The following is a 72,089-nucleotide window of genomic DNA, read 5'->3' as shown; positions in this document are numbered from 1 at the left end:
TCCCTGGGTCTCTAGCAGATCCAGATAGCTACTGCTCTCTGCCTCTTTCTACTTAACAGTTGTGTAGATGGATTTTAAAAGTAGAGCTCCCTGTGAAAATCCTGCACAGATCCAAGGACGAATAAATATTTTGGTATGTTTGTTCAGCTGGTAAAGAATCTGCTTGCAGTGCAGGAGACCTGGGTTCGATCCCTGGGTCGGGAAGATCCCCCAGAGAGAGGAATGGCTACCCACTCCAGTATTCTTGCCTGGAGAATTCCATGGACAGAGGAGCCTGGCAGACTACTGTCCATGTGGTTGCAAAGAGTCAGACCTGACTGAGAGACTAGTACTTTCACTTTTTCACATACCTAAACACCAGGTTGAGTAACTCTATGTTTGGAGATGATTAACAAATAAGACCCATGGTCAACAGGTTCAGGTTCATGACCCAAGATCTATGACTGGCAAGTGCCAGAGTCAGGACTGAAGTCATTTTTTGAATCTGACTTTAAAGCTTGAGTGGTGTGTGATTCTGTGTTAAACAAAATGGCCAAGATACTCTAGATAGATTAAATAGATAGAGAGGGAAAATGGATGGATAGATCAATCAGTGGACATAGAGACAGACAGATAGATAGATGGGTAGCTAGAGAAAATGGATGAATAGATGGTTGGGTGAATGGATTGATAGAAAAGATAGATAAAATGGATGGATGGATGGATGGATAGATTAACACAGATATATTAATATACATATATATATATATATGATAGAGATAGAGATGCAGGTACAGATATGTAGGTACAAGGGGAAGCATCCAGAAATTTTCAGACACTGATTCATGTGGCAATATCACCAGAGCTAGGGATGACAACAAACAAACAAAGCAAAACCAAGGACCTCAATGTAATAATAATGAGTTATATTAAGTGGGAAAATGAGAGGAATGAGAGAAATGAGGTACTTGATGTGCAATGACCCACAAAGCCTGCAAAATGATGTGGTCTTGGCAATCAGAGATAGCTGAGCTCTGACACCAGCCCTGCTGTGTACTGTTACATAAACTTGGGTGAACAAGTGATCTAATTTCTTTAAGCTCCAATTTCTTCATGAATACAATGAATCTAATAAAATAACAACTCATGAGCTCCTTATGAGAAACGGCTGAGATAACTTAAAGTAAATGCACATAAAACATCTGCTTAGCTCCTTTTTAATGTTCAAAGTACACAGGTGCTGCAAGGCAGATGGATGGGCAGGAGGGAACCGGGAACCATAAGCTTGCCTTGTCATCTGCTCACCTGCCTATTGTCATTCCCAAGGAAAATGGGGCCAGAATAATGAAAGAGTGCTTGGTGTAGATTTGAGGATAACTGAGGTAAAGAAACTAGCCCTCTCCCCTAAATTTGCTGTTGGCTCATGTTCATTCATTCATTTAGCAAATATTCTATTGCATCACTACTATATTCTACACATGGTATTAGGTCCAGTGGGTTCATTGGTGGAAAAGATAAGCACTAGTTTAAAAAATTTTTTTATTGAAATATAGTTTCGTTACAATGTTGTATTAGTTTCTACAGTACAGCAAAGTGAATCAGATATGTGTATACATTTTGTTGTCTAGTGGCTAACTTGTGTCTGACTCACGACTGTAAAAGTGAAAGCGTCTATGGAATGTAGTCTGCCAGGCTCCTCTGTCCATGGGATTTCCCAGGCAAGAATACTGGAGTGGGTTGCCATACCCTCTTCCAGGGGATCTTCCTGACCCAGGAATTGAACACAGCCTTCTTCACTGAAGGCAGATTCTTTACCACTAAGCCGTCTGGGAAGCCCATACATATACATATATCCCCTCTATTTTGAATTTCCTTCACCACAGAGCACTGAATAGATTATAAGCTTCATGAGCACAAGAATAGTGCTTATATTGCAGATAAGGACCATTCTTGTGCTCATGAAACTTATAATTTGCTAGAATGGAGGAGACTCACTCTGACTTAGTAAATACTCAAGTGAGGAATCGTCTGAAAAGTGACGGACACAATGTGACATCTTTTCCAGGGAGATGCAAAAAGTCTGCAGAGTCAGGAAATATTTCTGGAAGCAGGCAATTTTTTTTTAATTCAAGCCCTGAATAATGAATTCTTTCAACTCAGTGGTAAGGCATGGGGAGAGAGGAAAAGGCCAGATCATTGGAGGAATAAGAATGAGTTCGGCATATCTAGGGGGCCCTCAAAGAGTAGCCAAGTTTTCATTTTGCTAATTGAGTATATCGTTTAAAGCAGCTATTGAATATCATAATTTCATGGAAGAAAGAACATTTGAACACCAGGAAAATAAGGCAACAACGTTAGATTAATGTCAGCCCTTTGAACTGAATAAATTCAGAGTTATAAAATATCCACTTCATTTTGTGTGTTTTTACTTAAAACTGTGTCTGAGACCATTGTAGGTTTCCAAGAGCGGTATGGTACATATTCAATTGTGTCTGACTCTTTGCAGCCCCTTGGACTGTAGCCCACCAGGCTTTGTCCATGGAATTTTTCAGGCAAAACACTGGAGCGGGTTGTCATTTCCTCCTCCAGGGGATCTTCCTGACCCAGGAATTGAACCTGCATCTTCTGCATTGCAGTCACATTCTGTACTACTGAGCCACCAGGGAAGGTCTCCAAGAGAGGTGGGGAAGGGGCCAAATCGTTCTTACTAAACAGAGGTTTTGGTTCCAAGTGGATTTTTCTACCTTTGAGATGACCTAGAAAATGGATAAACAGCAAAGACTTTCATTCATTCATTCATTCAACAATATTTCTTGAGATATGTATATATATAAATATATACACACACATACATATACCACACCGTTTGCCTGGCTCTGTCTTCTCTCTCTCTCTCTCTCTCTCTCTCTCTATATATATATATATATATATATATATAGTAGTAAATAAAGCCAAATTTTACATACTACCTTCTCTCAAAGATATTTTTCTACCTCTCCTCTAAGGGATACAAATACATTTTTTGTATATATAATCCATATTTTATATACTTTCGCTAACCATCAAAATATAAATAGTTGTAGAATATTATAATGGAGAAGGAAATAGCAACCCACTGCAATATTCTTGCCTAGGAAATCCCATGGACAGAGGAGCCTGATGGGCTACAGTTCATGGGATCACAAGAGTCTAACACAACTTGACAACTAAACAACAACAACAATAGTGTTATAAACTTAGACAAATTGCACATATTATGCATATCATTTTGACTTGGTTCTCTCAAGATCCTACTTGGGGATCCATCCAGGCTCATACAAGGAGATCTATTTCTTTGATTTCATCTTTTAGTCACCATTCTGTTTTATGAATAAGTCACTATATATTTATCTGTTTCCCTCCTGGTGGGCATATGGATTGTTCTTTTCTAAGGGTTGAGGATATAAACATAGGAAAAAGGGGAAAGTAAAGTTCAGACACTTAAACACCTGTTTTGTACTATTCTGGTACTGTGGGCAGAAGGAAAGATGTCATACATTTCCAGTCTAGTGGGAGAGACAGGGAGGTATGCAATCACTGAATTTCCATTTTAGGATTTATCTTGCAATATGTAGGGCATATGAGCAGAAGGAGTCATTGGAGACAAGGAAACTCAATAGGAAGTTCTGTGATGAATGGCAGGGATCCGATCAGTGGCTGGAGAAGTCCAAATGAAAGCAGTGATGATGAACAGTAGGAGATAATATGGACATAAGGCCAACATGGCTGATACAGGGAGGGTATGTCTTTGCCCAAAGCCTCTACTTGCCCACCAAGCTACATCTGTGCTGTCCAGGGAGACAAGGTTCACTTTATTGAGAGACCTGATGATTGGGATAAAATAGTGTAGTTCTCGGGGTTTCCCAAGTGGCATAGTGGTAAAGAGTCGCTAAGTCATGTCCAGCTCTTTACGACCCCATAGACTGCAGCACACCTGGCTTCCCTGTCCGTCACCAACTCCCAGAGTTTGCTCAGACTCATGTCCATTGAGTCGGTGATGTCATTCAAGCATCTCATCCTCTGTTGCCCACTTCTCCTCTTGCCTTCAACCTTTCCCAGCATCAGGTTCTTTTCCAATGTGTTGGCTCTTCCCATCAGATGGCCAAAGTATTGGAGTTTCAGCTTCAGCCTCAGTCCTTCCAGTGAATATTCAGGGTTGATTTCCTATAGGATTGACTGGTTTGATCTTTTTGCTCTCCAAGGTATTCTCAAGAGTCTTCTCCAACACTACAGTTCAAAAGCATCAATTTGGTGCTCAGCCTTCTTTATGGTCCAGCTCTCATATCCATACACGACAACTGCCATAACCATAGCTTTGACTACATGGACCTTCTTCGGCAAAGTGATGTCTCTGCTTTTTAATATGCTTTCTAGATTTGTCACAACTTTTCTTCTGAGGAGCAAGCATCTTTTAATTTCATGGCTGCAGTCACCATCTGCAGTGATTTTGGAGCCCAAGAAAATAAAATCTGCCACTGTTTCCATTTTTTTCCACATCTGTTTGCCACGAAGTGATGGGACTGGATGCCATGATCTTAGTTTTTTGAATGTTGAGTTTTAAGCCAGCTTTTTCACTCTCTTCTTTCACCTTCACTGAGAGGCTCTTTAGTTCCTCTTCACTCTCTGCCATTAGGGCTCAACGTGATGATTCCTGCATGTTGAGCACAGACCTGAGTTTAATCCCCCTCACAGAAATCCCCTAAGGCAGGTAGTGTGATTGCTATTATGCCCATTTTCTGGAAGGGTAAAGTGAGGCAGAGAGAGCTTAGAGTCATGCACCCAGTAAGCATCAGAGTGAGCAAGGAAGTGAGCCCTATCAGCACGGCTCAAGGACCACATTCTTAATTCCTGTTCTAAATCAGAGCTCACTGCCATGGCACAGGGTTCAGCACAGATGCAGACAGAGGCTGTATCCCAACTCAGGATTCAGTGAGGTTTTCTGGGTGGAAGTGTCCAGGAGGAAGATCCTGAGAGTGAGAAAATGGGGCTGGGGAGGGAGGGAAGGAGGTCTTAGTTCCTGTGCCATGGATGCCCCAGAGAAGCAGAGGATGGGCAGGAAGAGGATGCTAAGAAAGGGAGGGAGCACCAAGAGATAGTGTCCAGAGGTCACTGCTGGGCGAGGCTGCAGCTGATGCTCCTCTGCTCCACGTCCTCAGTTTCCACCTCGATGCGGTGACTCCAGTCCTGTTCGTTTCTCTCACTCCTCGCTCCGCATACCCAGCTGGGTTTTGTACTTTTGTCATCTGGAAAATTGCCAGGCAACCTTGTTTAGAACAGGCACTGTATAATGTATAAATCTCAAATTCTTCCCTTCTTTCTTCACATACTGGTTGAACAGCTACTATTTACAAGACCATGTTTTTGTTTTTTTTTTAATTGGAAGATAATTGCTTTACAATGTTGTGTTAATTTCTGCTGTACGACGATGTGAATCAGCTATATGTATACCTATATCCCTTCCCTGTTGAACCTCCATCCTGACCCCCATCCCACCCATCTAGGTCATCACAGAACACTGAGCTAGGTGCCCTGTGCTATACAGCAGCTTCCCAAGAGCTATCTGTTTTACGCATGGAAGTGTATAAATGTCAGTCCTACTCTCCAAGTTCATCCCACCTCCCCTCCCCCCAACCTCAGTCCACATGTCTGTTCCCTGCATTTGTATGTCTGTTCCTGCAAATATGTTCATCTGTACCATTTTTCTAGATTCCATATATATATATATATATATATATATATATATATATATATATTAATATGTGATATTTGTTTTTTTTCTTTCTGACTTACTTCACTCAGTATGACAGATTCTAGGTCCACCCACATCTCCACAAATGATCCGATATTGTTCCTTTTTATAGCTGAGTAATATTCCATTGTCTGTATGTATCATATTCATCTGTTGAATGTTTAGGTTGCTTCCATGTCCTGGCTGTTGTGAATAGTGCTACAATGAACATAATTGATACAGCCACTCTGGAGAACATTATGGAGGTTCCCTAAGAAACTAAAAATAAAACTACCATATGACCCAGCAATCCCATTACTGGGCATATACCCTGAGAAAAGCCTAATTCAAAAGACCATGTGTTTTTTGGAACTTCCCTGGTGCTCCAGTGGCTAAGACTCCACACTCTCAATGCAGGGGGCCTGGGTTTGATCCTTGGTCAGGGAACTAGATCTCACATGCCTCAAGTAAGACCCGGTTGCTGTTGCTACTGCTAAGTCGCTTCAGTCGTGTCCGACTCTGTGCGACCCCATAGACGGCAGCCCACCAGGCTCCGCCTCCCCTGGGATTCTCCAGGCAAGAGTACTTGAGTGGGTTGCCATTTCCTTCTCCAGTGCATGAAAGGGAAAAGTGAAAGTGAAGTTGCTCAGTCATGTCTGACTCTTAGCGACCCCATGGACTGCAGCCTACCAGGCTCCTCCGTCCATGGGATTGTCCAGGCAAGAGTACTGGAGTGGGGTGCCATTGCCTTCTCCGGTAAGACCCGGTGCAGCCAAATAAATAAATAACTTTTTTTTTTTTAAAGAAAGATCATGTGTTTTTTAGACCAGAGCAGGGATGAAGGGACAGCTTTGTTAGTTACAAACATGGATCACCTATGGATTTCCTCCTCAAAGAGCCTGCAGTCCAGTAGGGGAAAAAAAAAAGCAACAGTTATCCAGAAACATTTTTTTTTCCATCAGAGAAGTCTTGAGAAGTTGCTCTGCAATATCAAGAGGTTTGCAGGAGGAAATGACAATCCACTGCAGCATCCTTGCCTGGAGAATTCCATGAACAGAGGAGCCTGGCAGGCTATAGTCCATGGGGTCACAAAGAGTCAGACAGGACTGAGTGACTAAACATGAGCAGCAGCATACATGACTGAGTGACTAACGTACAACCCATCAAGAGGTTAGGGGCAAGGGGGATTTTTCCTTTTCATTCCATGTTCGAATTGGAAGAAATCTCAGAGAGTTGTTCTTTGGGCTCCTATCCTTTTATTCCAGGATGCTGTGGACTTCCCAGAATTTCTGAATAGATCCCTAGTCTTGTCTGAGAAATTAGTAGATCTGAGATCATACAAACATAATTAAGTATAATTACTATCACTATGACTAATAATCTATAAGTGAATAATAATAGCTAAGTCAGACATAGCATTTACTATTCCCTAGAGATTTATCTCCGTGCTTTCCAAATAGAAAGTTACTTGTTCTTTACAAACATCTTATGGGAAAGGTACTATTATCTTCCTCCTTCATGGATGAGGGGATTGAGACAGAGATTGTGGAGTTGGTCTAAAGTCACATAGCTGGAAAATGGCAGGCATGAGATTTGCACCCAAAGAGTATGACTCTAGAGAATTGACTTTGAACCACTGTGAAATGTTTCCTCTTACTTATAAGTAAATAAAACTACTTAAAAGATAGAAGCTAGACTTTCTTTTCTCCTTGACTATATTTTTAACATTGTCTGAGCACCAGAAAAATGTTTTGGCCTTAAAAAGAAAAGCTCTCACATCTCCAAACTTGATTTCCAGAGATTTACATCAATCTCATTTTACAGATGAAGAGATTTAGAAAGGAAATGACTTGCCAGGATCGCAAATAAGATGAGGGGAGAACACGGATTAGCACCCAAGCAACACAGAAAAGTGTTGTTAAGTGTAGGCTTTGAGACAGAAACAGCTAGATAGAAATCCCAGCTCATTCATTAAGTAGTCCTGTAGGCTAGAGCATAGGGCTTATTTTACCTCAGTCTCCACTTCCCCATCTGCAAAATGGGAGAGACATTCTATCAAACTCACAGGGTTGTCATAAGGATCATTTGAGACAATGTATAAATGTGATAAGCATCATGCCCATGCATTGTAGCACCTGCGTTGTTGTAGGTATTCTTGTGGCTGTAATTATACCATTTAAATTCACCCTGATCTCCTCAACTTAAATCCAGTGGTGTCTCCAAGGTATCACATAATACTTTAGGCAAAATCCCATTCTTATGTGGGAAATAGGTCCCCACCCCTTCCAGTCTTTACTAATAGCAACACTGACTATTGTCAAATAAAATGGGCTCCATGACTTCTTACCACTGTGTTTGAAGAGACCCAACTCAGCGAAAGAAGATACAATTTCTTGCTCAGTTGACAGTCAAGGACTCATGTATTCAAAGATCAAGTCCTTCAAAAGATTCCACCATTCTCACTGATTTATCATGTTTCCTTCTTTGTTTTTCTGATCGCCAGTAGAAGTCATCTAAAGTAAGATGCCAAAGCACAGGTTCTAGGATGATAATGTAGAGGTCAGCTAAAGACCTTCATGGTCACACGCCAAGGTGCAAAAATTTTTAGTAGTGGAAGAGACGTGATGTGTGGGCTTGCTCGGTCACTCATGTCTGACTCTTTGCAACCCCATGGACTGTAACCCCCCAGACTCCTCTGTCCATGGGATTCTCCAGGCAAGAATAGTGAAGTGGGTTGCCATGCCCTCCTCCAGGGGATCTTCCCGACCCAGAATCTTCTTGACCCACCTGCATTGGCAGGTGGGTTCTTTACCACTGAGCCCCTGGGAAGCCCAGGAGAGGGGCGGGGACCATGAACGAACATAAAATCGTGCATTGGCTGAGAGAGGATTAATCTCAGAGCTTCAGATCCTAGTGTGAAGAAGACCTAGTTTAGGGTTCTAATGACATCCTTCTGGTCCATACAGGCCCATCATTCTTCAGACGATGATGAAAGCATATCCAGCATATGCAAGTTCATGTTCAAGCCTCAGAACCCACTGTGGAATTGCACTCACCAGCTCATCTTTGCACAAAAGTGGTTCAGTATTCCCCATGGATTTCTGATTCTTTAAAACAATTTCCTACTCGCTTCAGTACTTGTCGCATTTTCTCCTCGGCTTCTTTGTGTCATTTTCTGCTGCTTTCTTTCTTTCTCAGGCTTATGAAGACATCCATCTTGCTAGAGAAAGCCACCAATAAAAATCACCTCTCTGGATGCTGTGATGAACCAAGAACAGTGCTCTTCCTTACTTGTGTTTCTGCCAAGTTAACATCCATGCTTTTTCACCTTCTCTTACCACTAGTATTTCAGATTCCGGGAAGTGATTTTCTTTTCTTTTTTTTTTCTTTTTTTTTTTTAAATAAATTTATTTATTTTAGTAGGGGGCTAATTACTTTACAATATTGTAATAGTTCTCGCCATACATTGACATGAATCAGCCATGGGTTTACATGTGAAGGGGAACACGTGTAAACCCATGGAAGTGATTTTCAAATGCTAAATGATAAACTCTTCCTATAAAGATAGGATTCTGGGAGAAATGGTCAGTAGGCAGTACAATATTTTTTTTCTGATACCCCTATCACATGAGTGAGTCAAACCCATAGTTCTTCACAAGCCACGTGGGCAGGACTTTAGGGTTTTATTGAGCCTTTTATGGACAAGAAACAGTGTGAACATAGGTCTGTGATAGGCAAATAGGCTTGTCTTACCCAAAGGTCCTTCTCTTTCTTTTGGTTAGAGAATAATTTTTTTCCTTTGCAAAATTTCCTACTTTGGCCCACTTGTCTTCTTAACCAATGAAATGACCGTGTGACTGTAGCAAATTAATCAGAGCATCCTATCCTCTTGGACACAACCATTGATGCAGGAGCCTGCATGAGACCTAAGAAGAACTAATCAGGGATTGCTACAGTCACAAGGAAAGAGATACTTTCACTTCAAATACAGCTAGGTCTATGCAAGTCTGTGGGCTGTCCAAGTAGTACAGTCGTAAAGAATCCTCCTGCCAATGCAGGAGATGCAAGAGATGCAGGTTTGATCTCTGGGTCTGGAAGATCCCTTGGAGGAGGAAATGGCAACTCACTGCAGTATTCTTGCCTGCAGAATCCCATGGACATAGGAGCCTGGTGGGCTACAGTTCTTGGGGTCACAAAGAGTCAGACACGACAGAGCGACTGAGCACACACACACAAAGACTATGTAAGTCTAGCACTTTGCACTCACCTGTAGAAAGTCTAGTTGAGAAATAAACCAACAAAGAGGAAAAGAGATCTAAGAAATGACAGAGAAAGAGAGAGAGAGAGATGACATCATTTGGGCCCTTGGAATAAGTTACAGTTGAATCTATAACAATCTGAATCAGACAAAACGATTTCGGTTGCATGAATCAATAAAATACCCCATTCCCACTCCCCCTCCCATTTTCTGATACTTAGTCTAGTCTTAGTTTCTTTCTGTCCCCCTGCAACTAAACCATTTAATGTCATCCCTTTCAAAAGATTTTATCCCCAACAGAATTTGTAGAACATCTGTGTTCGTGTGTGGTCATGGGCCTCCCCCGTCTCACTGCAAAGCTGGAGAGAGGCTGATGCTGCCTCTGCTCTCAAATAACAAAGACTGATGATTGAAGTTTGAAACAGAGGGGAGGTCACTGGGCAGAGCTTAACTCCCCTTTGCCCTGACTTAGTAGGTATTATTGTAGGTGTCTGTACCTCTATGGGCCTCCATCCCCCTCCAGGTCAACTTTCATTTGTAAATAAATTGTGATTGTGGGGATAGTAGTCAGACAGTGTTATTTTAAAGTGTGGCTCTTTCATGTAAGAGTTTGAGAGACATTGAAAGGCAAATATCATATAATATCACTTAATATATGAAATCTAAAAGAATAATACAAATGAACTTCTTTATAAAACAGAAATAGACAGAAAACAAATTTGTGGTTAATAAAGGAGAAAGAGAGTGGAAGGTGAGCAGAGAGAGAAGCTAGGAGTTTGGGATAAACAGATACACACCACTATATACAAAGTATAGTCTACAGAGTAGACAAACAAGGACCTACTGTATAGCACAAGGAACTATAGTCAATATCTTGTAATAACCTATAATGGAAAAGAATATGAAAAGTACAGGTATATGTATATGTACAACTGAATCAATTTGCTGTACACCTGAAACTAACACAACATTGTAAATTAACTATACTTCTGTTTTAAAAAGTGGTTAGAAAAAAAGGAGTCGAGTGACATTGAAGCAAAGAAGGCCATGTTTTGGACTCCTCATCTATAGAAATAAAGATGAAAATAGTAACTATCTCATGAAGAATGAAAGAATTCATGTAAAGTATTTAGCATGATGGCTGGCATATAGTAAATCTCAGTACATGTAAGGTAATGTTATTACTTTATTGAGACTTGGGGGGGATCATAAAGAGTCAAGACTTCACAGATGTTACATATATAAGCCCAGCCATTGTGTGTGTGTGTGTATAACAGAGAGAGAGAGGAGTCGGCAGCCACATCTAGTGTCTTCACAATACACAGATTGAATACTAAGTCCCACCTCTGATACTATCACTGAGTGATCTTTGATTGATCAGACCTTTCTATCTCTCTCTCTTTTTCTTTTCCTCTTTCTTTGTTCCCTTCCTTTCACTCAACAGTTTATTGAACACATACAGTACCAAGCATTTTACTAAGAGTGATGTACAAAATCAACAAAATCATACACTGATCTTTTCCTCTTGGACTTTAATATTTAATAAGACTTCTCGGATAATTTGCCCTGGATCCACCACCATATGAAATTCCCTTTGTCACAGGGCATACAGACCAAGCTCTTCTCAAGTGCTTATCTGTGCTTATCTCTCCCCTTCCGGCATTTTCTAGGGAAAAAAAAAAAACGAGTAGCAAACAGTGTCTAAACAAGTTGAGTGAGGACACTGATGCATGCATTTCCTGAGCTTTGGCCATTGGAATTGTAGCAGAAATCAGGAGCTGCCTCTGGGAGCAGACCTACACTTGGTTTAGCGGGGAAGAATAAACTAGACACAACCAAAAAGGCATCGCTTCCTCTGCCGCAGATCTCACGTACAAGCCAGATTGGCTGTGCCTGGTTCTGTCGGTGACAAGCTTGAATTATAAACCCGGGGCTGCGTATGTTCCTCATCCCTCCCGCTCTTTCTGCCGCCCTACACTCCCAGGTGCCGGTGATGGAGACGTGATTGCAGTTGCACAGAAGGAAATATTTTAAGACCTGCCAAAACCCTTGGCTCAGAACTCGGCTTCCCGTGCAACCTGTCTGAACACGGTGACTGCGGTGAATTATTGAGATCTTAGAAGGTTCACCCAGAGGAGCAGAGTGCGAGGCGGGTGGGGCCGGAGGCTGCAGCTAGAATTGGATGCCCTTCTAGCGCTCCAGGCAGCAGCCGGGCTGCGGATTTAGCATCTCCTCCGGGAGCTGTCTCCTGGCCTGCACAGGAGGGGTCAGACGGTGTTGGGCAGCCAGCAGCTGAGAACTTGGGGCTCCACATTTATTTTCTATCATGAGAGGCCGGACGTTAGTAGATGACTGTCCAGATACACCTGGCATCAAAGCTGAGGAGCAGAGTTTTAGAATTAAAGCTTGCGAGGTCTGCAGCTATAGAGAACAGACTGTGGTTGATGAGGGGATGGAGAGTGGTGGCGGGGGAAGGATTGAGGGTTTGGGATTAGCAGTTGCAAACTATTATATATAGGATGCATAAGCAACAAGGTCCTACTGTATAGCACAGAGAACTATATTCAATATCCTGTAATAAACCACAGTGTAAAAGAATATGAAAAAGAATATATATAGTGGCACTAGTGCTAAAGAATCCACCTGCCAATGAAGGTTAGATGTAAGAGACACCAGTTCAATCCCTGGGTCAGGAAGATCCCCTGGAGAATGAAATGGCAATCCACTCCTTGCTTGGAGAATCCCCAAAACAGAGAAGGCTGGCAGGCTACAGTCCATAGTGTCACACAGAGTTGGACATGACTGAAACGACTTAACACAGCACGGGACAGGTTTCCTAGGTGGCACTAGTGGTAGAGAACCCACCTGCCAATGCAGGAGGCAAAAGAGATCCAGGTTCAATCCCCTGGGTTGGGAAGATCTCCTGCAGGAGATCATAGCAACTCACTTCAGTATTCTTGCCTGCAGAATCCCATGGACAGAATAACCTGGGGGGTTATCGTCCATTGGGTCACAAACAGTTGGACTTGACTGAAGTGACTTAGCACGTGCACACACACACACATACACATATACAAGTATATATATATACTGTGTGTGTGTGCATGTGCTAAGTCAGATATATATACACAGATATATGTGCTAAGTCAGATATATATACACAGATATATATATATACACAGATATATATACACAGATATATATATATATACACAGATATATGTGTATATATCTGTATATATAACTGAGTCATGTTGCTGTACAGCAGAAATTAAGACAATTATATTTCAATAATATTTTTTAAAAATAAAAAAACATGTGAAGGCAGCTTCAAATAACACATACAGATACTCCTTCCTTCCCACGTGAAAAAAATTCACAATGGCTACCCTAGTTTTAAGCGCTTTCCAAATGTGCAAATGTGCATGCAGTTAGTCCTCACAACAATTCTACAGGGTAGGTGCTATTTTATCCCCGGACATAGTTGGGGAGACTGAGGCAAAGATAAAGAAATTTGCATAAAGAATGTTTGGGAATATTTGGAAAGAGTAGAGCCAGGATTCAAACCAAAGCAGGCAGTTTCCAGGCATGCACTCTTAGTATTAGCTACATAGCCTCTTGCTGATCATGACGCTGAAGATGAAGAAGAGGACACTGATGATGGTAACTGCCTGAACTGGGTAATCCGTCTGCGGCATTTCCTTCACTTCTACAACACCACCAGCTCATGGCTTTATCCCCATTTCACAGTTGAGCACAATGAGAATAAGTGATGTGAAATGGTTTGCCCAAGGTCACAGTAAGAAAAAACAACCACCTCAAAATCAGAAAGTGTTAGTTGCTCAGTCGTGCCTGACTCTCTGCAGCCCCATGGACTGTAGCCAGCCAGGCTCCTCTGTCCATGGGATTTTCCAGGCAAGAATACTGGAGTGGGTAGCCATTCCCTTCTCCAGGGGATCTTCCTGACCCAGGGGTTGAACCCAGGTCTCCCACACTGCAGGCAGATTCTTTACTGTCTGAGCCACCAGGGAAGGCCCCCCTACCCCCAAAAAAATCAGAACCAGAACTCAAACCAAAATCTGTCCAACCCTAAGGTCCATGCTTTCTGAAATGCATTAAGTGCTCTGTGACTTTGACCTAGAAAGGTCTAAGACCTTCACAAATCCTCAAGTTCCCCAGTGCAACCAGCATAGCAGTCAAGATTCCTCATGAATGCAATAAAGCATGGCTGAAGGAAAGCCAATTGCTCCTGTAGAAAAAGAATGAGTCTGAAAATACAAAGCTGAATTTCCACATGAAACTCATTCCTAAGAATCGCTACCTTCCTATTAATAAATCTCTGTAATTTCTTATCCTTTCTATCCCCAGCATGAGCAGTGGACGTTCCCGGTGGCAGGAGGGCATTTCTTTCACAAGGTATCAAGTTGTGGTCACTTTCTAAGAGCTCTGCATATGTGATGACAAAGTGTGAACAGCAGTGATGTGTGTAGCGGATGCTTAGCCTGGCTTGCCAAGTCAGGCACTCCCTCTGCAATCTGTGTTCATAAAGGATAGATTATGACACAGCATGTGCCTTTGAGCTTGCCTGCATGTAAATAGTGCACGTGTGTGTGCTAAGTTGCTTCAGTCATGTCCAACTCTGTGTGACCCCATTGACTGTAGCCCACCAGGATCCTCTGTCCATGGGGATTCTCCAGACGAGACTATTGGAGTGGGTTGCCATGCCCTCCTCCGAGGTATCTTCTTGACCCAGGGATCAAACCCACATCTCATACGTCTTCTGCATTGACAAGCAAGGTTGGTTTTTGTTTTTGTTTTTGTTTTTTTAACCACTAGTGCCACCTGGGAAGCCCCTATGTAAATAGTGTGGTCAATCACTGTCATGTCTGATTCTTTGTGACCTCATGAACTGTAGTCTGCCAGGCTCCTCTGTCCATGGGATTTCCCAGGCAAGAATACTGGAGTGAGTGGTCATTTGCTTCTCTAGTGCCACCTGAGAAGCCCCGATGTAAATAGAGCAGTCATCAATTTAGATCTGTGCCCAACGGTGACATCAGCTCTTATTTAATGCAAAACTAGAGTCAGTTCCCCATTCTAATGTCAGTTATCTACCTATCCAGGGCTGGTAGAACAAATCACAGAACAACCATGCAGTGGAATATTATACAGCACTTAAAAGGAATGTGCAATATCACCATGGATTGCAGTGGAGTCTTTGTTATGATATATTCCAAAATTAAAAACCTAAAACATATGCAAGTGCTTATTGCATGCTGCTCTCATTAAGAAAAGGGAAGTATGAGTATATAGTAGCTTTTTTTTCTTTTTGGCTGAGCTGTGTGGCTTGCAGAATCTTAGTTCCCTGACCAGAGGTTGAACACAGGCCCCAGAAGTGAAAGTGCCAAGTCCTAAACCACTGGACCACTGGACCATCAGGAAATTCCCAAGTATGTAGTAGCTTATATTAAAAACAATGAGAGGGTTCTTAGGAGATATGGGAGTTGTGAGTACTATTTCTAGCAGCTCTTCTCTAAGTTTGAAATTGTTTCCAAATAAAAATTTTAACAATTAAAAGAAAAACTCCCCAAACAAACAGAAGTGAAAGGTCTTTAAAAAGTCTAAAATAGAGAAAGAGGAAAAGAGGGAGAAAACAATGTGAGTGGGACAGAATCTTGACTTCTTGGATAATAAATTCTATAGATCTAACTGTAAAACCATGTAAATATTTTCCAAAATCACCAAACAAATGTATTATGTATTTATACATATATATATATATTTTTTTTTTACAAATTTGTATTTTTAAAAACAATTTCTAAAACATAACAAATGAGCCTGATTGTTCACCAAGCTGATGGCATACACATAGAGAGGGCAAGTATATGATGATTTTAAAATAAATGATTTCACACTATATTGCTAGTGAAATATACTCTATTATCTAAAATAAATGGGGGAAGCTGTTTTAAGAAAGTGTATCAGTGGTGATAGTGTTGCTACTGGGCTTCCCTGCTGGATAAGCGGTAAAGAATTCACCCGCCACTGTGGGAGAAAATGCATGTTTGATTCCTGGGTCAGGAAGATCCCTTGGAGAAGGAAATGGCAACCACTCCAGTATTCTTGCCTGGGAAATACCATGGACAGAAGAGACTGGCAGCTTACAGTCTATAGGGTTGGAAACAATTGGACACAACTTAGCTACTAAACAATAACACCATGTGTTGCTTTTGTTACTCTGGGTCTGCTATATGTGTGTGGTATGAAAGAAAACAAATGAGAAGTTATGTCAGTGTCCTTGGGAACCAGGGTTTCTAGCTTAGAAGAAAGGAAATAAAGATTATTAAAGTTATTCCTGGATTCAATTAATAGATGTATTTTTCCACAAGAGAATCATGGTCTAAATATCCGACCACAAGCTTGTTTCCATCATGGTCCAGGACTTCTGACCCTGGGCAGAGGGCTTATATGGATACAGATTGTTCTTCAAGGTATAGTCTGAAACTGATAAGTGAAAATATGTCTCTGAGAACAGAAATACTTGCTTTTGTGGTTCGTGGTCCTATTAAAATCCATCATTGTAACTATATAAACATGGATGGGGTGGGAAGGTATTTTCCAAACTCTTGTTTTCTTTGCAAGCATGTCACCTATCAATCCTGGAGTTTTGTGAGTGATGGAAGAACCCACTTTGTTGGCTAATTCTCATCCTTTGAACTCCATCTTCCAGTTAAAAATCATTATTAAATTTAAAAGTATAAAGCAGTTATATTTAAAAAGAGATGACATGTCCAAAGGCAAAAAACTGTGAAAGGACATCCATTAATCCTAAATAATTAAGTCAAATCTTGGTTACTTTTCTGAATTGATCAGACTTTAAATAGCTGGGTAAGAATTACTGTAGAGCTTTGGCATCGGGTAGACATGAGCTAATACCCAACATGTAAGTATGACTTCAAGCCAGTTGCCCGATAGACCAGAACATGAACTTCTGTGGTAGTAAAATGTAGATATTTGTACTTTTTTCTTAGAGTTTTTGGGAAGAGTAAGCAAAATAATAAGGTAACATCCAGAGTCTGATAGAGATCCAGTAAAGTGAAAGTGAAAAGTGTTCGGCACTCAGTTGTGTCCAACTCTTTGCGACCTCATAAAACTGTAGCCTGTAAGGCAACATGGGATTTCTCAGGCAAGAATACCAGAGTGGGTAGCCATTTCCTTCTCCAGGGGACCTTCCTGACCCAGGGATGGAACCCAGGTCTCCTGCATTGCAGGCAGATTCTTTACCATTTGAGCCACTAGGGAAAGCCTGACACAGATACTGTAGGTGTTCAACAAGCTGTCACTAGGATAGGGCTCAGAATCTAGGGCCAACTGGTATACCATTTGTGCCCAGGAGCTTTGCAACTCAGTTAATGGCCTTTAATACTTTCCCAAATACAGCAGGTTTGCTGGGCAAATCATACGTCCTGGAGGAAAAAGAAAGTAAATGTTGGAAAGTAACTTCACTTTGAGTTGTGATTGTCATTAGAGGTATTTGCCAAATATTCCCTTCCTTTGAACATAAGGTAGAATTTCATTCCTTGAACATGACACCATCAACTAGAATTAAGTGATTAGTTCTGTCTATTGAGTTGTTAGTGATAGTGACATTTGTGATGGTCACATCCACAGTGGAGGTTTTAACTGCCAGTGCAAGACTCTCCAAAGTTCTCTCATAGCACAACAACCACCAGAGATGTTTCAGATGACAACTGTTCCATCAGCCCAAATTCCTACCTCATTAGAATAAGCTAAGTTCTTCTGCTAACTTGTGGTAAATATATAATGAGAGCAAGAAATAAAACTTGTTTCTCTCTTTAAGCTACTGAGAATTAGGAGATGGTTGTTACTACAGCATAACTCAACCCATCCTAACTGATAAATAAAATCAGTCTGATTTTAGTGAATTGATGTTCTATAATTCAGTTAAATTAAATTCATTTTTTCCTTATGGGGCTTTTTAAATTTATCCTCAAAACTTTTCCAATAATCAGCATTTTATGTATAAATTTGACTGTCTTATTCCAGATTGCTTTATATCATGGCATAGATTAGTAGATAACAGAAACGCAGTCAAGTATTTCTTCCCTCAGCGAGATACCCTCGTAACCTACTATTCTTCTTAAACATGGTCACTCTGGGCTTCTTTCAGCTCTTCTGACAAACCAAGCTCATCCTCTAAGCCTTCATACTTGCCGCTCCCTCTAGACACCCTGAAGCATGTCGTCTTCAAATTTTGAACCAGGTGGCTTCTCTGATTCAACCTCTGCTCCTAGTTCACCTCCTCAGAGAGAGAGGAATGGTCTGTCATTTCACCCTGTTTTACGCCCTTCATAGAACTAAGTACTGACTGCATTTGTATTGTTTACATATATCTTTGCTTGCTAATTCTCTATATTCCCTTCTGAAATCACAAGATAGCTCTTTTGCCTATTTCATTCACTGCTAAAAAAAGATAATTCCCATAGAACAGGGATGACAGACAGAAGATGCACAATAAATATTATTTAATAAAGATGAGTCAGTATCCCACACTGACCTTTGATAGAAGATGTTGGGCATGTAAAACATCAAAACTTTTGTGAGATTATTGTTTTACAGAAATACCCAACTTCCTGCATCTGCTCATCGTCTGAGACAGCAGTAATGGCTATATTTTCTTTCTTTCTTTTGGCTACACTAGGTCTTCATTTTGGCATAGGAGCTCTCTAGTTGTGATGTGTGGGTTTAGTTCCCCTGTGGCAAGTGGGATCTTAGTTCCCCTACCACAGATCTAACTCGTGTCCCCTGCAACAGAAGGCAGATTCTTAACTACTGGACCACCAGGGAACTCCCATGACTCTATTTTCTGACAAAAACATCCTTCCCTCCTTTCTTTCCTGGTGTTTCTGAAATTTCCTCCTCATTGGAAAGCATTCACTCTCCTCTCTGCTGATTTCATCTTGACCTCATCAGTCACAGAAACTGTCATGGGATTTCTGTTGTTTGGATCATTTAAACTTTGTGAATTTTGAAACTTTGCTGCAGTTAATCCTCGACATGGACTTCTCTGAATAATTTCTACTTGGTTCCTAGAATATCCGGCTTCCTCTCATTCTCTTTCGAATGGCAGCTTGCCAGGGCTTGCTAACTTTCCCCGGCTAAGTCTCTATGGAGGAAAGTAGACAAAATACTTCATGCCACAATACTAGTTTTTGAAAAATGAAGCAGACTTTGCAATGGAAAACTTAGCAGTCAAAGATGGTATTTAGTAGCCATTCTTTTCTGTCCATTGCTTGAATGGCAACAGGGTAATCCCATTTGGAGGATTTGAACCCCTCCCTGGGACTGAATGAAGCCATCATTTTTGGGTGTCAACAGCACAAATGAAGGGGTTCAAAGTAGCTGATTGATCCTCAGGCTTCTGTCTTCTGGAGAAGCCTTTACAAATTTCAACTGGAATTTACCTGTTTCCTCTTTTTTCTTAAAGAAGTCAGCGTTAGCACTGGGATTCAGTCTAGATACTCTCTCTGGTGTGGATGAATGCATGTGCATGCTGTCATGTCTGACTCTGTGACGCGTGGACTATTATAGCCCACCAGGTTCTTCTGTCCATGGGATTTTCCAGGCAAGAATACTGGAGTGGGTTGACATTTCCTTCTCCAGGGGATCTTCTCCAGGTGTCCTGCATTGCAGGTGGATTCTTTACCAGATGAGCCACCAGGGAAGCCCAAGAATACTGGAGTGGGTAGCCTAACCCTTCTCCAGGGGGCCTTCCTGACCCAGGGATCAAACCCAGGTCTCCCTCATTGCAGGCAGACTCTTTACCATTGGAGCCATCAGGGAAGAAACAATCTCTGAATTACACCAATATACACATACGTATTTACTGAAAACAATGTGAGAGATCCCTGTTTATTGAGGCATCATCATTTTCCAAAATCAGCTCTATTCCCTCTGCAGAGGTTAGTTTTATAAATGATTGTGTGTGTGTGATCCATAAAATGATGAGACTAAATTACAGAATGATTCTTGAATAATGTACAATAATATGGTGATGATGACAATGTTTTTGGGTAGTTTTACCCCAATGCCAGACACTGTGCTAAGCACTTTATCTATGGTATATTTTAATCACTTAATTCTCACAATAACCCTGTGCAGAAAGTAGCATTTTAGAGATGAAGAAGCTGAGGCACCAAGAGATTTAGAAGCTTATCCATGGCCACATTGATGATGAGGAACTAGGGATGGACCTGGTAGTCTCACCAGAACCAAAACTTTTAACCAGAAGTTTATACCTAGACAAGATCATCAGGTATATGAAAAACTGAGGCATCCTGGTTTTATTTCCTTCACCTCTATAACCAAGCAGTTTTCCTTAATGTTATGTTTCTAGAGAAACCTGGATCCTTAGAAATTGTATGTGCATTTTTTTTCCTAGGGACAAGATCATAGCTTTTATAAATTTCTCTAAGGAGTCTATGACCCAGAAAAAAAAAAAAAAAAACATAGTCAATAATGTCTGTGTTTATTCTTCAAGGTTAATTTTTGTTTACATATTCAGCAATTATTTTCTGACAGTGATCAAAGTGTTGGGTAGAGGGATAAACCAGGTATGGTCTGATTCTGCCTCCAAGGGTCCCAAGAGTATGTTCACATATCATTATGATGTGGTCCCCTCCAATTCTGAGATTTTTATGAATCTCCAGGCTGCAGTGTCTACAGCAGTCTGTGGTTATCTGTCCTTTTCCAACTTACCCAGAGTCATGGCCACATGATTCTGCATAGCACTGTTTTAAAATTATTTTCTATGGGGACTTCCTTGGCCATCCAGTGGCTAAGTCTCTGTTCTTTCATGGCACAGTGTGCAGGATTGATCCCTGATCAGGGAACTAAGATCCTACATGCCACACAGTGTGGCTAAATACATAAATAAAATTTTAAAAATTAAAAAAAATAAAATTAGTTCATATACATGAATTCCTACCTCCTCTTTTGTATCAAGCATCCCTGAAAGGCATGGATGATGCTTTCCACGTTTCTGGCATCTCTACCCAGCACTTCATGCAGGGATGGGCAAAGAGCAATTTCTTAGTGGAAGTTCATTGAACATTCTTCAAGAAGCCTGGTGCAGAAAAATGAATCTGGAAGTTAGAGATTTGACCACCATCTCCCAGGTCTACTTACCAGCTATGGGGCCTTAAGTAAGTCACCTTACACGTTGAGCCTTCATTTTTCTAACCTAGAAAAATAATCTGTCTCTGGCAATTGTTTGATAATTAGAGATCACTGTACATTAAGCATCTGACACATAGGAACGAGAGAGTGAAAGTGTTAGCCGCTCAGTCGTATCCAACTCTTTGCAACCCCATGGACTGTAGCCTGCCAGGATCCTCTGTCCATGAAATTCTCCAGGCAAGAATACTGGAGTGGGCAGCCATTCCCTTCTGGGGATCTTCCCGACCTAGGGATCAAACCTGGGTCTCCCATGTCCCCTGGATGGCAGATGGATTCCTTACTGCTGAGCCACCACAGAAGCCCAAACTATTGGAGTGGTGGTAGTTTTGTTGCTAAGTCGTGCCTGACTCTTTGCAATCCCAAGGACTGTAACCTGCAAGGCTCCTCTCTCCATGGAAGTCTCCAGGCAAGGATACTGGAGTGGTTTGCCATTTCCTTCTCCAGGGGACTCTTCCCGACCCAGGGCTCAAACCCAGGTCTCCAGCATTGCAGAGACTCTTTACCGACTGAGCTACCAGGAAAGCCTGGTAAATTTCTGTGCCTTTTGTTTCTAAGTGGTCTCACCCCCTATTGGTTGGACCAAGTCAAGAGGGACAAGGAAGTGTTTCTCTGCCTACAACCCCCAGATGGTCCCTCCTCCCAGCGCTGAGCTGCAGTCGGAGTGGCTTTTCCCGAAGCTTTTCCATCTCTACCATCTGCGCCGCCAACTGTTCCCTGACTGTGAGCTTCCCGCTTGCAACCCCGCTAAACAGGTGTGGCTGACGCCTGCCTCCTCTCTGCTTTGCACGGGGAATCTGATTGTGTTTGACAGGCTGCTCACGATGGAGAGAAAAAAAACCATGAATTGGATTAAATGCTCTTTGTTTAGACTTTATTAGCCAAAGAGGCTCTGCATAATTAATTGGAGAATAAGCTATAATCTCACATGGAGACAGAGACTCAACCCCACAAAACACAGCTTTGCTTCCCATGTTAGAGTGACTTGGTAGGGAGATAGGGGCTACTCCTTGTGCTTTTGAGGAAGAGATGGGCGTAAACGAAGAGAGATGTCCTTTCCACGCAGAGCTTTGTTCATCCACGTGACACAAGTAAACCAGATCACCTTGGCAGGTTGTTTAGTCTAAGGTTCAGTTTCCTTATTGGGACAAGTACAGAGTTGTGATAAGGATTAAATAAAAGAAAATATTTAAAGAGTTTAACACAGGGGGTTAGCACTCAATATATTTTATTAATAGCTAATATAAATTAATAGCTGTTATTCTTTTATTATCGTTGTAATAATTACTCTTCTTAAAATTTAGAACATACAAAGGCCAACCCTTCTCAAGTTGGGCTTCCAAGATAGAATTTTTAAAATAATAAAATCCTGGAAACTTCTGTTTCACTTCAGTTAGCCCAAAGAGCCTTGTCCAGAGAGAAACAGAAATTCAGTTACAGTAGACAATGATTTAAGTGGACTGGTTTATGCTTTATTCATGATAATACAGACCAAGTGCCCTGAAACAGCAAATAACCCTTTCTTTCTAAGCTTGTCCTATTAAAAATAAAAGTACAACCAGAGATGCTTTTTTTATTCATATGTGTGTCCCAGTTTATTAATCTGAACCTTTCCTAGTTAAAAAAAGAAAGAACTTCTGCACTAAAAAGAAGTCCGATCTGGCTAACATGGCCAAGATGAATAGTCACAACTCTCTTCCTGTTTGAAAATATCTCCCCCAGGTCATTACTCTGATACTGAAATTCCCACTTCTGACAGCTGCCCTTCTTCCTTGACCCATGTTAACATGCATCAACCATGTGATGAATAAATGAGTAAGTCCCAGATCCTCTTTGGGCTCACACCATCCACTGGGTCCAGCTTCAGTCTCCCTTGAGGTCATATCTATTGTATATTAGCATAGCTGTACCTTTTGCATAGTGTTTGCCTGGTATATCCTTCCATGCTTTTATTTTCAGTATTAATTTATTCTAACAACTAAGGAGTAATTTTGTAAGCAGAAGATATATATTGTTGTTGTTCAGTCGCTAAATTGTGTTCAACTCTCTGCAATCCCATGGGCTGCAGCACACCAAGCCTACCTGTCCTTCACTATCTCCTGGAGTTTGCTCAGACTCATGTCCATTGTGTCAGTGATGCCATCCAACCATCTCATCCTCTGTCATCCCCTTCTCCTCCTGCCTTCAATCTTTCCCAGCATCAGGATCTTTTCCAATGAGTCAGCTCTTTGCATCAGGTGGCCAAAGTATTGGAGCTTCAGCTTCAGCATCAGTCTTTCCAATGAATATTCAGGGTTGATTTCCTTTAGGATTGACTGACTTGATCTCTTTGGGACTCTCAAGAGTCTTTTCCAGCACCACAGTTAGAAAGCATCAGTTCTTTAGCATTCAGCCTTCTTTAGGGCCCAACTCTCATTTCTGTACACAACTACTGGAAAAATTAAAGCTTTGACTATAGGGTCCTTTGCTGGCAAAGTGATATGTAGATATATAAATCCTTGTCTTTTAATATATACATTATATATAATATATACATTATATATAATATATGCATAATATACATTATATATAATGTATGTATGTATGTATAATGTATATATTAAAATACAAGGATTTATATACCTACATATCACTTTGCCAACAAAGGACCCTATAGTCAAAGCCCGATATGCCAGCAAATTTGGAAAACTCAGCAGTGGCCACAGGACTGGAAAAGGTCAGTTTTCGTTCCAATCCCAAAGAAAGGCAATGCCAAAGAATGCTCAAACTACCACACAATTGCACTCATCTCACATGCTAGTAAAGTAATGCTCAAAATTCTCCAAGCAAAGCTTCAGCAATACATGAACCGTGAACTTCCAGATGTTCAAGCTGGTTTTAGAAAAGGCAGAGGAACCAGAGATCAAATTGCCAATATCCGCTGGATCATCGAAAAAGCAAGAGAGTTCCAGAAAAACATCTATTTCTGCTTTATTGACTATACCAAAGCTTTTGACTGTGTGGATCACAATAAACTGTGGAAAACTCTGAAAGAGATGGGAATACCAGACCATCTGACCTGTCTCTTGAGAAACCTGTATGCAGGTCAGGAAGCAACAGTTAGAACTGGACATGGAACAACAGACTGGTTCCAAATAGGAAAAGGAGTATGTCAAGGCTGTATATTGTCACCCTGCTTATTTAACTTCTATGCAGAGTACATCATGAGAAACGCTGGGCTGGAAGAAACACAAGCTGGAATCAAGATTGCCAGGAGAAATATCAATAACCTCAGATATGCAGATGACACCACCCTTATGGCAGAAAGTGAAGAAGAACTAAAGAGCCTCTTGATGAAAGTGAAAGAGGAGAGTGAAAAAGTTGGCTTAAAGCTCAATGTTCAGAAAACTAAGATCATGGCATCTGGTCCCATCACTTCATGGGAAATAGATGGGGAAACAGTGCAAACAGTGTCTGACTTTATTTTTTGGGGCTCCAAAATCACTGCTGATGGTGATTGCAGCCATGAAATTAAAAGACGCTTCCTCCTTGGAAGGAAGGTTATGGCCAACCTAGATAGCATATTTAAAAGCAGAGACATTACTTTGCCAACAAAAGTCTGTCTAGTCAAGGCTATGGTTTTTCCAGTGGTCATGTATGGATGTGAGAGTTGGACGGTGAAGAAAGCTGAGCGCCGAAGAATTGATGCTTTTGAACTGTGGTGTTGGAGAAGACTTTTGAGAGTCCCTTGGACTGCAAGGAGATCCAATCAATCCATCCTAAAAGAGATCAATCCTGAGTGTTCATTGGAAGGACTGATGTTGAAGCTGAAACTCCAATACTTTGGCCACCTCATGCGAAGAGTTGACTCATTGGAAAAGACCCTAATGCTGGGTAGGATTGGGGGCAAGAGGAGAAGGGGACGACAGAGGATGAGATGGCTGGATGGCATCACCGACTCGATGGACATGGGTTTGGGTAGACTCTGGGAGTTGGTGATGGACAGAGAGGCCTGGCATGCTGCAATTCATGGGGTTGCAAAGAGTCAGACACGACTGAGCGACTGAACTGAACTGAATATTATGTTATATTATATATTAATATAATATATTATATCATAATAAATATATTATAATTTAATATTATATATTATAATATATAATAAACATTAATATATATAATATATTACCATATTATAAATTAATAAAAATATATTAATATACCTTTTTGGGGGGATCCAACATTCTCCAGTCAATGGTTGTTCAGCAGCAAGTTGTAGTTTTGGAGTTATTGCAGGAAAAGATGAGCACATTCACCATTTTCTAGGTTGTGACTGTGCTTATTTAACTTATGTGCAGAGTACATCATAGAAAATGCCAGACCAGATGAAGCACAATCTGGAATCAAGATTGCTGGGAGAAATATCAATAACCTCAGATATGCAGATGACACCACCTTTATGGCAGAAAGCAAAAAAGAACTAAAGAGACTCTTGATGAAAGTGAAAGAGAAGAATGAAAAAGTTGGCTTAAAACTCAACATTCAGAACTAAGATCATGGCATCTGATTCCACCACTTCGTGGCAAATAGATGGGGAAACAATGGCAACAGTGACAGACTATTTTCCTGGGCTCCAAAATCACTGCAGATGATGACTGCAGCCATGAAATTAAAAGATGCTTGCTTCTTGGAAGAAAAGCTATGACCAACCTAGACAGCATATTAAAAAGCAGAGACATTACTTTGCCAACAAAGGTCTGTCTAGTAAAAGCTATGATTTTTCGAGTAGTCATGATGGATGTGAGAGTTGGACCATAAAGAAAGCTGAGTACTGAAGAGTTGATGCTTTTGAACTGTGGTGTTGGAGAAGACTCTTGAGAGTCCCTTGGACTGCAAGGAGATCCAACCAGTCCATCCTAAAGGAGATCAATCCTGAATGTTCATTGGAAGGACTGATGCTGAAGCTGAAAGTCCAAATCTTTGGCCACCTGATGCGAAGAACTGACTCATTGGAAAAGACCCTGATGCTGGGAAAGATTGAAGGCAGGAAGAGAAGGGGACTACAGAGGATGAGATGGTTGGATGGCATCACCAACTCAATGGACATGAGTTTGAGTAGGCTCCGGGAGTTGCTGGTGGACAGGGAAGCCTGGCATGCTGCAGTCCATGGGGTCACAAAGAGTCAGACACTACTGAGCAACTGAACTGAACTGAGAGTATATGTCCTTAACTCTAGTAAAATATGAATTACTCTATTCACTCCTTTCCTGACATTTAGAACCTCAGTATACTTTAGGTCCATTCACTTTCTCTTACCTTCTGCTATATAATTGTCATATATTTTAATTCTACATGTATTTTAAATGTATAGGACAATATTATCTTTCTGTGCCATCCGTAGACAGACATTTTGTACATACATCTAATCAAATTTTTCTGTTGCTCTTCATTCTCTTCTGCATTTCCATGCTTCCATCTAGAATAATTTTTCCTGAACCTGAAGAACTTTAATTTTTAAAATATTTCTTTCAGTGTAGGCCTGCTCTAAACTATCTCAGGTTTTGTTTTTCTGGAAATGTTCCTATTTTGCCCCAGTTTTTAAATATATTTTTCCTGTAAAAAATTCTAGGTTGGCAGTTACTTTTATGTAATATTTTTATTTGGTTTTCTTTCTTTTTTCTGAGAATTAACATCATACTTATTGTTATTTCTCTGAAGACAGGGTTTTGTTTCATTTTCTCCACCTGCTTTTAAGATTTTTCTCTCTTTGGTTTTCAATAGGTATATTGTAATGTGAGTGAGCATGGTTTTCTTTGTATGCATCTTACTTAAGTTTGTAGTGTTTCTTGAATCTGTGGGTTTATATCTTTCATCAGTTTTAGAAAATTCTCAGGCATTGTTTTTTCAATAATTGCTTCTGTCCCTTTCTGTCCAATTCTGATATCCCAGATACATGCATGTTAAATCAAAATTCTGTGTCCCACATGCCACTTTTCTGTTTTTTTTACTCAAACTTTTTTTGCTCTGAGCTTCTGTCTAAATGCTTTCTATTGATTTACCTTCTGATTCATTAATACTCTCTTGTTATATGACTGCTGTATCAGTTAAACACCACTGCAATGTTAATATCTTTTTTCCAGCCTAATATTTTGCTTAAATTAGTTTCTCTGCATTTTAATTATCTTTCTAAATTGCCTATTTTTTCTTTCATATTTTGAAGGTTTTAATCACAATTGTTCTTCAGCCCATGTATGATGTATAATCCAATACATGGGTCACTTATTTCTAGTTCTGTCTCTGTGATCCTTCTCTCCTATTGGCCTTACATATTGGTAAGTATGGGAAGTATTGCATGAATGCCATGCAACATATATTTGAAAAAATATATTGTAGAGGCTTTGGATGTTATTGTCTTTCTCCTGGAAGAATTTAGCTTCTAGTGAGAATTTTGAGTAGGAGGAGATTATCAAAATACAATCAAGCATCAAGATGATTCAAAGTATGTTTTAGGTTTAAAGAGCATTTCATTTCAGCTCTCCTCCTTGGGTGCTATCCTTCACCTGCCCCCAGTGAAATGCCTGTCATTTTTCCTAGAGCTTCTCCACTCTGTTGAATCCTGTACCCCAATCTCCTCTGAATTTTTGATGGGTTCTCAGTCTCCCAATGGTGACTTTTCTGCCTGGTGTTCTTGCCTCTCGTTAAACAAATACCTCAAGGGGAAAACCAGCTTGGACTATCAGACTCTATTCTTATCTTTACCTTCTTTCTGGGATCTTGCCCATTTGGGTCTGGGATGTCTGGATAATTCTGAACGTCATATTTGCTTTGCTTTTTGGCCTCCTCAACCCTATGAGACTGAAAGTTCCAGTCAATTTCTCTGGCTCTCTTTGTAGATGCTTTCTACTCAGATTCTCAAGTTTATAGGGCTCACCTCAGTGTTCTCCATTCTCCCTAGAGCTTTTCAACCACTATCCCAAGTCATAGCTACTCTAATAACTATTAAATGCTTTCTATCATAACACAGTATTTTTAGTTGATTCTACTGGAAGTGCTGATCTAACACAAATGTGTTTGTTGGAACTGGAAATGGATATTTGGTCTACATTTCAAACTGCGGGATTTGTTAGAGCAGCAGTCCCCAACCTTGCTGACACCAGGGACTGGTTTCGTGGAAGACAGTTTTTCTATGGACAGTGTGGAGGGATGGCTTCAGGATCGTTCAAGTGCATTGGGGATCAGTTATAAATACAGATGAACCTGCTTGCTTTCCCACTGCTCACCTCCTGCTGTGTGGCCCGATTTCCTAGTCCCTGGGAGAGCGGGCCCCCCCGTATTGGAATCTCAAATTCCTAGCAAGGATGTAATCATCTGTATCTCCAAACTGGGCCCCTGAAACTTGAAGGAAATGTCCCTCGAAGTCTTGAAGTTTCACTTGGGAAGCCCTCGGATGAAGCCCTTCTTCGTGGCAGTGATGGAAACAGAGACAGATGAAGCCTCTGATTTTCAAGAACACCGTCTGGTCCCCTGGCAGGCTTCACACAGCAGCCCTTCCTCTTCAGAGAGAACGCCTCCTTCCATATGTTCCCAGAGACGGGAAGCTCAGTCCAGGGCCTCTCTCCAAAGACAAGTGTGATTTCCCACATGGATCGTTGGGAGTTTTGTTTCTTCAGGCTTCGCTGGGAGTCATTCGAGGTGAGCTCTCTTGAAGGCTGTGCCTTTGGAAGGCACGGTGCTGGCTTCCAGGAGTCAACTGTGGATTCCTCTCTCAAGGTCTGTTTCCTCTTCTTTCCAGACACTTTCACCTCAAAACCTAACCTCACCTCACCTCAGCTTCCCTGATGACTTAGGTGGTAAAGAATCTGCCTGCAATGTGACAGACCTGGGTTCGACCCCTGGGTTGGGACAATCCCCTGGAGAAGGGAATGGCGACCCACTCCAGTATTCTTGCCTGGAAAATTCCATGGACAGAGGAGCCTGGCGGACTACAGCCCATGCGGTGGCAAAGAGTCAGACACGACTGAACAACTACACTTTCACTTTCACCTCAACATAACATATTTGAAACCTTCCGTTCCCTCACACCTACGGCCAACATGGCTGGTTTCTCTTGCCTGCATTCTACCCTGGCTCCTTGCCGCTGACACAGCCTCTCTTACCCCGCGTAACCACAAACTAGTATTTCTTTCATGTAGCTTCTTCTGCCGCAAACCCATCCCTCCAGGTCAAACCGGCTTCTGCATGATCTCTTTAAAACACACACTTGGTCATGCAGTTTCCCTGTTTAAAATGTTTCAGCCTTAAGGGCAGCACATTGATACTTCCTCTATGGAGGGAGACACATACTGAAGCCCCCACCACCACCCGCAGAACAGTTTGTGAATATATATCATGCATTTGAGAGTATATACCATGAAAACATGCACTTTCTCTTTACCCTGCAATTCCAGTTCTACTAATTTACCTTCAGTTATCCTAATGAAGAATATCCATTGCAACACTGTTCAAATAAAGATTGGAAAAAGCCTGAGTGATCATTAACTGATGCTGTTTAAATAAATTATGCTGACTCTTGTAGGAATGCCAAGCGGCTTTTTTTTTTTAAAGCATATGTGTGTGTGTTCAGTCTCCCAGTTTTGTCCAACTCTTTGTGACCCCATGGACTGTAGGCCGTCAAGCTCCTCTGTCCATGGAATTTTCCAGGCAAGAATACTGCAGTGGCTTTCCATTTCCTACTCCAGTGAATATTCCCAAGCCAGGGATCCAACCAGCGTCTCCTGCATTAGCAGGCAGATTCTTTACCACTAGCACCACCTGGGAAGCCCTTTTAAAGCATAAGGTGGACACTTAAGTGCTTTTATGGATCAGTTTGCCAGGATATCTTTTTAAGTGAAAAAATAAAAACCAAGCTGTCAAACTGTAAATATGATAGTCCTTTATATGTCTCAAAAAAGTGACAGAAAAATAGACATTTCTTCACTCATGTATCAGCTGTCTTGCACACTAAAATGTGACCTCTGTGATTACCAAGATTTTGCTGTTTTCTCCATTCTATCTTCTGAATCTAGGCACACTAAGGGCTTAATAAACATGTGTTGTTTAATATATCAGAGAAAATGGCCTGGATGCTGGTCTGTTGTGTCATGGTTTGATTAGGATTTTGAATACACTTGTTCATGACAAGAGTGAAGTTGTTTTTGAGAGTGAAGAGATTTTCAAGAATGGAGCTATTATTTTGATATAAAAGGGAAATGGTATGTCAGGATGTCGTTATCCACACCTGTGTTTGCCGATAAGCTTTAGTTGCTCAGCTGCTGAGGGACCCCAGGGGGGCTTATTGATAAGAACTTGGGAATAAACAACTATGGGAAGGGGAGGAACTTCCCTGGTGGTCCAGTGGTTAAGACACCATGCTTCCAATGCAGGGGGCACAGGTTCGATCCCTGGTTGGAGAAGTAAGATCATGCCTGCCATGCCAAGATGGCTGAAAAAAAAGTTATGTGTGTATATATATATTATTATACAAATAAAAGAAGCAACTATGGGGAGGGGATATTTAGTTAGTAATTGCTCAGGGTTTGTGAGAACCATTCAAGAATGTTTGTCTGGGCAAGGCTCCCCTTTGCTGATCTCAGTAGCTCTCATGGAAGAAGAGCATCTTCCCCACTGACAGTGGCACCGTTGTTGCCTAGCAACAGGGATCTTACACTTGCCTTTCCCCAGAAATTGGAAATCAGCTAGTAGTTGGTTAGGTTGACTCTCCCAAGAACCAGCTCATAGAAAGATACACTTCAACTAAATATGGACTTTATTTCTTTCATTTCTACTTGCCTGGAACAACAGTGTAATTCATCTCTCATTGGTTTAGTAGTGTTATTTCTTTGTTGGTTTATTAAGAGACATTATCTCATATGCTATTGACTTGTGAAATCATTATAATTCCCACTGTGAACATGTGTTAAAGAAACTATTGCCACAAATAATCTCAATCTCTAACCATAATTTGCCCTGAAACAAAACACACACAAAAAAACACCAAGAGTCTGGGGTGAGAGAGACTTGCTTTTCATTCATTCCTGCCAACCACCACCCCCTTGACATATCCTTGAGTGTAGAAGCTCCTCTCAGCCTATTTCCCATCTCCCAACCAAGTACTCTGACCACCAGCCACTCCAAGCTACTCACCCTGTTCCGAACACACAGAGAGCCTGGCCAGGACAGGACAGACCTGCTCTGTTTCCTTGGCTTCAGGCAGCCTTCTCAGATCTTCACTAAATTCCTACCCATCCAGCCTTAATCACTGACTCTATCCTTTTGGTTGCACACGTGCTTCTTCCTTCTCTGGATTATTTTAAATGTTTTCTTTAGCACCTCTCAAGTTATCCAGATCTTAACTATGACCCTGTCCCTAAAGTCTGCCGTGTTCTACCTGGACGAAGACCATCTCCTACTTATCTTCATGTAAGGAGCCCAGAACAGTGCTCAGCAAGCCATAAGTGCCAATCAGCGTTTAAGAATGAATGAGTGTCCTAAAAGCGCTCCCCACCAACGGAAACATTTCAAATATCCATCAACTGATGAATGAATGAATAAAATGTGGTGTATCTTTACAATGGAATGTCATTTGGCAATAAAAAGAAATGTAGTGTCTGTACCTGCTGCAATGTGGATGAACCTTGAAACCATGATGCTTCAGTGACAAAAGCCGGTCACAAGGGACCACCTATTATGTGATTTTATTTACATGAAATGTTCAGAAGAGGAAAATCCTTAATATCAAAGGTAGATTAGTGAGTTTCTGGAGCTGGGGAAGATGAAGGTATGGAATTGTTTTTTGAGGAAATAAAAGCATTCTAAAAAAATTGATGGTGTTGATGGACCACTCTGTAAATATACTACAAGTCCTTGAATCGTACATTTTGAATGGGTGAATTGCTTGATACATGAGTTATATCTCAATAAAGCTGTTTGAAGAATTGAAAATGAAAATGAGTGAAAGAAGGGTGAATCATGAACCAGGTTAATCCAGGTTAATGGGGCATCTCAGTGAGTAAAAAGCCTCTCCCACCTGACTCCCCGTAACTGCCAAGAGGGTCCCTCCTAAATTATTGAGTTATTTATATTACAAATAACATCAAGTCTGTTGTGTGCCTTCACCATACCAAGTACTGAGGACAAAGAAGTGAACTGAATAGAAATATTCTGTGTCATCACAGAGCTAATTGCTTAGGGTGATGGCCTGATATTTAACAAAATATTAGCCAAAGAGATTTATTATTATTACTATTATTACAGTTGTGTTAAAAGCTGGAAAGGAAAACATCCAAAGCACCAGTAGTGCTGAAGAATATTGCTTGTTTGGTCTGGACAAGGTCCCCATGGTCAAGTAATTTTCATGCCTAAAACCACCTGTGTGTTTGGATGTTTTCTGTTATCTCTGCCTGATGTTGTTTACTCACACGCTGAGTTTTTTTTTTTTTTTTCTAATTGGAGTATAATTGGTTTACAATGTTGTGTTAGTTTCTGCTATACAAGAGAATGAATCAACCATAAGTATACATATATCCCCTCCTTCTTGAGTGTCCCTCCCATTCCCACCCCCACCCCCATCTCACCCATCTGGGTCATCACAGAGCACTGAGCTGAGTTTCCTGTGTTATACAGCAGCTTCCCACGAGGTGTCTGTTTTACATGTGGTAGTGTATACATGGGGGCTTCCCCGGTGGCTCAGCGGTAAAGAATCCACCTGCAAAGCAGGAGACGTGGGTTTGATCCCTGGGTCAGGAAGATCCCCTGGAGAAGGGCAGGGCAACCCATTCCAGTATTCTTACCTGTAGAATCCCAGGGACAGAGGAGCCTGGTGTGCTGCAGTCCATATGGTTGCAAAGAGTTGGACATGGCTGAAGCAACTGAGCACACACGCGGTATATACGTGCCAATCCTTAATCATCCAGTTCATCCCACCCTGCCCCCACTGTGCTCGTAAGTCTGTTCTCTACCTCTGTGTCTCTATTCCTGCCCTGCAAACAGGCTCATCTGTAATCGAGCTTCTAGATTAGAATGCAGAGCCAGCCAGCGTGTGCTTGGAGTCTCTTACCCTGTCACTGCTGGGATGGACAGGCCACCTGGAGATTCAAATCTCCACACCTACCTTCCAGTGCCTGGCAACGTGGATAGATAGCTTTAATTACAACCTTCCTTAAGGACACTTCCAGACCATCAGTGAGGCATTTCATTTCCTTCTGCTGGAGGCCCCTCATGCTGGGTGATATAACTCAACAGAAGACTTCCCCTGGAGGGATTTTGAAAACTAAACCTCCAACTTCGCTGACGTTGCCGGTATTCGCTGAGCTGGGCCCACTTTGCCTCCTTTCTTAGAGCCAGTGATTTACAGCTTCTGGAGCTCATGAAAATCTGATCAGGCCCGTCTTGGACAGAAACGCTTGTATTCCCCATTGTCTCCAGGAGACATTCCAAATTCCTGCAGATGTCAACACAACCCTTCACATCCGGTCCTATTTGCCCCCTCCATGCCAGCCACATCCCTACCTGCCAGCCACATCTCTCACATCCTCATGCCCACCACTAGCATTAATACATCCTTATAAGATATTACATAATGTACTTATCCTTGGCATGAATTACCCCATCCCATCCTCCCAACAACCTTCCAAGTCTGGGAGTGTTTTTATCTCCATTCTGCACATGAAAAAAAAAAAGAGAGAGAGAGAGAGAGGAAATAACTTCCTCAAGTCTTACAGCTAATAAGTAGTAAGATTCGGATTTCAACCCAGGCAGTCTGACTGTGATTTTAATCACTTCACTATTTCGCATGAGCAATACCAAATTACTTGCAATTTGCCCAATGTGCTATTCTCTTATGCCTCTGGGCAAGAGTGGGTCTGGTTTTTCATAGGACTGAAAGCTTATACAGTTTTGGAGGCCCTTTTTAAGGGAAAAAAAAGGCTAATAAAAAATTTAGGTATTTATAAGGGAAAAGAATCTGAAAAAGAATGAATCCATATATATGTATAATTAAATCATTTTGCTGTATAACCTGAGAGTAACATAACATTGTAAATCACTATACTTCAAAATTAAAAAATCAATTTAAAAAATTAGGTATAAATATGAATACTTATTTTGAGTAATAAAAAGATGGCAAATTATAATTTTAAATTGCTGAAAAACCTCAGAAAGTTTTTTCTTAGAAGTCAGAAAACCAACACTATTTCTATCATTTTCTTTCTGATATACATGTCTATCATATGATTTTCCTACTTTTTTAAGTTCAAACTTACAGATCACTTCCTCCTACACCCCAAGTTTGTGGGTGTCATTTTCTACAAGGAGAATGAAAGATAATTCAACCTTTCTCCAAGGGCAGAGGTTAGAAAACTGGTGCCTGAGGCTGACTGCTGTTTTGTAAATAAAATTTTATTGAGACACAGTCATGCCTGTTTGTCATTGTCTATGGCTGCTTTCTTGCCACACAGAGATAGAGTTGAGTGCTAGTCATAGAGAAGGTATGATCACAGAGTCTAAAATATCTACTCAGTTCAGTTCATTTGCTCAGTCATGTCTGACTCTGTGCGACCCCATGGACTATAGCATGCACTCCAGGTCTCCCTGTCCATCACCAACTCCCAGAGTTTACCCAAACTCATGTCCATTGAGTTGGTGATGGCTTCCAACCATCTCATCCTCTGTCATCCCCTTCTCCTCCCGCCTTCAATCTTTCCCAGCATCAGGGTCTTCTCAAATGAGTCAGTTCTTCACATCAGGTGGCCAAAACTTTGGAGTTTCAGCTTCAGCATCAGTCCTTCCAATGAACAGTCAGGATTGATCTCCTTTAGGATGGACTGGTTGGATCTCCTTGCAGTCCAAGGGACTCTCAAGAGTCTTCTCCAACACCACAGTTCAAAAGCATCAGTTCTTCCACGCTCAGCTTTCTTTTTAGTCCAACTCTCACATCTATACATGACTGTTAGAAAAACAATAGCTTTGACTAGATGGACCTTTGTTGGCAAAGTAATGTCTCTCTAGATTGGTCATAACTTTTCTTCCAAGGAGCAAGCGTCTTTTAATTTCATGGCTGCAGTCACCATCTGCAGTGATTTTGGAGCCCCCCAAATTTCCCCATCTATTTGCCATGATCTGGCCCTTTTACATAAAAAGTTTGCCAACTCTGCTGTAGGGCAAGTCTCGGAAGGGGAGCTTTTAAGAAAGTTTTTCTGAAACTTAGTTTCATTGACTTTACCTACTTTGTTGCCTCTGGGTCAGAAATCCATCCACTCTGGGTCCCTCCTTTGAGATTTAGCTCAAACATGTTCTCCTGCAGAAAGTATTCCCTGACCCCTCCCTAGGAGCCCAAACCAAGGGCCACACCTTGTGTGCTCCCACACTCCCATTCAAATCGCCCCTCATTTATTATGGAAGAAAATCACTTCTCTAAACTTCCTTCCAATTCAAGATTGGAAAGATGGTGATACAGTGTGACCACACTCAAGTATGCAAAACTAGGAGGGTCCACACTGATTTGAAAAGACTGACATGTATTATTAGCTGCCTACCTTGTATCCATTCTCTTTTTCTTACTTTGTAGCTGAATGAGATTTTATTCAGAGCACTGTTGTATCAAGTTCAAAGATTACTTTTTCAGCTTCATTTATAGTTCTATCAATGAGATAGATGTAGAAGTGTTTTGTGAGATTTTGAAAAAAGTTTCTACTATGAACTACCTCAGATTGGAGGTAACTCCTTTTTCTATCATCACCACCTTGTCTCCTTTTGGCTTCTTGTAATATGGATGCAATGACTGGAGCTCCAGCAGCCACCTTAGATTATGAGGTGACTTTGTAGATAGAAATTAGTGTGAAAATTAGAAAAATAGATGCATAAAAAGTATTCTATGTCCAAGTAGACCCAGTAGAGTCACCATAAAAATCTTGAACTATCTACTTTGAGAATACTTATTTTAATTAAAAAAAAATTATTGTGTGTTCAAGCCATTGCAAATGAATCTCTGCTCCTAACAGCCAAATGCAGCTCCTAAGTGGTGCATGTGTGCATGCTTAGTCGCTTCAGTCATGTCTGACTGTTTATGATCTACTGGACCATAGCCCACCAGGCTCCTCTGTCCATGAGATTCTCCAGGCAAGAATACTGGAGTGGGTTGCCATGCCCTCCTCCATGGGAGCTTCCTGACCCAGGGATTGAACCTGGGTCTCCTGAACTGCAGGCAGATTCTTTACCACTGAGCCACTAGTGGTACTCAGCCACTGTTACACCTCAGGGCTTCTCAGATTCTAGTGTGCAAATGAATTTCCTGGAGATCTTGCTAAAATGCAGATTCTGATTCCATACATTTGGGGTGATATTTGGAATTTCTAACAAGCTCCCAGGTAATACTGGTGCTGATCTGCATGGACCACACTTTGGCTATCAAGTTCTAGCAAATGAAAATGAAAGCTCATTCTTTCCACAGAGTTTGCTAGGTACTTACTATGGACAAAAGGCAGAAGATGAGGGGAGGAATAAGATGGTGAATAGACAAGTCTTTTTGTTGAAGATAGTCACAGATTTTGCCTAGCATCTCGATGCCTCTGTTTGGGTGACAAATATCATGGTTGTCCCTAAATGAAGCACAGTTTCTGCATCTTATGCTCTAAGTAGGGAAACTTAAATGAATCAGTAGCTTTCTGAAGGGGAAACTCTCTACCCTATGAAAAAAGCTTGGATGCCATAACTAGATTTGACATCAGAACTAGATTCGACATCAGCATCTTTCTCAGGGAAAAATCAGAAGAAGCCTCAGGTATTATTCTCAACAGTGTCTTCCTGTCAACTCCAAATAGTGAGGCAGCAAAAAGGAAATCTAGAGTGTTTAGCTGTTTCACAAATTTTCCTCCTTCAGAATTCTAAGATGTTACTGAATTGCTGGATTTTATACCAAATGATAGCACTATGTAGGGATACAAATGCTAAGCCCAAAGAGAGGCAGTGATGTTACTGAAGACAGGGTGGTTGGATTCTGATGATAATGGTTAGAATTAGTTTCAGTTGTTTTGAAAAGAGCACAGACTCATCTCTAATACACTTGGACTTGCTGTGACTGCTTGCTTGGCACACCCTAAAAGGCAGGGTAATTTTTCACTCTGAGCCAATCCTTCTTTGACTTCAAGTAGTCCTTCTCTTAGGCAAGATGGAAAGTGATTAGAAAGGAACATGTCTGGAGGAATCTTGAAGCTTTTGCTTCAAACCCTCTGCTTCAAGAAAGTGGGTTGTGTATTCTCACTCTTTCAAGATGATGCTCAGTGCCTTCCATGGAATTGGAACAAGTGTTTGCCTTGAAATCCAATATTTAGGTTCAGCGTCCATGAGCCAATGAGGTTTTGGAAAAGCCAGTTGCTTCACTGAGCCCCCCTGTCAATGTTACATAAAACATTTTTTAGAACAAGAAATCATTTTTCTGGAAACGAACTCAGAAAACTGTTACAGAGGAAGATTGGTGCAGCTAGAAACTCACTCAAATTTCTCAATGTCACCCAGCTAGTGTGGGTTTATAGGACTTTGCCCAAAAGTCAGTATGCATATGAACTGCCAAACGCATCTGTTTATAAAAATTGAACTTGTCATGAATGCACCTTAGTTTTTACAGTTCCATTTGGACTTTATTATCTTAGTAAAATGTAGAACATTATAACTAGTAATATGGGATTATCCATATGCATTAAATATTTGATAAGCATTAATCATTTTATTCTTCAAGTGGGCTGGATATAAATGCCCAATTTCTCTGAGTGAGATAGCTCCCAAGCCCCTTTATGTAATAATTATTGACTTCGTGTTTATAAGCAGGCCTGAAAGTAAATGTCTCTTTTTAATTAGTTTCCTGATGACTTTCTTTTTCTTTTTTAATTAAACAGTGCCATAGACAAGTTTTTGAAGCCAAAGACACTTTAATGGATATGATCTGCCTGCCTTTCTTTTCCTGATTGTATTCATTATACGCAAATCAATGAAAATTGATAAACTCATGATGGAGAAAAGGAATGTATTTGTATTCATTACAGAGAATTGGAGATAATAATAAAATGAAATGTTGTTATAGTGAGATATAAATGCAACCTACAGAATTGCTCAATATGAGAATAGCTACATACATTTCATTACCATGATAGGAAGCAGCTCAGAAGCGGAAGCCAATAATTTTAAAAGTCTCGAGCACAGGGTTATGCTGACTCTGCAGTTCAATATGTTAATTGACAATAAATCCTGCTTGCCTCTAAAAGGTACTTGACTAGTCATTTTCAAGATGGTCATGATTTTTTATGATGCAGAACTTTTAATTTACAGGGATGATAAAAATAGATTTACTTTCAGCCACTTGTATTTGATTTAATTACCTAATCAACTATAAATCATCTACTATTGAAAGAGTAATCCAACATAGATGATATTTGGCTGTCATATTTTTGGGTTACTGCTAGAGAGAGTTTGGTGATTGGAGAGGAAAGAGACTTGGGCAGGGTGAATCTTCTACATTGTCCTCCAGAGTCTGAAAGAAGTCTGTAAAGTTTGACTCCACCTTCAAATTCAGCCAATTGGCCTTTCTTCCAGCTTATTTCTTAATCGGATATATGTTGGAGGGGTATGATGCTGTCAATAAAGGGGAAAGATTGGGACTTGATTACGTCTTAGCATTTTTCCAGTTCTTATATGCTGTCATATTACCCCTAGTGATAAGTTGGATGTGAATCTAATATAGTAGTTAAGATGACAAACCTAGACAGCATCAGTTCAGTTCAGTTCAGTTCAGTCACTCAGTCATGTCCAACTCTTTGCGACCCCATGAATCGCAGCACGCCAGGCCTCCCTGTCCATAACCAACTCCCGGAGTTTACCCAAACCCATGTCCATCGAGTCCGTGATGCCATCCAATCATCTCATCCTCTGTCATCCCCTTCTCCTCCTGCCGACAATCCTTCCCAGCATTAGGGTCTTTTCCAATGAGTCAACTCTTCGCATGAAGTGGCCAAAGTATTGGAGTTTCAGCTTCAACATCAGTCCTTCCAGTGAACACCCAGGACTGATCTCCTTTAGGATGGACTGGTTGGATCTCCAAAAAGCAAATACATCTCTTTGCCAACAAAGGTCCATCTAGTCAAAGCTATGGTTTTTCCAGTAGTCATATATGGAAGTGAGAGTTGGGCCATGAAAAATGTTGAGCACCAAAGAATTGATGCTTTGGAACTGTGGTGCTGGAGAAGACTCTTGAGAGTCCCTTGGACTGCAAGGGGATCAAACCAGTCAATCCTAAAGGAAATCAACCCTGAATATTCATTGGAAGGACTGGTGCTAAAGCTGAAGCTCCAATATTTGGCCACCTGATTCGAAGAGCTGACTCACTGGAAAAGATCCTGATGCTGGGGAAGATTGAGGGCAGGAGGAGAAGGGGGTGGTAGAGGATGAGATAGTTGGATGGCATCATTGACTCAGTGGACATGGGTTTGAGCAAGTTCTGGGAGATGATGCAGGATGTGGGCAGGGGGCAGTGCGGGCAGCGCTGGAGTGCTGCAGTCCGTGGGGTCTCAAAGGGTCAGGCATGACTTAGTGACTGAATAACAACAACAAGGTTGACTATAGAAAATAGAGGTTCACCTCAGCAGAACTTGCTAGATTAAATGTCCGATTATAGATGGTGGATATTTATGATTAAAAAAGAAAGGCGTGGTTTCCTGGAATAATTGGAAGTTCTGATGTCCCAGTGTCATAAAACCTGCTATAGTGTCTCTCTCCAGGCTTTGTCAGACAGCTCAGACACTCCCCTTTTCTATCTGTCTCTTCAGAAATCAGTCTGCAACTCTTTTGTGACAGTATGCTAATTACTAGCCACTTGCTTCTGAAAGGTAAATCTCATCTTATTCCTTGGATGCTCAAAATTCTTCAGTAGTTTCCCATCATGCTCAGTCTAAACTTGTAGATGAAGCATCTCCTTAACACTTGAGACTCTGTTAATCCTCCCCCATTCTATGTGTTCTAAACACTCTGAAGGCTTTTTAATTCCTGAAAAAATATGGTTTATTAGCTGACTGTCTGACTGAACAGATGGGTGGATGAACGAGTGGATGGATGGATACAAGGATGCAGGGATGGAAAAGTGAGTTGATAGATGGATGAACAGCTCAATTAATAAATTAACTTTCCTTCCCATTTCTGGAAGTATTTAGCCCCTTGAAAGTGAAAAGTGAAAATGTTAGTTGCTCAGTCATGTCTGACTTTTTGTGACCCATGGACTGTAGCCCACAAGGCTCCTCTGTCCATGGGATTTTTCAGGCAAGAACACTGGAGTGGGTTGCCGTTTCCTTCGCCAGGGGAATATTCCTTCTCCTGGGGACTGAACCCTCATCTCCTGTGTCTCCTGTATTGGCAGGCATGTTCCTTACCACTGAGCCACCTGGGAAGCCCCCACCTCTTGAGCTCTATATATTAAAATGAGCAAAGATATGAAACTCATGATACCTAAAATGCATGTGTACATTTATATCTACTATTGAAAGAAAGAAAGAATATGCCAGTTATACTTCAATATAGAAATATTACCCAAAACACAGTTATTATTTTCATATCTATTGAATATATATCCTACCCCAGTCCAAGACCATAGACCCATGTCTTTACAAAATGGCATTGATATCACCCAGGTCATTTTGTCTTCTGCTTTGTTCATTTCATAGTTGATCAAAAACATTTGCCATATTTCTACCCAGTTTTCATAATTATCACTTTTAATATCTGCAAAATATCCTATCATACTGATGGAAGATCATTTAGTTCATGATTCCCCTATGGATGGACATTTTAAACTATTTCTATGTTTTGTTGCCATTGTTGTCATTGGCGATAAAGCTGCAAGGACTAATAAAAGATGTGAATATAGAGTCTGATTAAAATTTGTCATCAATTTTTCCCTTCCCCAAAGAGCATTTGATTACCTCAGAGCTCATTATGTCCTTAATCTCTATTATCAATTTTCTTTTTTCAATCTTCATATCTATTGGTTACCTCTTTTAATATTTTGTAATTCTCCCATTGTCCCCTTCTCTGGAAAGCTCAGTGGTAAGGAATTCATCTGCCAATGCAGGGGATGCCGATTCAATCCCCCTAGAGGAGGAAGTGGCAACCACTCCAGGATTCTTGACTGGGAAATTTCGTGGACAAAGAGGAATCTGGAAGGCTGCAGTCCATGGGATCGCAAAGAGTCAGACACAACCGAGTGACTAAACAACAACAATAACAAACTCCTTTTCTCTAGCTTTGACCTTAAAAACCATATGCAATCGTTTGTACAATAACACAGATATGAAGTCAAACCAACCTGAATTCAAATGCTGTCTACCCCTTTGTAGCTCTGTGAACTCAGAGAGGTGACTGAATATTTCTAGCTTTCAATGCTTCCCAGGTGGCTCAGTGGTAAGGAATCCACCTGCCAACATAGGAGACCCAAGAGACATGGGTTCGATCCCTAAGTCTGGAAGATCCCCAGGAGAAGGGCATGGCAACCCATTCCAGTATTCTTGCCTGAAAAATTCCACAGATAGATGAGCCTGGTGGTCTACAGTCCATGGGCTTGCAGAGAGTCAGGCGTGACTGAGCACAGACAGCTTTCAATGTTTTCATTGGCTAAATGAGAACATTGTCTTCATTATTGGTTTATTTTATAGCAAACTCCAAGAAACTTTTGTTGTTACTCTTAACATTTTTATTATTATTTTCTTTGAAGAGCTTTAGAAGTTTGGACTCAGAGAGGATAGGATCAAATCTAAAAATTGTAATAGAAAAAGAATTTTTTTGGCTTATTCATCTGCTTCTTTTCTTCTCACTCCCCTTTTAAATAATTGTAGAGAGCACTGTGATGACTACTGACCAGTTTTAGGGGGTCTTTGCCTAACTCATCATAAAAATAATTCTCTGAGATTTCTTCCCATATTATTACATAATTACTAAAAAATAAGCTTTAAAATAAAGAGCAGCAGTTTGCCCCAAAGGATGGATATTTCACATTCTTTTACACACAAAAAAATGGTGATTCATTGAGATGGTTTTGAAGTTACTGAGATAATATTATGATTAATAACTTTGAGTATAAAACATTTCCTTCAAATAAGCGTTATTTTCTTAGGAAGTATTCCAGCATTTGAACTTACTATGTCAGACAATATACACATTTTAAACTTGATTTGTTTTGAAATGATGTTTTTCTAAAGTATTGTACAAATTTTTTATACTTGCTAAACTGTCTCAGGTTCTGTAATATGAGCAAAAAGAAGATAGAAAGCTTTGAAGAAACAAACTCAGCTAGTCTAGTATTAATGATAAAAAATTCCTATTCTGGGAAATATATCTATTTTGTTTCACATCTTGTTGTTTCAGACTATGCTTGCATATGAAATAGCCAAGTAAATATTGTTTTCATAGTAAAAATACTATCACTTATACAACTTACAAGAAAAGACAAAAATTAACCTAGTGATATTGTTGTTCAGTTGCCAAGGTGTGTCTGACTCTTGGCGACCCCATGGGCTGCAGCATGCCAGGCTTCCTTGTCTGTCATCATCTCCCAGAGTTTGCCCAAGTTCATGTTCATTGAATCGGTGATAAATGAAAAGGAACTTTACCTTGCTAAAAATAAAAAAAAAAAATGCTCCATGAATTGGGCTAAAACACAATACATCTTGATCAGATTGAGTATAATTTTGTGTATCTCACAAACATCAGCCAAAGAGTTGACTGCAAAAGGTTTTGGATCATGAAAATGTTTGCATATAATTGCTATTATTAAGGAATAGTGGTTTTCCTTTGCTTATGGTGATGAAGTTTTTCTATACTAGCGTGTAAAGGGTGATGGGACTGTCTAAGCCTGGTTCTCCCCCCAAGTTTCTTTCTCTCTTACCCAGGCAGCCGATCACCCCCTTTCCATCAGATGCTCACCTTTGCTAATGGGTAGTTAATGGGTTCTGGCATCGGTGAAGGTATAAGCATAAACAGGGTTGTAGGATCGCGGGGTGTCCTGGTGTTCTGTAATCGTGCATGTAAGATCCTCAAATCCAAACCTTGAACCATTTCCCACTCCCCTTAATAGTTTCCTGGAGCATCGAGCGTTCAGAAATACAGCTCTATTTTAAAACCTCCAAGTCACCACTTTATCTGGCTCCATCCTCTCTTCTTGGAATTGATAACGTGTTGACTCAGAGTCATAATGGTAACTTCCTCATGAACAGCTGATGTTGTGAAATTAACAAAGACGAGAACTCCCCGACAGTGGCAGCCAAGAAATGAATTATAAAAATGTACTTCAGTCACAATACCAGAGAGAATCCGCTTATGAATTAGTAACAGATGGGAAAATACTATTCACTTCCAGTTTTACATAAACGTCTATAATGCTTGTTCTGATCATAAGTTTTTATTTCTTCCCTAGCTTCATTATGATTCTAGCAAGATTCGCCATTAAAAATAATAATAATAAAAAGCTTGCAGTGTGTCAGTGCTATTTTTCTCTCTTCCTTCTCTCTCTGTTAAGTATAAAAAGTAAAGAATAATTCACATGGGAGGTACACATATCATTTCATTGGGTATTTTTTTTTTTATTGCCAAGCAAAGTATTATTTGCTCTCTTCATCCACGTGGAGCTTCCCAGGTGGCACAGTAAGAATCCACCTGCTAATGCAGAAGACACAAGAGACTTGGGTTTGATCCCTGGGTTGGGAAGATGCCCTGGAGAAGGAAATGGCAACCCAGTATTCTAACCTGGAAAATTCCATGGACTGAGGAATCTGGCAGGCTGCAGTCCATGGGGTCACAAAGAGTCATACATGACTTAGCAACTGAACAACAACAAATTCACCCTTTACTGAAACTGTCAGTTTGATTTCTCATCTCTTTCACTAAAATGGCCTGTATTTTTGTGTTCAAAGTGTGTGTTTATGATCAAAAACCCATACATATCTATATTAAATGGAGGAGGAAATAGCAACTCACTCCAGTGTTCTTGTATGGAAAATTCCATGGACAGAGGAGCCTGGCAGGCTATAGTCCATGGGGTTGCAGAGAACTGAGCATGCCCTTATATTAAAGGAAGGGTTCCCAAAACAATGTCTAAGAACAATTCTAAGTACAGAAATTATGTTTCTCTCCCATCTTTTCCCTTCGAACTAAGCTGCTTACTCCCCATAACCAATCTTCCTTCCTAAAGGCAACATTTTATTTGTGAAAGTGCTTTGAAAAGACAGGGGGATATCAGCATTATTTTAGAGAGTCTTTCTGAAGAACCATAACAAGTCTATTTGAATCTTTTATTTGGTATTAACTAGATATTTTATCATAAGTGAGCAGGGAGTTTCTGGTTCACTAGTCTTTATTGCTTTCTTGAATGCATCTCAACCTTTTCCATAGTTCAAGTCCATATAATCCTCAATCCTTTTTTCCTTCAAATTTTAACTCCTTCCCTGTGTTCCCATAATTCCCCTTGTTAATATCTCAGAGAATGCACTGTTGAGCTGTCATCTTGAATGTGAAAATGCTTTAAATTCATGGTGAATTGTGCCTTTTAAACAGGACTGTAAGAACTTGAGCCATTCAACTTGGTTTACCCTTAGCCAAAAATACTTGTTCCAGCATTTTCACCCCTTTCTTTTCTGAGTGCCTGAGGGAGCCCTGTCCTGAAGCAATGCATCTGTTTTAGGTTTATGTTTAAAAGGAGTCCTTATCTCTGACCCTGGCATAATTATTATTTTTTAAAAGTTGTTTCTGATATGTACCATTTTTTTAAAGTCTTTATTGAATTTGCTACAATATTGCTTCAGTTTTATGTTTTTGGTTTTTTGGACTCAAGACACGTGAGATCTTAGCTCCCCAACCAGGTATGGAACTTGTACCCCCTGTATGGGAAGGTGAAGTCCTAATAAGCTGAACCAGCAACGAAGTCCCTTGATTCTGGCGTAATTAAATAAATGTTCTCAGGGGTCCTTTGGGCTTCCCAGTGGTGCTAGTGGTAAAGAACGGGCCTGCCAATACAGGAGACATAAGAGATGTGGGTTTGATCCCTGAGTCAGGAAGATTCCCCTGGAGGAGAAAAGGGCAACCCACTCCAGTATTCTCACCTCCTCCTACCAAGTCTGTTTATTTGAAAAAAAAAAAAAAACAATTGGGGCCACACCTTGTGGCTTGGAGAAGGGCATGGCAACCCACTCCAGAGTTCTCGCCTGGAGAATACCATGGACAGAGGAGCCTGGCGGGCTACTGTCCATGAGAATGCAAAGAGTCGGACATGACTGAAGTGACTTGGCACGCACAGGGCCCCCTTAAAATTCCTGCAGAAGAATGCAATATATATTCACGATGATTTCCTGAGCAGTCTTCTTGCCTCTTTCTCAGCCCCTTTCTTCCACCTGTTCCTGTTGGGCATCATGTTTCTTTACCAGTCTCATCTCCTATTATACATTCTCTGCTTCAACCACAAAGAGCAGTTTTGAGCCTGTCTTTGTGTGTTTGTATATCTCGTCCTTTCTGAATGGAATGACCTTTCTCCCCATCCACACCAGGCAGACTCACCCGTCAGCATTCAGAGGGAAACCTCACTTCACCAGAAAGCCTGACGGCTTGTAACACTTTTTCCCTGTCCTGAGATAATCTATTGAGATGTGAGTCTGTTCTTTGTTCTCGATGCTCTGGGGAGCTCCAACAAGTGAGATAAACCTTTTTCTACTTCCTTGCAAGATGGAAACTGAGACTTTCTGTTCCAAATTCTGGCTCCCAGACTGCATGGAAGTGGGGTCACAGAGGACAAACAACCTTGACACCCCACCACACACACTTTCACACACACTGTCTTAAATCTTTTCTAGCAGACCTGTGTGTGTGTATGCTCAGTCACTCAGTCATGTCTGACTCTTTGCAACCCCATGGACTGTAGCCTTCCAGGCTCTTCTGCCCATGGAATTTTCCAGACTAGAATACTAGAGTAGGGTGCCATTTCCTACTCTAGGGGATCCTCACGACCCAGGGATCAAACCCTTGGCTGTTGCATCTCCTGAACTGGCAGGCAGATTCTTTACCACTAGCGCCACCTGGGAAGCCCAAAGACCCCCTAAAGGATGTATTACTGCCCAGGTTTGTCAGAAATGAACAAATGCAAATATAGCATCAGAGAATCAAGGTTGTACTTCAATGTCAATGAGTCTGATGGTAAAAAAAATTTTTGGTCTACCAGGTCCTCTCTGTTTTTGAAGCCAGGGCCTGCAACCTCTTGTCTGGCCATCTCCGGTCTCACATTTGCCCATTGGGATCAGCCTGTACCCATGGGGGAAAGAACCAAGGACAAGCTGAGCCCATCTCACTTTGGTACCTCCCAATGGAGTTGGCTAAGACCCAGTCCAGTTCTAGCTCTCAAAGAGATTCTCTGATTACCAAGGGAGGCAGCAGAGGGGTTTAGTTAGAAACTTAACTGTCAAACTGGGAGTTTCCTAAGTCCTTCCGGCTCTCCCCACCAATCTCTCATCCCTACAATGGGCAGTAAAGGCCCACTGGCGGTCATCAGCAGAAGACTTCCACCTCCCTGGTGGGGTTCAATCTTTGGCTAACCTTGTTGAGCCTCTTCTGTCATCATTATTGGTCTCTTTTATGGTCCCCGCTGGAACTTAAGACTCATTGTCAGAATCAGCTTGGTCAGAGGGTTCCGGGGGGACCACTGGAGTTTTATGGAGACTTTTCCATCTGCTAAATAACCTTGAGAAAAGAGTTGAGTTATTGACTTCCTGACTCACGGCTCTACCTCCTCAGCCACCTGGGGTGAGAGTTTATATTCTCTGACATCCAGTGACTCCTGAGGGCATAGCATCATTGTGGACGTGAAGCATTCACTGGCTTAGTTATTTAAGAATCTGCCTGCAATGTAGGAGATGTGAGTTCGATCCCTGGGTCTGGAAGATCCTCTGGACAAGGGATTTACCCACTCCAGTACTTCTGCCTGGAGAATTCCATGGACAGAGGAGCCTGGCTGGCTGCAGTCCATGGGGTTGCAAAGGGTCGGACATGACTGAGTGACTAAACAGAAAAACTTTCTATTTTCAAGTTTGGAGTGTATGCCCCTAACTCTCCCTGTTGGGCTCCTATTCCTCTCCTGTTTCAAAGGCACACACATAGATGACCTTCACATTCGCCCTCTTTTAAGGTCTGAGTAATAGGTGCATAATTCCAAGGTCTAGCTCCTAAATCCCTCACCATCCATTAAAACTCCCCCTGAATATTCTGTGAATCACTACGGTTTAAAGACACTAAGCCTTAAAAATAGATTGATAAAAGTGTAGATTTAAAGACTTTTTCCAATACTTGTGTTATTCTAGAGGTGACACTGAAGGGAAGATTATCAGTATAAATCTTCTTCCTCCTAGAGATCAACCTGGAACCTGTCTGGGTAAGAATGCTTGGCTGTAAACCCACCATTCCCAGCCAGGAGTGTCAGAGTTGCTAGAGAATTCGGTCTATGAGGTATGGTTGCAGGCAACCAAAGGAGTAATTCACAGAAGCAGGACAAGGGGAGGGTGGCATTCAGCAAGAATGCCAAGGACATTCTTGCCAAGGGCAGGTGGCATAGAATAGCCTGAGAATGGAAGCAAATTCCCAAAATATGGCCCAGAAATCTGACACTACACACCATCATGTGGGATCTTCCCTGACCAGGGGTTGAACTGTGTCCCTTGCATTGGCAGGTGGCTTCTTAACCACTGAACCACCAGGGGAGTTCCTGGATCCTTATGTCTTTAAGGTTCCTCTTCTTTCAAGCTTCAACCCACCAACAGGACTGGTCCTCCACCTTACTCACGGTAACTGAAATTGTCCCCAAACACTGTTCTAGGGGCGGGGCCGGTGGCAGGCAACGTCACCCCTGGTTTCAAACCACTGCTGTAAATGATATGAAAACCTTTGCTTCTGGTCGCAGGGGTAACTGCAGAAGAGAGTATTATGCCCACTTTAATCCTCACAAGATTCGGAAAGCAGGTTGAGACTTGGGCATGACCAGCAGCATCCCTTAGGCCACCCAGCTAAGAAACAGGGGAGCCGGAACTTGAATACCTTGCATTTTCCATTACTCCGCTGGACTTTTCCTCCAGTTTCTGGAGAAGCCAGGATTAGAAGATGAAGTGAAACCCCAAAGAAAGAAAGAATAACAATCAGTTGAAGTGAGGGTTGCACCAGAATAAAGGCTTCCTTCTTTCTTCCCAAACTCTCTTTGGTTAAGACAGCAAGTGGGGGACTTCCCTGACAGTCCAGTGGTTAACACTCTGCCTTTCAATGCAGGGGATGTGAGTTTGATCTCTGGTCAGGGAACTAAGATCCCACATACCTCCTGTTCAAATAAAATAAAACCAACCAAAATATAAAGCAGAAGCAATATTGTAGCAAATTCTATAAAGACATTTTTTTAAAATCGTCCACATCAAAAAAAAAAAAAATAGGGGATGGAGAGGACACATGTATGCCTATGGCAGATACACATTGATGGATGGCAAAAAAAGCCATCACAGTATTGTAAAATAACTATCACTCAATTAAAATAAATAAATAAATTTTGGGAAAAAAGACAGTAAGCTGGGAGAGGTCCATTCTTTGTCAAGTTTAGTTGTTAGAGCAGTAATGATAGTAGGAGTTCTGGCTTGTATTTAAAGCCATCACGAGGTCACTGGATGTGGCTGTTAAGTCAAGAAAAACAATTCCCCGTGGGTTTGGAATCCATACAAGCCAGGTGTGCACTGGGTTCTCCGAGGATGGCCAAGCCACAGAGCTGAGACATCCTCCCCCTTCTGCCCCCTCACTGCTGATTTTATGGAATTGACCACAGTGACAAATGGCCTCGCATTTGGATGGCGGTCCCAGTCCTGGTCACAGCTGAAACTCCCTGTCACTGCAGACATATGTGCACTCTGAGAGCTCTGGAGCCATTGGCCATCTGTCCAGGAGGCCACAGCCATCCCTGGCACGGAAATTAGCAATCGGAAGAGGCAGCTTTTCCCCGGCAGACACCTGGAGCCCCGGGCTCATAGACGCGGCCTCGCCAGCTACACAGCGGTGCTGGGAAGCCCCCAGATCAACAGCAGGTGGCGGGAGGGGAGCTCTCAGGAAGAGGCAGGAGAAATGATTCTGTGAGTGTGAACACGGTGAAGGGGAGAGGACAAGTTTGATGGATGCAGTCAAATCTGGGTGTGACTCTCTGTTCCAGCCCCTACAAGATGCATGACCTTGAACAAGTCACTTCTCCCACAGACTCAATTTCTGCATCTGGAAAATCACAACAGACTCCTTCTTCCTTCAGAAGGGGAGAATTGGTGAGAAAATTGGCTTTCCCAGTCAGTGAACAGTTTGTTGGGGCCAAGACTATCAGCTTTGGCCCTCTACACAACACGGACTTTATTATTTACGGAGGGAAAAGGGAGCAAAACCAGATGGTGTGGCCCAAGCTCCTTTAGAGAAAGAAGACAAAGCGTTAATCAGGAGACTCAGACATGCTCATAGAGACACATGTGAATGTCACACGATGAGCTTCAACTTTTAATTGAAAATATAACACGTTATCAGGGACAATTATACATGGGATGACAGAATGCCTAATCATAAATGTAACTTCCTTAATTCCCAGGTAGCTCAAATGGTAAAGAATCTGCCTGCAACGCAGGAGATCCGGGTTTGACCCCTGGGTCAGGAAGATCCCTTGGAGAAGGGAATGGAAACCCACTCCAATATTCTTGCCTGGGAGAATTCCATGGACAGAGGAGCCTGGAGGGCTACAGTCCATGGGGTTGTGAAGAAGTCGGACATGACTTAGGGAATAAACCACCACACCCCTCATCAGATAACCGAGTCTCCCTCTCACAGGAAATCACTGTGGCTAGTTTCCTGTGTATCCCTCAAGCAACAATTATTGTGTGGACAGGAAGAGAATTCTACAAAAGCGACTTTGACTTTGCTTTTTCTCATAGAGTAGATCTTGCTCTTGTATCAGAGCATCTGTATCTGTTGCTTCCTTTGCCCAACCAGGCAATACCCCCCCATTTGGACGTACCAGCATTTCTTCCATCCCATCTTCTGGTGCTCTCATGACAGATATTTTGCTCTCATAAACAGTGATGCAAAACACACTTCAAAAATCATTCTTTGTGCACACGTAGGTAAATTATTGGGCTTCCCTGGTGGCTCAGATGGTAAAGAATCTGCCTGCAATGCAGGAGACCCAGGTTACATCCCTGGGTCAGGAAGATCCCTTGGAGGAGGGCATGGCAACTGATTTCAGTATTCTTGCCTGGAGAATCCCCAGGGACAAAGGAACCCAGTGGGCTTCAGTCCATGGGATTGTGAAGAGCTGGATACAACTGACCAATTTTCACACACGTGTGTGCTGAATCACTTCAGTTGTGTCTGACTTTTTGTGACTCTATGGACTGTAGCCCACCAGGCTCCTCTGTCTATGCGGGATTCTCCAGGCAAGAATACTGGAGTGGATAGTCATGCCCTCCTCCAGGGGATCTTCCTAACCCAGGGATCGAACCCGAGTCTTTTATGTCTTCTGCATTGACAGGTGGGTTCTTTACCACTAGCACCACCTGGGAAGCCCTTCACACATACACACAGATTAATTATTAGATACTGGGTTTGTGAGTCATGGGGAGCAGACTCTTCTTCCCAGTTGGCAAAACCAGCTGGCTCTTTCACCAATAATGCACACACGTTATCTGTTTTCACACCCCGAAGCACCCAAATGATGCTCTGACACCCCCATTTTCTTCTTGGAGCACATATGCGTGTTTTAATTTATTTACTTTTTGGAGAGGGGTGATATCGAGAGAAATGAACCATGCAACCCAGTTTACAAAAGAGATGCTCTGAATTGCGGCAAATACAGGACAACAGAGACTCTGCTCCCCTTCTAGAATACGCCCCCACATCAATGTCCGCCAGAAGCCTTTGAAGGCAGCTGCCTCATGCAGGAGGCTTCCTGCGTTTTCACTTTAGTGAATGATCTGCAGTGCAAGCCAGAGGGGCTGTCTCTGCCGGCTCTTCTCTCTTCCTGGAGGGAGGAGGACTGGAAAGGAGCAGGCAGCGGGGGGAGCAGGGGCTGCTTTAGCTCCTGGACCTAAAGAACCCAAGCCCCGAGGCTGCCGCAGCGATAAGGCAGAGGTCCAACCCCCACTGCAGACACAGACCCTCCCAGAAAGCCCGCTTGAGCTGAGAGGTGAAGTTGTTCACCGCAGATGCTCGAATGAAAACGAGATAAATAGTGAAGTTGCTGAAGGTAATTTATCCACCCCTTGCTACCCGCCTTTCCACTACAGAGACCATTCTGTGTTTGCCACAAGCAGAAAAGAAAGGGGAGATAGGTAGCAATCCCTCTGAGGCTGCCCCAGGTCAACTTTATCAAAATGATAAAATGTATTGGGTCTCGGCAGCCCCCTGGGCTGGCTCCGGGTTGGGCTTCCCGAGGCATTAAGGGGTGAAGAAGGTGAACGCACGGCTCTTCCTGGCGCATCCCAGTGGCATTGCCTGTGTCGCCGCTGATAGCAGTTTTATCAAGATAAATCTAGTGCTCCTCGGGAAGGATATTAATAAATTATCTAGTAATGAAAAATGTGAGAGGAACCATACTCTTACATCAGGCTTGTGATGATTACTTTGATAGATGCACTGGCAAGATTTCCTCGACAAGGCAGAAATGAGAAACATGACACATAGACCTTTAAGGGTGACCTCAGAGGGAAAACAGGAGTTGCTGAATGATACAAAAGTGGAATAGGAAAAACCAGAGCTGCGAGGCGTTGCCTGTCGACCGCCAGATGGATGAGCTCTGCTGATCAACCGATCATTGAGTTTAGAGTCAGATGCAGAAAAGGAAGGAGGAGAGAGAAGAGGAGGGGGGAGAGGGGGGCAGACAGGGAAGCCTGGGGTCTGTTCATGGAAGCGTGGGATCTGGGATCGAGCTTAGCATAGATATGTGGATGGAATCTTAGCTTTCTCGCAAGACACCGGAATATCCTCATCCTCCTTTTCTGTGAACGAAGAGATGTCAGTGGCACTGAAATCACAGGACTGGTGGGGATTGCATGCAATAATCGGTGGAAAGTTCTTGCAGGCAGGAAGTACTCAGTAATGGCAGCACAGACCGTGAGAGAGGTCGGGTCCACTTGAGAGATGATAAATGTGGTCATGGTCACTGGGAAAGAAGAAGGTACTCAGATGAGGCTGTTAAAGAGAGGAACCTTGGTGCTTTTTTTGTCAACAGTCATTGACACATTTCTGGTGCTCTGTTAGATTCTAAGGATACTAGTTGAAATGGGGCATGGCTTCCTGCCCCCCCACCATGCATGTGTGCATGTTAAGTCACTTCAGTTGTGTCTGACTCCTTGCGACCCCAGGGACTGTACCCTGCCAGGCTCCTCTGTCCATGGAATTCTCCACTGGAGTGGGTTGCCATGTCCTCCTCCAAAGGATCTTCCCAACCCAGGGATTGAGCCCACATCTCTTCTATCTCCTGCATTGGCAGGTGGGTTCTTTACACCACCTGGGAAGCTCCATGTGCAACACAAAGTCTAGGGAAGGATATGGGTTTGTATAGTAATCAAAGTAAAGTGTGACAAAAGGCTCTGAGAAAGGTGAGCACAGAAGAATAAAACAGGCTGGCCCTTTATATCAGACCGAGGGATGGTGTGCTTGAGGAGGCCCTCTTGGAATGGAATTTTGAAGGATAAAGAGGCATCCATGGGGTGATGGAAGAGAAATGTTAAAAGTGGTTCTTTAAAAAAAAAAACCAAAAAACAAGTCTTGGGATTTGCATAGGATTCAGCATGATTGGAAAGTAAGATGGAAACTAAAGAAAAGCCAAAGAAGAAGCTAGAGACATCAGCTTGAGCCAGATTAGTCCTAGTTACTTTTTTTTAACATGCGTGGGGTACCATCATGATGCAGTGAGGAATCACTGGCTTTTTTCGCATCTGTTTCTCCCCTATTTTAGCAGCTACTTTTTGATTCACTGTTGGAGACTTGTCTCTCCAGCATTTCCATTGATGTCTGGGCTGCAGAGCTGCTCACAGGAGGCTGGGGGCAGGCTGGGAGGACACACAGTCACCGGAGTCGTGCCCATCTGCTACTACTACCTGAGCCTCCCATGGGTCCATGGTGTGGCTCACTGAAGGCTGGAGGACATGAGGATGGGTTGAGAAACTTGAAAACATGCAGGTGGGCAGTAGAGCAGAGAATGCTCCCCACGGGTCCACAGAGCTGGAGCGTTGCTCGTGAAGCAAAGAGAGATCCAGGAAGTCTTGCTGGGACTCAGATCCCAAGCCCTGTTGAAGGGAGAATCTTCATCTCACCTGTAAAACGTTTACAACCATGGTGACCTGAAGCTACAACTCAACCTTGACCCCATAACATGAGGATGAGATGAAAGAGGATAACCATCACCCCTGATCTTCTGGGTGAGAGGAAGGGGCAAACCCTCATCCAGGGTTAGACAGGATTTAACCCACATCTACTCTTCTTTTATATACCATATCTTTTAGACATAATTACAAGATATTTTTAAAAAGGACAATGTGACCCAGAATCTAGGGGGAGGGGGGAAGTGGTCAGTGAACTCACAGATGACCCAAATGTGAGAATTAGAATAAAAGTAGTTTAACTATTTTCCACCTGCTGAAGTGTCTAGTGAAAAAAGTGGACAATACATAGGAAATAATAAGCATTTCAACACAGAGAGAAAACGTGACTAAAGAAACAAATAGAGATGTCAGAACTAAAAAAATACATTTGAGGAAGAAGACAGCAAATGGGCTTATTTCTAGGCTAGTCATAGTGAAAATATATCATGGAAAAATCAAGTTCAATAAAATTATCTATACTGACTCATTAAAAAGTAAACAGCAGCAGAGATCTCTGGGACACTGTAAAACAGTATAACATACGTGTAATTGGAGTTGGGGGTCAAGGACAGGGTCTGCTTCTCCCTCCACTGTATCCTCAGACCCTGACACAGATCCTTACACAGCAGAGGCCTGGGGGGAAGTCGTCACCTTTGTTTCTTCCTTTGCTATCTTAGGACACTTACCTATGTTGCCTGGAAGAATAACTCCAGGGCCCAAAAGTGCATAGAAAGAGCTTTGTTTTTGCAATATTTCATCTTCCTGTCTCCACTCCTCTTCCCTGAGAGGAAAGGATTCTGGAGTTAGAGAGTTCAAATCTTGTTTGAGTTCAAAAAAAGTTCAAATCTTGTTTCTATACATCCTGATCTTAGGGTGCATGCGTGCCCCACTTGTTGCGACCCCATGGACTGTAGCCCACCAGGCTCCTCTGTCCATGAGGTTCTCCAGACAAGAATACTGGAGCAGGTTGCCATTTCCTTCTTCATGAGATCTTCCTGACCCAGGGATCAAATCCGCATCTCTTGCATCTCCTCATTGGCAGGTGAATTCTTTACTACTGCACCACTTGTAGCCATGCACAAACCAATTAATGTATCTGAGACCATTTGCTCATCATAGAAACTTGAAATGGTAAAACTGCTTTGCAGGTGCTGGAGTGGATGATCAGGTAAGTCCAATCACATGCAAGGCCGGACTCAGCGCCCCTCCTTCCTTGCTCTCCCATCTCACTGAGCTCTCTTTCCTCACTCCTTTCTTGGTCCGCATCCAGCATCTCTCATTCGCCTCCTCTGACCATGAGCCCCTTCCCATCCCCTTGCTGCTCCCTGTGTCTGTGCAGTATTAACACACCCTTTACAACAGCATCCATTGAGGTCAAGGCTAGGTGACACCGGTGTGAGGGGGAGTGGGAGGAATGAGTGGACACTCTGCTCCATTTTATGCCAGGTCCCCACTTCCTGCTTAGAAGCACAATATCAAACCAAGTGGTCCCATTGGAACCCATCTAGATTAAGAGTCTTTGGGTGGAGGCCAAAGTGCCGAGCTCCAAGGGGCCCTTGGGTTGAGACACAGTACGCACACAATTTCACACAGATCCCATCACACATGATGCATGAGAACACTCAGAGGGCATCAACTTCAGAATCCCCCAGACTCCTATTCCTTACATATGTTCTCTTAATCTGATCATTGACTCCATTGCATGGTGTCAGGAAATACCAAATCTGTATTAGTTCTTCAGGGAAACAAAATGAAATGGAGCTAATGAGAGAGAGTCTATTTTAAGGAATTGACTCATCATGATGTGGGGGGGGGGTTGCTTGCCAGGTGGCACTAGCAGTAAAGATCCTGCCTGCCAATTCAGGAGACATAAGAGACACGGGTTCAATCCCTGGGCTGGGAAGATCCCCTGGAGGAGGGCATGGAAACCCACTCCATTATTCTTGCCTGGAAAATCCCATGGACAGAGGAGCCTAGAGGGGCAACAGGTCACAAAGCCTGGGGTCACAAAGAGTCAGACACGACTGAAGTGACTTAGCATGCATGCACCATGATGAGGACCAGTTAGAAATCTACAGGCAAGGTTGGGGATTCACTTGAGAGCTGGAGTCTGAAAGCTGGAACTCAGGCAGCATTTCTTTGTTGAGGTCTGGAAGCACAGCCTTCTCTTCTAGAAACCTCAGTCTTTGCTCTTAAGACCTTTCACAAATTTAATACCCAGACACATCTCCTGAACCCACCCTTCACCTGCAAATAAGGTCAAGAGCAAAATCATACTTCATACTTCCCCCTCACGAAATACAACTATCCTGCAGAAAACTGAAAATGCTCACTAACTCTTTCTCCAAAAGAGGATGCAAAGTCCTTAGATAATGTTCACTCTTCTTGACATGCTGAAACTTTAATGCTCTCATAAAAAATTAACAATTCTCAGACACTGTGATATAAAGTTAATATGTCTGTATGTTTTATGACAAGGGAATCAGAGAGTAAGGAAAACAAATATTTGCTTAAAATATATACAAATAAAAACAATGCATAAAAATGTGAGAAAAGTACTCAAAACACAATGACAATGTATTACAATTTTTTGTCTCTTTTGTTTGTTTGAAAACGGACTCCAGAAAGGACTTCTGTCTCCCCAGGCACTGTTGCCATTCCAATATTCTTGCCTGGGAAATCCCATGGACAGAGGATCTTGGGGGCTACAGTCCATGGGGTTGCAAAGAGTCAGACATAACTGAGCAATTAAACAGCAGCAGCAGACACAGGTGCTGCCAGGGCTCTGCTTTGGGACACAGTGGGTCAGCATCTGTGCTGACAGGACCTCGGTCTCCTTAGGACTTGTCAGGGTTTTGGCTTCAGGACCACAAGGGGCTCTATCCACGCTGATGAGAGCCTGGATTTTCAGGACCTGCTCAGGGAGGTGCCACCTGGAGGAAAAGGTCATCCCCCAAACTGAAGACAGAATAACTCCTGACATAATCTCAGTGCCTCTGAAGTACACATGGACTCCTCTAAGGGTGGTTGGGATCACGTTTTTGTGTGAACTGGATCTGGTTCTTCAAAAGTGAGAGTCGCTCAGTCATGTACGACTCTTTGCGACCCCATGGACTATACAGTCCATGGAATTCTCTAGGCCAGAATACTGGAATGTGTAGCCATTCCCTTCTCCAGGGGATCTTCCAACCCAGGGGTCAAACCCAGGTCTCTCACATTGCAGGTGGATTCTTTACCAGCTGAGCCACAAGGGAAAGCCCATGTCTAAATACTGAAGATGCTACAGGCCATCCTCAGTGTGTGGCTTGTCTTGGATCTGGGGCTCCATTTCAGGTTGAATTAACTGAGTGGATTCAGCATGCCTGCCAGCTGGGAGCATGGTCTCCACTGAACTGAGCTCAACTAAACTTGAACTGGGGCTTGCGCTTCCCAGCACTGAACTGGGGCTTGTACTTCCCAAGTGGCCAATGGGGGTTGCCAAGCCTACCTCTGATTTTTGCAGCTCCTGAAATGTTCAGCTGGAGGACTTGATTCTGCACTTGAACTTGGCTCTTCATGCAGTGGTCAGGAGCTTAACTTCCTCAGGATCTGCCAGGGCTTTGGCTTCCGGACAATGCCAGGACATATCAACATTGACAGGTCAGTTTCCTCAGGACAGATTGGAGCTTCAGCTTCTGGACAAAGGTGGGCAGCATCCATGCAGGCAGGAGCTCAGTATCTTCAAGACCTGATGGGAGGCATCTATGCAGGAGTAAAAGGTAAGGAAAAAGTGAGCAGTTTCCTGTGAGCAGATTATTGCAGAGAGGGTCCATTTTCAGAGGAGCCAGCAGAGGAAGGGCTTGATGTGGACCATTGTGGATTTCAGTTAGTTTTGTGTGTGGTATAGGCAGTGTCCAGTACCATCCTTTGGTGTATGGTGTCTAGTTTCCCTGGCATCATTTATGAAAGGGGGACAGTCTTCCTGGCAGTGTGTGTCCTTGACAGCTTTGTTGTAAGTTAACTGACCACACACCTGTGGGTTTGTTGTTCTTTACTCTGTTCCTCTGGTCCATGTGCCGATTTTTGTGTCAATACCACACTTTTTTGGTTGCTGTAGCTTCATGGTGTAGTTTGACATCAGGGGTCCCGATGCCTCCAGCTGTGTTCTTCTTTCTTGTGGTCACTTGGCTACTCTGGGTCCTTTGTTGTTCCCTACAAATGATGGGATAGATTTTTCTGTTTCTGCAAAAAATGCTGTTTGAATTTACTTAGGGATTGAATTGAATGTGTACACTCCTTTGGTCAGATGAACGTTTAAATGCAATTCTTCCAGTGCATGACCATGGAATATTTTTCTATTGATTCGTGACTTCAGTTTCTTTGTTCAGTGACACAGTTTTCTGTGTGCCCATCGTTCACGTCTTTGGTGAGATTTGTACTTGGAAGTTTTGTTCTTTTTGATGCCCTTGTGGATGGAATTGCTCTCTTCATTTTTCCTTCTGGTGCTTCATTGTCAGTGTAGTGAAATTTGACTGATTTTTATGTATTGTTTCCATATTATGCAACTTCAATAAATTCCTTTGTTATACCAGTTTATTTTGATGGTTTGATTGGTGAAAAGTTGGAACTCAAAAATCCCACTCTTTCTATCATAACTCAAGTCATATGCAACACCCAAGGTATACTGGCTCCTAATATAATCTTCCCATGGTGCCTCTTAGCAAGATGTGGTTGGGTGTGCGCTTCAGTTGTGTCCATTTCTTTGCTACGCTATGGACTGTAGCCCACCAGGCTCATCCGTCCATGGGGATTCTCCAAGCAAGGCTATTGAAGTGGGTTGCCATGCCCTCCTCCATAGGATCTTCTTGACCCAGGGATCAAACCTGTGTCTTTTTGTGTGGTCATCACTTCCTAACTGTTCGTTAGGCAATGTTCTTAGTAGCCTGAAGTCAACCATAATATGAATGTTTAGACTACAGAGATTGTCAAATATTACCAATAAGGCCTTTTAATGTATGTATATGTGACTCATCTGTTCAACATTACCTGTATATCACTAAATATGAGCTCTGTGATAATAGACACTGCTTGTTTTGTTTTTCATCCTAGCACCTGAAACAGTGCCTTGCACATAGCAAGTGTTTCATAAATGTTGACTTAGTTAATTTAGCTAAGCTCAATATTCCCCACTGTTCAGCTGGGAAAGCTGAGGCTCATGGAGGTTGTCCCTTTCTCAGGGTTGCCAAGCTTATAACCAGATGATTCCAGATTGAAACCCAATTCACTCCAACTTTAGATCTAAGTTCTCTATTGCCACAGGGAAATGGGAGCCAGGAGTACAGATACCCTCAGACATGTTGACCCTCCCTCCTATAGATGCTCAGTGGATGTCAGCACAAGGAAACCCAGGATGGCCAGAGGACCCGTGGGTGCTAAAGAGGTGAGCTTTCTTCATCACCACTGTGGACACATTTTCTTCTCTGCCGTGGGCTTGACAAAATAAATTCTCTTTCAGCCCACAACTACTCAATCAGGCTGTACTCATATATCTCTAGACTTCAAAAAAGACAGTGGAAGCAGCTTATAGCCACTGGCAGCCAACAAGAAGAAAGTAGCCCCTGGAAGTATTTTCCTCCTTGCTCAGTAACTTGAGTCTGGCCCTAAATCTCTATTATTCTTCCAGGAGGATGGTCCTGATTAAAGGATTCCTTCTGCAGCTGAGGCTCAGTGATAAGGGCTTTCTGTTTAGATCCTCCTACTCTACGAAAAGAACATAAATCATCATTTTGCATCAGCTTAGTTTCCATATTTTATTTTTACTAGAAGCTGTAGGGAGGGGGCACCATAGATTTGGAAACCTGGGTCTGATTGTGTATATAATATGGCTGGTGAGTTTTTTATAAGAAGGGTCAATTCAATAGCATTATTAATTAATTTCTTTCTTTTTGAAACACATCAACCAATTGGCAGGGAAGGGACTGGGTACTTATGAAGCCCTGATATGTGCCAGGCATAGTGTAATGTGACCTAGATATTATCTCTTAGTCACAGAAAAAGTTTGTAAAGGTTGATGTCATTAACCCTATTTTACAGTGAAGAAACTGTACACTGGAGGAGTTGAACATCTTGTTCAAGGCCCCATGGCTCAAGAGTGATAAGACTTGTGAAGCAACGTGTGCATTCTGAATCTACAACACACAGGATTTCATCTAACTGATGTCTCTCTTAGAGAAAATACTCAGGGGACTTCCCTGGTGATCCAGTGGTTAAGAATCCTCCTTGCAGTGCCAGGAACGTGGGCTCGATCCCTGGTCAGGGAACTAGGATCCCACGTGCTTCAGAGCTTCTGAACTCATGTGCCCCAAGTGCTGAGCCCAGGCACCCCATCTAGAGAGTCCATGTGTGCATGCATGCCCAGTTGCGTTCAACTCTTTTAGACACTGTGGACTGTAGCCCGTCAGTCTCCTCTGTCCAGGGGATTCTCCAGGTAAGAATAGTGGAGTGGGTTGCCATGCCCTCCTCCAGGGGATCTTTCTGACCTAGGAATCGAACCCATGTCTCCTGAGTCTCCTGAATTGCAGGTGTATTCTTTATCCACTGAGCCACCTGGGAAGCCCAGAGAGTCCTAACACTGAAGCAAAAAAATCTCTCTTGACGCATCTAAGACCCAACACAATAATTACACTTAAAAATATTTTAAAAATACTCTGTAGCAACTCAGTCTGAGCCCAGGTTTTCCCTAAGCAGAATCCACAGGATGAGTCTAGGACAAATTGAGAAAGTAGCCTTAACATACACACACTATCATGTGTAAAATAGATACCTAGTGGGAAGCTGCTATATAACACAGGACACACAGCCTGGTGCTCTGTGACGACCTAGAGGAGTGGAATGGGTGGAGAAGGGCACTCAAGAGGGAGGGATATATATATGTATATACATGTAATTGTGACTGATCCACCTTGTTGTACAGCAGAGAACACCACAACCTCATAAAGCAATCGTCCTCCGATAAAAACAAACAAACAAAATTCGAAGGAAGAAACCTTAGATACTGGTATGGGGACCAGTTCTCAGCTGGAGGAGGGGGTGATTTTGCCACCACTCTGCTCACCAGAGGACACATAACCATGCCTAGAGACACCTTGAGTTGTCATACTGAGAGAAGAGGTTGCTGTTGGCATCAGGTGGGTAGAGACCAGGGAGGCTGCTCAACACCCTGTGATGCCAAGAGGTAGCCCCCAGCACAAAGAATTACCCAGCCCCAAACTTCAGTCGTCTCCTGCTTCATAAACTCGAGTCTATCATGACCACATGGTTTTCTCTTCCCAGACATAGTCTTCCTGGAGAAGAAAGCACTGAAGCAGAGGACCCAACCCGCAAGAACAGGATTTCAAGCACAAACTGGGGAGATAGGATAAATGAGGAGCTCAGAATCTTATTCAGGTCCACTGGTAAACCTTTAAAACTGGTTTCTACACCTGTTCTCTGCACCCTGCCACTCTGTCTTCTTTCTCCAATTCTTACAAATCTGAGGTTTCATCAAAAATAGCATATATCGTGTTCTCTGTCAACTCACCGACATTGCTATTGCCTGGACTGGGGTTTCTTAACTTTGGTAAAAAGTTCAAACGTATGGGGAACAGACCTGGGGCAAGCAACTGTTTTTGTGATTTGTTGATTTGAAATAAAACATCAGAAATTTATAGACCAAAAAAAAAAAAGAGAGAGAGAGAGAGTTCAAACAGAGCACTCATAAAAACCAAAGAGGAAAGTTATCATTAGCAAAGTCAAATGTGTTCATCGCTGAAATTTTAGAAAATAGAGGCCTACAGAAGCAAATAAAATTCTATGATAAACTTATCAGCCAGTAATAACTGTTTATAGTATTTTAGACAATGGACTTCTAGTCTTTTTTTTTCCCATAAATACATTCACAAATGAAATTATTCAAATCGGCTCTGTGATAATCAAGTCAAGTAAATTCTGGCAAATAAGAATAACAAAAATAACAAATAACAGCAGCAAGAATAGCAGAAAACAAAAGCCAATACTGAAAAAGTGCAGCTTTTGTGCCAAATATTTTGAGACCTCTACACTCATTTAATCCACTCAGTAACCTTGTGAGGTAGGTTCTGTTGCTGTTGTTGTTCAGTCGCTCAGTTGAGTCCGACTCTTTGTGACCCCATGGACTGCAACATGCCAGGCTTTCCTGTCCTTCACTATTTCTCAGAGTTTGCTCAAACTCATGTCCATTGAGTCAGGGATGCCATCCAACCATCTCATCTTCTGTCATCCCCTATCGTTATTCCCATTTTCAAGAAGGGAACACGCAGGCAACATGACCACCATCACAAAGGCCCGAGGTCCACTGTATGAGCTCAGGAATGCACTTGAGCTCTGGGGGATTCTCTGGGAGACGTGACCATCCCTCCCCTTCACCCTGGTCCTTTCTTCATCCACTTCCTACTTCCTAATTCCAGAGGCCATGTTAGTTTCCTGTGGCTGCTATAACAAATGACCACCGCCTGGGCAACTTCAAACTACAGAAATGTATTCTCTCTAATTCTGGAGGCTAGACATCAAAATCAGGGTGTCTGCAGGGCCACTCTCTCCCCTGGAGAGTTTCATCTTTGCCACTTCCAGCTTCTGTTAGCTGTCTGTCCTCCTGGGCTCATGGCCCAGCTCTCTCTGCTTCATTTTCATGTGGGCTTCGCTTCTATGGCTTCCTTTAAAACTTCTCTTCATCGGCTCCCTTTCTGCCTCAGCATTCCTTCCTGTGTGTCTAGTTTCTTCACTTTAGCTTCTCAGCTTCCTCCTCTCCCAAGTCCAGAAGGCTGCATGCCCCATCCCAGGCGTCCGTCCACACTGCTAACCACATCATCTCTGCAGGTGTCTCTGGATGTCAACAATCTTTGAAGGATGGCTCCTAGAAGCTAATTCAGATTTCTCCTGCTAATGTTGGTGACTTCTCATCATGTAAAAGTAAAGCCTCTTTTACTTTCCAGAGTGAAGATGCAGAACAGTGAACAAAATGTGCAAAAGGGTGCAGAGAAATCTGGCAAATGGGAAAAAAAATTCTTATTTTCCTACTAATTGACTCAATTAACTAAGGGAGAATTTCTTAAACCAGTTCAGCCTCTCTTGGAGGGTTCCTACAAGCCCAGGCTTCCCTTTAACACCACTGGAGGGGGAGAAATGCTTCCTAGGGAGGTGAGAAATTCCACAGTGAAACAGTAGCTCCTTAAAAAAAAGTCTTCTCCCTGGGGCTTCCTAATCTCTCTTTCCCCTAACCTCAGATATCGCCAGACAAGGGATTTCTCCTTTTTAAAATTGAATTTATATTTTATATTGGAGTATAGTTGATTCACAATGTTAGTTTTGCGTGTACAGCAAAACAATTCAGTTGTACCTACACATATATCCATTCCTTTCAGATTCTTTTCCATTATAGGTTATTACAGAATATTGAGTAGAGGTCCCTGTGCCATACAGCAGTAGGTCCTTATTGATTATCTATTATGTATATATTGTTCTTGCTTAGTCGCTAAGTCATGTCTGACTCTTTTGTGACCCCATGGACTGTAACTCACCAGGCTCCTGTGTCCACGTGATTTTCCAGGCAAGAATACTGGAGTGGGTTGCCATTTTCTACTACAAGGGATCTTGCTGACTCAGGGACCAAACCCATGTCTCCTGCATTGGCAGGCATATTCTTTACCACTGAGCCACCAGAGAATAGTAGTGTGTATACGTCAATGTCTTCCCAGATGGCGAAGTGGTAAAGAATCTGCCTGCCAGTGCAGGAGATGGGGTTTAATCCTGGGTGAATAAGATTTCCTAGAGTAGGAAATGGTGACTCACTCCAGTATTCTTGCCTGGAAAATCCCATGGACAGAGGCTGGCGGGCTATAGTCCATAAGGTTGCAAAGAATCAGATATTCTAATCCCAAACTCCTAATTTATCCCTCCCCACCAGTCTTTCCCCTTTGATAAACATAAGTTTGTTTTCTATGTCTGTGAGTCTGTTTCTGTTTTGTAAATAAGTTCATTTGTGTCATATTTTAGATTCCACATATAAGTGATATCATATGTTATTTGTCTTTCTCTGTTTGCGTTAATTCACTTAGTATGATAATCTCTAGATCAATCCATGTTGCTGCAAGTGGCAATATTTTATTGTTTTTTAAATTTTATTGAAATATATTTGATTTACAATGCTGTGTAAATTTCTACTGTACAATAAAGTGATATATGTATATATATACACACACACACACATGTATATTCTTTTACTTATTTTTTCCATTATGGTTTATCACAGGATATTGAATATAAGTCCCTGTCTCCCTCTTTTTAATGGCTTAACTATATATATATAAAACATATATATATATGTATATATATATTCTTTATCCATTCATCTGTCGATGGCCATTTACATTACTCTCATGTCTTGGCTGTTGTATGTAGTGCTACAGTGAACACTGGAATGCATGTATCTTTCTGAATTATGGCTTTCTCCAGATATATGCCCAGGAGTGAGATTGCAGGATCATATGGTAGAATTTCCTGCTTTCTAAACTAGCTGCCATGTGCCTTTTAATTCAGGAAATCAAAAGAAAGGTTGTAAACCAACTCTTCATAGGTTGACATAGCCATTCTGGTTTGGCAGGGATCTGGGCATCTTCAAAAACACAGCAGAACAGGTGATTAAACAACAAAACAGATGCTATTGAGAAAATAGTGTGGGTGGCCCAGGGGGGCAGAACTCGAGACGGGAGCAAATGGAGACGTAATTTTGCTCCCTGCCACATACACTCCTAAGTTCCACTTTATTGCAAAAATGGGTCCCATCTCCAACCTCCATCAAATATTTTACACATACGCATATATCTCCATACTTTGAAACTGAGAACAGATTCATATTCTTAACTGGTATTAAGTTTACAGTGTTGGAGGTATCATTTGCATAATAAAATGCTATGCAAGAGGAGATGAGGGTTAATCAAAGGGTTTTATCACTCTTTTTAATTATCTTCATTATGCCGGAACAAGATGTAAATTTTAATTCTACCTTGTTAGCTAGCAGATCCCACCAAACTTTAGAATATCCTAATCATCTGTCATTTTTAATAGGCACAGATGCCAGTGATTCTAGCAAGTGAATGCCCTAAATATTGTAAGCTTTATTAATCTGATTGATATATCGTTTAATATCATTTAACAATTATTAATGTTAAAGATAAGATCACCCCAGATGGAGACCCCTGTGAACTGCAAATGGGTCCCCCTAGTTTTTCTTTCCCCATCCTGCTCTTCATCAACTTACGCTGGAAATTCTTCCTTGTTCACACAGCACTTTTTTTTTTTTTCTCTTTCCCCATCATATCTGGAACTAGAGCCTGCAGTTCACGTGCAGCCCTTTTTCTGTGATCCACAAACTTTTTAGGTTTCTAAAAGGATACAGGACGTACTGCAGTCTTAGCCCACAGACATGAGAAAGATTTTCAAGAGATGAGTGGTGGGGGATGTCTATGTAGGTGTTGGGTTTATCCGCTAAACTCATTGTACAGAAGCCAAACGATGTCTTCATCTCAGCCTGGGTGATCAGAGGCAGAGCCTGCCGATCACATTTAAATGAGGGCACAGCTGAGAAGTAAGCACCAAAGAAGGTTTCCCCTGGGCTCCAGGAGATAAGCAGTGATACAGAAAGAAGCAGCTGCCCGTGTATGCTGCTCCTGAACCTGCAGCTAGTAGGAGGTGCTACAGGACAGCAGAATCAGAGAAGCTAAGCATCCCTGATGGGTCAAATGAATTAGCTAAAATAGATGTTTTCCCATTGCTAGTGTTTTACGTGTGAAAGGTGGTGTTATGGAATGAATGCTAGTGTTCCCCTGAAATGTACATGTTGACACCCTACTCCCTAGCTGACAGTATTGGGAGGTGGGGTCTTTGGGAGGTAGTTTAGACTAGATGAGGTCATGAGGTTGGAGCCCTCACAAATAGGATTAGTGCCAATTTAAGAGTCATGAAGAGAGGGACTTCCCTGGTGGTCCAGTGGTTAATACCTCACCTTCCAACGCAGGGGGTGCAGGTTTGATCCCTGATCAGGCAGCTAAGATTCCACATGCCTTGTGGCCATAAAACCAAAACATAAAAAGAAGCGATATTGTAACAAATTCAATAAAGACTTTAAAAATTGTCCACATCAAAAAATCTTTGGAAAAAAAAAAGTCATGAGTTTGCTTCCTAAAAAAAAAAGAGAGAAAGAGAGAGAGTCATGAGTTTGCTTCCTCTCTCTGCCTCTTTGCCATGTGAAAATTCAGCAAGAAGTCACCGGTCTGTAACCCAGAAGACTTCATCAGAACCTGACCATGCTGGCAGCCTAAGCTCAGACTTCTAGCCTCCAACACCGTGAGACAATAAATTTCCGTTTTCTAAACCAGTCAGTTGTGGTACTTTGTTATAACTGCTGTAGGAAATGAACGCAGCCATTACCCACTTTCTCAGCCTCGCTTACAGCTATATTAGGGGCACATGACTGAGGTTTAGCCAATCAAATACATCCACTCAGAATTAACTGAGGTTTAACAATCAGGTGCACCCAGGATAACTGAGATTCAGCCAATCAGGTGCATCAAAGGGGCACATGGTAACATCCATATTCAGTGTGAGAATGATACCCACCCAGCACCAAGTTCCCCATCCTGGACTGCTGCTGCAGATGAATTAACCCATGGTCCCAACCGTATTGCCTTCCTCTGCTCCTGTTTCCTGAGGCTGGTGATTCTGTATGCTGAGAGTCTTCCAGTAAGTTCCATCGCTACTTAAATTAGTAAACATCAGGTTTGGGGTTTGGGGGGGTTTTATTTGCTTGCAATTGAAAACCTGGCTGATATAGATGGGGAACCGTGAGGGATGTAATACATCCCTGAAGTGGTGAGTGGTGGACAGGTAGGGGAGGAGAGGGGGAGTGTCATGTGCTTTAGGGGAGAGGATAGGAATTGGGAATATGGGAGAGCCTGAAATAGAAGGGAACGCATGTGTAAGGCGTGTGTGTGCCTGAGCGTGGATGTTCGTGCATGCACATTTGCACATTCATAGCCACAGATCTTCTGGAGACAGAGCAGCCACATGTACCCATGGGAGTTAACTTAGGTCACCTGATGTCGCTCACTAAGCAGCACGTTCAGGCTTCAGTGGCATCGAGTGGGGCAAATGACAGTCCCCAAGTTTGAAAAATGAGCTGCTTCACTCGCCTGGTGCTAATGCCTTTTCTGAAGAAACTTACATCTTGGAAATGTCATGACACATTGCAATCATGAGGAACACAGTCACAGTCATTGGGAGTGTTTCTTCAAGAGCAAAGTGTGTCTGAGAAGATGCATGGCTTGCAGCATCATATCCCAGTGATGGGTGGGAGAGTCGGTGCAGAAAATCTCCCTGGGAAAGAAATCCTAGCAGGAGCTCAAGCTGCCGAGACTGCTTTGGAAGCCCAAAAGAATGCTGGGCTGGTGCTGGCTGATGGCACATTGATTGCCACCTCCCAGGTGGCTAAGCGGTAAAGAACCCGCCTGCCAGTGCAGGATATGCAGGAGACACAGGTTGAGTCCCCGGGTTGGGAAGATCCCCTGGAGGAGGAAATGGCAATCCACTCCAGTATTCTTGCCTGGAAAATCCCACGCACAGAGGAGCCTGGTGGGCAACAGTCTATGGGGTCACACAGTCAGACATATCTAAGAGACTGAGCATGCACATTAATTGTGTGATGTTGGTTGTGCCTACAAATTGCTTTATGCCTCCATTTCTCCACCTTTCAAATGAGAATAATATCATATGCATTGTTTCTCATAGTCGTGTTACTGAGTCCAAGCTTGTACTGCTTGCAGCACAACAGGCCAATCAATCAAGAGGCAAGGTGTTGGGGCAAAGAATAGTGACTTTACCTGGAAAGCCAGCAGACTGAGAAGATGAAAGACCACTGTCCCCAAGAAACACCTTGCCAGGATTTGGATGCTAGTTTCTTCCATAGGGCAAAGAGGCAACGGGGAGGAGATACAGTAAAAGGCAATTTTGTTGTTGTGGCTGCTTAGTCACTATGTCATGTCTGATTCTCCTGAGACCCCATGGACTGTAGCCCGCCAGGCTCCTCTGTCCATGGGATTTCCCAGACAGGAATACTGGAGTGAGTTGCCATTTCCTTCTCCAGGGGATCTCCTGCCTTGAAAGGTGGGATTTTTTTTTTTTTTTTTTTTACCACTGAGCCACCTGGGAAGCCCAAAAAGGCAATACTGTGCTGTGCTTAGTCACTCAGTCATGTCCGACTCTTTGTGACCCCATGGACTGTAGCCCACCAGGCTCCTGTGTCCATGGGATTCTCCATACAAGAATACTGGAGTGTGTTGCCATGCCCTCCTCCAGGGGATCAGGGGATTTTCCCTACCCAGGGATCAAACCCTGGTCTCCAGGATTGCAGGCAGATTCTTTATCATCTGAGCCACCAGGGAAGCCCAAGAATAGTGGTGTGGGTAGCCTATTCCTTCTCCAGGGATCTTTCTGACCCAGGAATCAAACCAAGGTCTCCTGCATTGCAGGTGGATTCTTTACCAGCTGAGCTACCAGGGGAGTCCCAAAAAGGCAATAAGTTGTTGCAAATATTTCCCAGTTTAGACCAAACTTTGGAGGGGATGTATTCATTTCTTCTTTCTTGTAGCCATTTACAAGTGGGCCTGGTCAAGATGTTTCCTGGGAGCTTAAACAAAGATATTTTAGCTTAATTTTAAGTCTGGGAGTCAGAGACCCCAGAGATGGGCCATTGTGCATACTTTAAGCTATAAGTAACATCCCTTTAGTAATTAAGTTATAGATAAAGCAATAGAATACAAAGGTTAAAGTAAAAGAGACAGATCCAATATGGAGTCAGATTTGCTTTTCCCCATTACTGTAGTGCCTTGTATAAAATTAAAGTCTAATGGAATAAAAATCATTGTGATGCACATGAGTGCTTGCCAGGCATATACTGGGCACTATCACAAATTAACTAATTTAAAGCACACGAGAAACCCATGAGATGGTGCCATCATTATGGCTATTGAGAGGAGGAAGAACAGACACACAGAGAGGTGAACTGTCCTTTTCAATGTCCTAAAGCTGGCACGTGGCATTGCCAAGATCTGAACTCAGCCCAGATCTTGTGCGTGTGTGAGTGCTAAGTGGCTTCAGTCTTTTCTGACTCTTTGTGACCCCATGGATTGTAGCCTACCAGGCTCTTCTGTCCATGGGATTCTCCAGGCAAGAATACTGGAGTGGGTAGCCACTCCCTCCTCCAGGGGATCTTCCCAACCCAGGGATCAAACCCGAGACTCTTAAGTCTCCTGCATTGACAGGCAGGTTCTTTATCATTAGTGCCACCTGGGAAGCCCCCAGGTCTGGTGTCTGAGTTCATAGCCATGTCATGATGGCCTCTCTTGAAGATGCTAGAGGGCTGGGAAAAGTCCTAAGTGCTAGTCGATGTAGTATCTCATGGGTAGTCCCAGGGAGTTGCAAAGAGTCAAACATGACTTGGCAACTGAACAACAACAACATTGACAATCTTGGAACTCCTTTAAAAGAGAGAGTGAACAAAAGAGTGAGTTTGCTTCTATATGTGATGATTATTTTACAAATTATTGAGGTATAGTCGCTTTATGACTCTGTGCTAGTTTCTGCTGTACAGTGACGTGAACCAGCTATAGGTATACGTATATTCCCTTCCTTTTGGATCTCCCTCCCACTTCCCCCATCCCACTCATCTAGGTCATCTTTAATGAACTGTACCAACCACAAAAATAAATATAATAGTTCCACACTGTTGGGTACCAGTAGGTATTCAATGAGCTAGGCAGTAGATAGTTGCAGTAAATGATCCCAATTTAATCCTTCCAGGGAACACTCCATGTTCCCATTTTACAGCTGGGAGGCTGACAGTCCAGAGTACATCCAATCCCAAGATTATCCAGCAAAACAAATAGCTATGGTGGGATTCAAATTCAGATGGAAAGATTACAGAAACTCTGCCCTTTCTCTCTGAGATGCCATCATAGACCAGTTTCCCCTCAAAGGAACATCCGTTTAAAACAACTGAACCTTTGGATAGATAGAGGAAAAGAAAGCACAAAGATGTTAACAAGATAATGTAAATATTAACATTCACTTTAAGAGGTTAAATTACCTAGAAGCGCTCATTTCTAAAGGCCAACCTTCTCTGGTCTGCATTCTCCAAAATCACTCTAACCTTTTCCAGGAGGAAATTATACACACTGGTACCTGCTCTGCAGAGACCTCAGGATCTCTGGGCTGTCATCCAGGGAAGGAGGAGAAAGGAAAGCCAGCTGTTCATTGCCTGCCCTGGACATCTGGATCTCTCCTGGGACGCCTGTGTGGTCTGGCTTCTTAGCACACCGCTCACGTGTGAAAAACGCATTCGGAAAAGATGAGGACTTGGAATTCCAGCTCTTGGGTAGAAACAGAGCTATATCGAGAAGATAACATAACGTGTGACTGAATACGAGTTCTTTAGAAGTCCTGCTTTAAATAATTGCCAAGACTGATTTGTAATATGATCAGTGTTTGTTCAGAAACATTAAAAATCGCAAGCAGACTTGGGAGCGCGTGGGTCGGTTGTCTTTCTCATTTTTCTGTAACACTGGCAGCATTCCCCTCTCCGAGGCAGAGAGGAGGGTTGATAGACACAAGATAGAAGATTAAAAAGGAGTGGCTCTCATAAAAAGGAATGCATCTGAGTCAGTTCTAATGAGGTGGATGGACCTAGAGGCTATTATACAGAGTGAAGTAAATCAGAAAGGAAAAATTTTGTATATTAATGCATATGTATGGAATCTAGAAAGATGATACTGGTGAAACCATTTGCAGGGCAGCAATGGAGATGTAGCTGGAGAAGGAATGGCAACCCACCCTAGTATTCTTGCCTGGAGAATCCCATGGACAGAGGAGCCTGGCGGGCCGTGGTCCATAGGGTTGCAGAGAGTCAGACATGACTGAAGGGACTAAGCACATGGAGATGCAGATATAGAGAACAGACTGGTGGACACAGGACACAGTGAGGGAAGGAGAGGGTGGGACGAATTGAAAGAATAACATGGAAACATACATGATCGTATGTAAAATAGATAGCAGGTGGGAATTTGCTGTTTGATGCAGGGAGCTCAAACCTGGTGCTCTGTGACAACCTGGAGGAGTGGATGGAGGGGGCGGGAGAGGTGGGAGGGAGGTTCAAAAGGGAGGGGACATATGTATACCTATGTCTGATTCATGTTGATGTATGGCAGAAACCAACACAATATTATAAAGTAATTTTCCTCCAATTAAAAATGAATAAATTTTTTAAAAAGGATTTGCTTCAAAGTCACCTATTTATGACTGTGCTATCCAATTATGGCATCTCCCAGCTGTATGACAATTAAGCAAGTCACTTCACTTTTCCAAGACTGACTCACCCCTCCCATCAAATGGCCACAAAAAGTCCTGCACTGGGGTCCTTTAAAGCATCAGCTATGTCTCACTTATCTAAGTGTGGAGACTGGGCATAGTAGGCACTCAATGAGTGAGTGGTAAATAATCCAAGTTGTTGTGAGTTTTACATGGAATAACTTATTTTGGGAAAAGCCTTACTGAATTCCTGATACATTCTAGGTGCTTAAAAATAGCTGTTTTCTCTTCTCCCATCTTTAACCTCTCATTTGTGCCTTAAAAAATGCTGCTATACGCTTTGCCTTTCATCCCCTATGAATACACTGATGCATTTTTTTGGAAGTTCAACAGAGATCTTATATATAATGTATCCCACAAAGATCCATATAGTCAAAGCTATGGTTTTTCCAGTAGTCAAGTATGGATGTGAGAGTTGGACCATAAAGAAAGCTGAGCACTGAATAATTGATGCTTTTGAACTGTGGTGCTGGAGAAGAGTCCCTTGGACTGCAAGGAGATCAAACCAGTCAGTCCTAAAGGAAATCAGTGCTGAACATGCATTGGAAGGGCTGATGCTGAAGCTGAAGCTCCAATACTTTGGCTACCTGAAGTGAAGGCAGGAGGAGAAGGGGACAACAGAGGATGAAATGGTTGGATGGCATCACTGACTCGATGAACATGAGTTTGAGCAAGCTCTGGGAGTTGGTGATGGACAGGGAAGCCTGGCGTGCTGCAGTCCATGGGGTTGTAAAGAGTAGGACATGACTGAGCAACTGAACTGGACTGATATATATACATACTTCCCAGGTGGCTCACTGGTAAAGAATCCACCTGCCAATGCAGGAGACACAGGTTTGTTCCCTGCGTCGGGAAGATCCCCAAGAAGAAAATGGCAACCCACCGCAGTATTCTTGCTGGGATGACCCCATGGACAGAGGAG

General features: G+C 42.3%; 1 protein-coding gene across 17 annotated transcripts; it reads left to right on the top strand.

Moving 5' to 3' along the window:
- The first annotated feature begins 14,624 nt into the window (after positions 1-14,624).
- On the top strand, positions 14,625-70,326 carry LOC145531195 (uncharacterized). 17 transcript variants are annotated; one of them, XR_014072260.1, is made up of 8 exons: positions 14,625-14,801; positions 48,005-48,118; positions 57,201-57,456; positions 59,054-59,117; positions 60,651-60,864; positions 61,010-61,131; positions 62,570-62,662; positions 69,963-70,326. XR_014072260.1 is itself a non-coding variant. In XM_081552975.1 (7 exons), exons 3-7 carry the CDS (start codon positions 48,050-48,052, stop codon positions 61,013-61,015), a joined length of 609 nt encoding a protein of 202 aa, XP_081409101.1. In that variant the 5' UTR covers positions 14,625-14,801; positions 21,028-21,226; positions 48,005-48,049; the 3' UTR covers positions 61,016-61,226. The 17 variants fall into 17 exon arrangements, 8 of the variants coding, with proteins under 8 accessions (XP_081409101.1, XP_081409099.1, XP_081409097.1 ...); XM_081552975.1 differs by lacking the exons at positions 62,570-62,662; positions 69,963-70,326 and adding an exon at positions 21,028-21,226 and having other exon boundaries at positions 61,010-61,226; XR_014072265.1 differs by lacking the exons at positions 48,005-48,118; positions 62,570-62,662; positions 69,963-70,326 and adding an exon at positions 59,771-60,164 and having other exon boundaries at positions 61,010-61,226.
- Positions 70,327-72,089: the final 1,763 nt, after the last annotated feature.

Source organism: Giraffa tippelskirchi, chromosome 13, assembly GCF_054371585.1.
Source record: "Giraffa tippelskirchi isolate mGirTip1 chromosome 13, T2T-mGirTip1v1.2.pri, whole genome shotgun sequence".
Classification (NCBI taxonomy): domain Eukaryota; kingdom Metazoa; phylum Chordata; class Mammalia; order Artiodactyla; family Giraffidae; genus Giraffa; species Giraffa tippelskirchi.
Note: the sequence above shows the minus strand (reverse complement) of the source record. Positions and strands in the feature narration are given on the sequence as shown.

Excerpts from the sequence above, each read along its gene's own strand:
- LOC145531195 (XM_081552971.1), top strand. The coding sequence starts at position 48,050 with ATGTCTTTAAGGTTCCTCTTCTTTCAAGCTTCAACCCACCAACAGGAC. Across the intron at positions 57,457-59,053 it reads CATCTATGCAGGAGTAAAAG|ATGCTCAGTGGATGTCAGCA; the intron begins GTAAGGAAAAAG and ends TCCCTCCTATAG. Across the intron at positions 59,118-61,009 it reads GACCCGTGGGTGCTAAAGAG|ACATAGTCTTCCTGGAGAAG; the intron begins GTGAGCTTTCTT and ends TTCTCTTCCCAG.